Here is a 72,089-nt window from a genome sequence, read left to right as displayed (position 1 = left end):
GGCAGCTATGTGTAAATATGCCTATGGAATTGGGAACTTAATAACAATCATGTTACATATAGATTTTTCACACTTCTCAAGGATCATAGATTGGGTTTTAAGAGACATTCTTCCAACTACTGCCTCACCTCTGGAGTGTGTCAGGGTTAGGTCTCCCAGACCTCTCACCTCAATGTAGAAAAGATTCCATGCCTTACTTGACAGTTGTCTCCAGAGTTAGCAGACTGTAGATTCCTTGAAGCATGGGTTGATCTCAGTTTGTATTATTTGTTCTGTCCAGAGCTCAGCATTGGGCCTTCAATTTCATCTTTTCTAGGGGCATGATTGTATCATCCTTGGTCCCCATGGACATTGATGAAAACATGTGGCTCTGATCGCCAAAGATTTGTGTTGAATGTTTGTGTGACTTTGGCCAACTTTCCTTCTCTGAGCCTCAGTTGCCACCTCTGTAATATAATGGAGTGACACTTGAGGGCCTTCAACCACTAAAGCCTCATCTCCAAAATTCATTGACCCTAAAGCCCATTTTATATTTATTATAGCATACTTTAGGAAGAAAGGATGGAAAGAAAGGAAGAGCACAGCACCATCAATTTAGACTGGAGGTAAGAGAGTATAAGCTCCCTGAAAACAGTATTAGAAACTAAAGGAAAGTTTTAAGTCTGATGGAGAAATTCTCAATAGTTGGAGCTCTCCAAAAGAGAACTGGACTGTCTTGGGTGGGAGTGCACTTCCCTTTGATAGGAGGTGTTTGTCAAGCAAAAATTGAAGACCACTTGTCAGGTACATTTTAGAGGAGATGGATTCCTGCTTAGGCATGATCTGGACAAGATGGTTTCAGAGGATCCTCACATCATTCACAGGGCTCATCATAGTGCCTTGCATACAGTATTTGCATAATATTTGCATAAACAAATATTTCATGAATAAATGAATATACCAATTTGCTGAGTTTTGAATAGAACTCAACATCTATATCTACATCTCCCTTTCTCTCTCATCTTTTAATTTTATTTTTAGTTTCTCTCTCTTTTCTCTCTCTGTATGTAGTTTATATAGGGCATCTCAAAATTTTTATTGGGGAAATCTATATATGTATATAGGAAGGGAGAGAAGCAGTATCTTAAGAGTTTTGAAGCTGAAATTCTCGATATCTGTGAGATTTTAAGCAAGTGAACTAAGCTTTTTGAGTCTTGCTGTCCTAATCTGTAAAACAGAGATAAATATCTGGGTATTTTGCCTATGTTACAAGGTTATTTGGATTAAATTAGCTAATGGATGGGATACTACTTTGTTAAACAGTAAAATGCTAAATGACGATGATGATACTAATGATAATTATTGAAACTATAGAATCAGTGTCAAACTATTTCTTTCTAGTGTTCCCAAACCAAAGTAAGATTTCATTCGGGTTAAGCTCCTGATTTGTCTGGATCAATGATTCCCTGCTAACCTGTGCAGCTAGCATATCCTGACATGCTTTAGAGAAGACCAGGTCTGGGACATGCTGTCTCCATGAAATTATTTCTTACAACTGGCCTGTTCAGGAAAACAACCCGTCAATTCAGTAAAACCTGAAGATGCAATAGCCCATGGAGGCACAGATGAAATGGATGAAGGCGTCCTGGTTGTGATAGATGATTATCCCACACAGAACAGAATTCTCAGAAAGTGCGGTACCAGGCAGAAAGAGTGATAAGGAATGAAAGCTCAGAGGCAGCCTAGGGAGAAAGAACAAATTCCAGGAGATAAAGATGGTTCACAAGTGAAGCAGAAAGAAAATCTGGGCATCTGAGTCACCGGACCTGAGATTTAGTGGCAGAGGGGACCTCTGGCTATTTAGCCCAACTCCCCTATTTTGCAGCGGAGGAATCCGAGGGAACTGTGCCAATGCACTCATTTGCTGAATGACCTTGGGCAAGTCTTTCCATTCTCTGTGCTTCAGTTCCTCAGTAAGGTGAGGACATAATGCTAGTTGATTTCTAAGGTCCCTTCCTAGTCTGAAATTCTATCATCTATTGTAGTTGTCTTTAAGTAGCTGAAAGATTTTCATATGGAGGAAGGATCAGGTTCATCCCACTTGACCCCAGAGAGCAGAAATAGGAACAACTGGCAGAACTTACAGAAAGGCAGATTTGAGCTCAGTAGAAGGAAAAAATGTAAAATGAGCTAGAGAAGGATGTGCAAACCACTGTAGTCTCTTTGCCAAGAAAACCCCAAATGGGATCACAAAGAATTGGACATGAATGAAACAACCAAATAACAAAAATAAGGAAAAATACCATTTAAGAACTACAGAAGTCCAATAATTATATGCCCCACTTTGAGGTCTGTAAAGTGAAGGCTGGATGACCACTTGCTGGGGATAATGCATGGGGACTTTTTGGGAAGTTATAGATCATAATTCTTAGAATTCTAGTTCCTAGAGTCTAGAATTTCAGCTGGAAAGAATCTTAGAGGCCCTCTGGTCCTACCTGTTCATTTTACAGACAAAGAGACCGAAGTCCAGAGAGGTCATAGTGTTCTTGATCTGGAGGTGGGAGGGACCTCAGAGGTCATCTAGTTCAACCCATCCTTTTATAGATGAAACAATACTGCCAGAGAAGTAAAGTGACTTACATACCCAAGATCACACAGACAGAAGGTTATCAAAGGTAGGATTTGAACCCAGTTCCTCTCATTCCAAATCTAATGCTCTTTCCATTGAGATGTAGTAGATAAAGCACTGGGCTCAAAATCAGGAAGACCTGAGTTCAAATCCAGCCTCAGACATTTACTAACTCTATGATCCTTGGCAAGTCATTGAGCTTCTGTTTGCCTCAGTTTCCTTAACTGCAAAATGAGGCTACTTAATAGCACCTTACTCTCAGGGTTGTTGTGAGGATTAAATAAAATAGTATTTGTAAAGTACTTGGCACATAGTAAATGCTATGTAAATGTTTGCTGCTGCTGTTACTATACTGTTCTCATTAGACTAGGTGGTCTCCCGAGGTTCTGTGATTTGGTGAAGATGAATGAATCAGCAATGTAGTGATTTTTAAAAAAAAATCCTCATAACCCCGAGATGTTGAGTTCTATGACTATTTCATGCTGGAACCTAAAATCAATCAACCTGTGTTTATTAACCACTTACTATATCCCAGGAACTGTAGTAAGTGCTGGGGCTACTGAAAAGAAGTGAAAGCAGCTCTACCTCCCAAGGAGTTTATATTTTAATGACTCATATTTCATTTCCAAATCATTTAATCAATCAATGATCACCACATATTTACTAAGCTCTTACTATATGCTAGGCACTTATTAAGGAATGGGAATACAAGAGAAGACAACACCGTCCCTGCCCTCAAGGCATTTTCATTTTCATGTGGTGAACAACATATGAGTAATAAGGTACATGCAAAACATCTAATAATCGATGCAAGGTTTTTAGTTACTCTATACTCTGTCAACCCCTCTTCTTTCCTCCCTCAGACCCGCTTCCCGATCAGATCCTGGCTTTCCTTGCATGAATAAGGCTTATTAAGGGCCATAATGTTTTATTTACATGACTTCATTGAAAACAATTTCATAGAGAAATCATTTTGAAGAAAATTGATGTCTATGAGCAATGCATAGAGCAGATAGGAACCTCAGAGAGAGAACTGGGCAGGTAACACTTATTTAAGAGTTGGAGAATATTCATTTTATTTGATACTGTCTTCTACAGCCTTCTCACTCTCCCCACTGTCCCAGTCTGGCCAAACTGCTGTTTATTTGGATTTGACTGCATGGGGTAAGGCTAGGAGGTGGTTTTAACATTTCCTTTTGTAATTAGGTTGTGTTGAAAAGAAAATTAAAGTATATGTACATTTTTACCCCTTTTAGTCCTGTATAAGTCCAAAGTAGAAAAAAGGCAAAATATTTTCAGGGCACATCCTTCAAACACATGAAAAAGCCCAGCCAATCCTTTTTTTTTTTTTTCTCCTAACATTCCCACCCCCAATCTCTACTTTTTGTTTCTGTCCTGGCTAAGAAGAGAGAAAATGTGTGTTCCTGAGCTGGGACAGTTCAGACATGCTGGGGACCGGGAGAAGCAAGAGAAGCTCACACTATGAGAAGGGCACAAATACAATCTTAGCAGTCATGCAGAGTCAGCCAGAGGGCTTTGACGTAGGTCAATGGGTTTCTTTTTCCTCTTCCCCTGACATTGTTGGTTTTATAGGTCAATGTTGATTGGAGAATAATGGTAATTAAGAAAAAAAAAAACTTGTATCACAAAAGGCAAAAGATAGGCTTGTTATAACAGGAACATATATGTGTGTATATGTATGTATGTATAATATACACATGTGTGTAGTTTAGGTATATTCCTTTTTTTTTCCCCTGTGGGGCAATGAGGGTTAAGTGACTTGCCCAGGTTCACACAGCTAGTAAGTGTCAAGTGTCTGAGGCTGCATTTGAACTCAGGTCTTCCTGAATCCAGGGCTGGTGCTTTTTTCACTGCTCTAGCTGCCCCAGTTTATGTATATTATATGCGTGTTCTATGTATGTATTCTGTTGCATATTCTGTATGAATTCTACTTGGATATCTATGTGTGAGAATTTTACGTGTGAAAATTCTGTGTGAATTCTGCATTATATTGTATGTATAGTCTATGAGTGTATTCTATATGTCAATTCTTCTTGTATGTTCTACATATGAGAATTCTACATGTGTATTTTATATATCTAATGTGACATATGTATGTGTATATCTTTCATCCATCCATCCATCCATCCAATTCCCCCTGTCACCCTGTTGTGGCATTCTGCAACATAATCCGAGGTTGAACTAGAAGACCCAAATCCTTTGGTCTTATTAATGATTCTTTTTACTAAGCAATGGTGAACCTGTCCTCGCTTTTGCAAGGTAGCATTATGAAGTACAAAAAACAAAGATTCTGTTATCAGAGTCACAAGGTTCGAATCCCATCTCTGCTACTTAAGATCTATTTCACCAGGGGCAAGGTACTTAAGGCCTATGGACCTCAGTTTCTCCATCTGTAAAGTGAAAGGGTTGGATTAGAAGAGCTCCAAGACCTTTTTCAGTTCTCATTATCTGATCCATCTTTGATTACTGCCTTTTGAATGTGAAAGGAGTATGAATGTCCTTTGAATTCAGATTGTTCTCAGAAAAGCCAGAATCCTTTTCCTCCTCATGGGTATGTTTTTTCTTTGGCTCCTTAGGATTTCATTTTTGATAGCTTCTTATCCCTCATAGACTAAACCTTCCTTGCAGAATTTTAGGTGATGAGATCCTATTATGGGGATTTCTGCGTGAGAATCTCCTTCTCTCTGCGCCGCCCCCCCCAAGCCATCATTGCTGTTGCCCTTTCATTTTTTTAAAAAACTATTTTCTTCTTCTTCTTCTTCTTCTTCTTCTTCTTCTTCTTCTTCTTCTTCTTCTTCTTCTTCTTCTTCTTCTTCTTCTTCTTCTTCTTCTTCTTCTTCTTCTTCTTCTTCTTCTTCTTCTTCTTCTTCTTCTTCTTCTTCTTCTTCTTCTTCTTCTTCTTCTTCTTCTTCTTCTTCTTCTTCTTCTTCTTCTTCTTCTTCTTCTTCTTCTTCTTCTTCTTCTTCTTCTTCGGTGAGGCAATTGAGGTTAAGTGACTTGCCCAGGGTCACACAGCCAGTAAGTGTTAAGTGTCTGAGGCCGTATTTGAACTCAGGTCCTCCTGACTCCAGGGCCGGTGCTCTATCCTCTGCACCACCTAGCTGCCTCGGCCTTTCATTTTATTTGGTGTATTTCTGGCCGTTTTGAGGTAGTGAGGAGACTGAGGCTCTCATTGGGCCATCACACTGGAAGTACCCTGCTCTGCATTTGGCAGAGAAAGAGAACACTCCAGCATACATCAGTATAATTGAAGGCCCCCATCACACTATATCATACCTCTATGGCAAGCTTGTGATCCCAAGTGCCTCTTCCTTTTCCTTCCTCTTATCTAGATAGACTGTGGTGCTCTGATGACAATATTGCTTATGTTTTTGCCTATTTATTAAATGCTCTCTACTATGCTTTCCCCCTTCCCTCAGGCTCCTGGATTTCCTCATGTGAGTATGTTTTTTAAAATATAAAAGTCTACTCTGCCCCTATTATACCTGTTTTGCTTGTCTTGAATAAGGTATAACCTTCTAGTGCCATGTTTTAGTTATGAGTCCTACTCAGGGCTATAACTAGGGTAGGGTCATTGGGCTTTATCCAAGAATGTAGATTATTAGAGGGTGCTCATTCCACTGATACTATTTCTCTGGCTGGTAAAAACATGAAATTAGCACTCCATTAGCATGGTTAATTAGAGAAAATAGGCATCTATCAGATGGAGTACATTTTTTTCCTTACCTCTCAGCATAACATGCCAGGTGGGGCAGCTAGGTGGCACTGTGGATAGAGCACTGGTCCTGAAGTTGGGAGAACCTGAAATTTCACCTCAGACCCTTACTAGCTGGGTGACCTTGGGCAAGTTTCTTAATCCCAATTGCCTAAAACATCTAGGGCTATCTCCAGTTGTCCTGATATATGTCTTGCCACTGGACCCAGATGGCTCTGGAGGAGAGAGTGAGGTTGGCGACCTTGCCCAGCCTTCCCTCACTTAAATCCAGTTCAGGGCAAGTCATGCATGATATCACCCTGATGTCATGGTCCTCTTCAAAAATGAAGGACAAACAACAACATACCAGGCGAGCATCTTCCCAAACCAATCCAATATTACCCTTCTCACCCCCCTAATAGTGCCAGCAGTCTCACAGTCTCTTAGGGTTTCTGTCAGGGGACTGGATCCTTTTGTCTGAGGTTTCCCCTCTCCAAAACATTCTCCCCAATTGAATTTTTCCTAAAAAGTTAATTTGAGGATACCTTTAAAGCAATTCATCCCAGAGCTACCCTTTGGTGTCTGATACAGGTACTTGACTTGCTAGTTTTGGCTCTTGTCATGTTATATATCAAGTCCCAGGGATTCTTGTGAAGTCAGATTTGTCTCTTTGTTTTAGAATCTTTAATTTATGCCTACTTTGTGGACTTATGTAGACTTTTTTTTTTTACTAGTTTCTTGGTTTTTGTTTTACTGAATTTCTAGGTGCTTCTCCTTTTGTCATTTATCTTTCTACCTTGCTGCCCCTCTCTCTATATGGCATCTGTCTTGGTAGATTCCCTTTAGACAGTTTTCTTCTTCCTGCTTCCTTTTCAGTCCAAAACCATTCTGATTAGGTTTATGAAGTTGTGGGCAAAAGCATTTTTTTTACCAGCCCTTTTTAGGCACAACCCATGATCAAGGGTTTTCATTCCTATTATTAGAAATCATTATTATCCTGAAATCCAAATTCTATTCTCAGGAATCATCTTTTAAACCCTCTTTTCACTTCCCAAATGTTCTTTATCTCTTGAAGCCTTTGCATTCTTCATTTGGCTGGAGTCATGAAAATACCTGCCCCGTTTCCCTTTGGACTTACTTCTCAAGACTTTACCATCCTTAGTAATGATTCCTAGGATGTTTTGATTGTGTCACTTATGACTAGGTGACTCACCAGAAGTGAGTAATAGCCATCAGCTTTGACAAGTCTTGAGAGGGGGGAATCTCTGTTTCTATGCCCTAGGGATAGAGTAGGAAACTCTATAGTTAATGTCAGGTAAGCATGTGGTCTAGCCTTTGGCAGAGTTAAAAGGAAGTGTTTGTTTCTTAAAACTTTTTTTACAAGCTTTTGAAATAATCAGAAATTATTCTGGGAATAAATATTAATTCTGGGCATAAATTATTAATGGGGATAGTTTATTCTTTAAAGATGTGGTTTTATTGAGCTACCATTTTTTCCCCCAAATGTATTTCAAGGCTTAATTTTGCGGACAATATTATTAGTTATAGACAGTGGCCTTGATGGTGAGTGATAACCACAGTGTCTTCAGCTCACAATTCCAAGATAGACAAAATTAGGAAGGAAACAGGTGACTTGCAAACCCCCCCACATAGTTTTATTTCTGAAAAGGTCTAATTTTTTTTTAGTTAGAAGGAGCAGCTAGGTGGCACAGTGGATAAAGCACCAGCACTGACTTCAGCAGGACCTGAGTTAAAATCCAACCTCAGATACTTGACACTTGCTAGCTGTGTGACCCTGGGCAAGTCACTTTAACCCTCATTGTCCTGCCCCACCCCCCCAAAAAAAGTTAGAAAAAATACAGTTCTCTTTCATGCAAAAAAGATCTCAGATAAGAAACCTCTGTAGGTTGAGACTTTAAAAATTTTTTTAATATATATTTTTGTTATATTTTAAGTTCTGAATTTTATCCCTCTCTCCCTCCCCACCCCACACTAGAGAAAGCCACTATTTGATATAGATTCATAATTACATATAAATAAGGTCTAATTTCCAAGATACCCAAAGAACTGATTCAAATTTAGAAAAATAAATGCCGTATTCCAGGTCATAAGTGGTCAAAAGATATGAACAGGGAAGAATCCCAGGCTATCCATAGCCAGAGTAAAAAAAAATGCCCCAAATCACTAATTAGAGAAAGGAAATTAAAGCTACTCTGCATTTCTACTTCATACCTCTGAGACTGGTCAATTTGACAAGAATGGAAAGCATAAAGATTGGAGGTGTTGCAGAGAGCAGGCACATTGTTGCACTGTTGTTGGAGCTGGGACTACTTCCAGTCATTCTGGAAAGAAATTTGGAATTAGAAGACCCCAAGTGTGCCTCCCCTTTGACCTCATGGTACCAGCAATAAGCCTATGCCCCCAAAGAGAGCAAAGAAAGAGGAAAAGGTCCCATATGAATAAAAATGCTTGTAACATCTCTTTTGAGCTGGTATCAATCATTTTCCCTGCTCAACACCAACTGAGTCACTGGCCACCTTATGCCATATGTATCAATCAACATGAATTTAAGTGCCTCTTATATGTCAGGGACTGGGCTAACGAAAGGACAAAAGCAAACAATGCCTGGGGGAGACAGCATGCATGCATATACATATATACAAGGTAATTTTGAGGGGGGTTATTATTAATTATTAATATTAACTTCTGGGAGGATCAGAAAGTACCTGTCATTGTTCTTAAAAAGGGTATGTCAGTTTGCTCTGCCTTGACTCCACTCATTGTCCCAACTGCATTTTTTTTGGGGGGGGGCAGGGCAATGAAGGTTAAGTGACTTGTCCAGGGTCACATAGCTAATAAGTGTGAAGCGTCTGAGGGTGAATTTGAACTCAGGTCTTCCTGACTCCAGAGCCAGTTCTTTATCCACTGTGCTACCCAGATGCCTCTTGTCCCAATAGCATTTCAGACAAAACTATCCCTTCCTGGCCACTACTTCTCCATAGGTGTTGACTTTCCTATTAAAATATGAGCTTTCTGAGGGTATCACACATCTCTGTAAAAACCCTTTTACAGGAAGCCTTTACTAACCCCTTTTCCAGTGCTTTTGCTTTGTTTATTATTTCCTACTTATCCTGTATGTATATTGCTTTGTATATATTTGTTTTCATGTTGTCTCCCCTATTAGATTGTAAGCTCCTTGAGGGCATGGACTATCCTGTGCCTCTTTTTGTATTCCTAGCACTTAGCACAGTACCTGGCATGTAGTAGGCAGCTAGGTGGCCCAATGGCCAGAGGCTATGCCTGGAGTCAGGATGACCTAAGTTAAAATTTGACCTCAGACACTATCTGTGTGATCTTGGGCAAGTCCTTTAACCCTGCTTCCTCATCTGTAAAATGGGGTGGAGAAGGGAATGCAAACTACTCCAGTATCTTTGCCAAGAAAACCCCATATGGGGTTATGAAGCTTGGACTTAACTGAAATGATTGAATAGCAACAACAATAACAAAGGCACTTAACACAGATTTATTGAATTGAACATATATATACACATATGTACTTATTAACTATATTTTGTAAAATATTTTATACTATATTTCATATTCATTTGTCTCTCCCATTGGAATGTAAGCCTCTTAGGAATAGGGAATTTCTTCCCTTAAACTTGTCTCCCTAACTCCTAGGATGGTACCTGATAGTATCTGGCACATAATTTGAAAGAAGGAAGGAAATAAGCATTTATTAAGTGTTCACTATATGTCGGGCTCTGTGCTGTTTTGTTGTTGTTTTTTACAAATATCGTCACTTTTAAGCCTCACAACAACTCAGGGAGGTAGGTGCCATTACAATCCCCATTTTTTCAGTTGAAAAAAATGAGGTAAATCCAGGCTATGTGACTTGCCTAGGGACACTTAAGTAAGTGTTTGAGGATAGATTTGAATTTAGGGCTTCATAACTCTGGGCTAATCCAGTGCCCACTTGGCTGCCTTAGTAGGTGCTTGACAAATACTTCTTGAATGATTGATCCCTAGACCTGAGGACAATGCTGGACATATAGCAAGTGCTTAGATGTATCTTTTTATTGATTGATTCATTTGTCTAAAAGATCTCTAAATTCCCTCCCACTTCTTAAGAGTTCTTATTTCTTTGGTTAAGAGGTGTATCTAACTTTCTTCATTCTAGAAGCCCCTTTGTTGTTTTTCCTTTTATTATGGTTGTATCATTTGTGGTTATAGATTTAGAGCCCAAAGGGTGAACAAGTACAACCTGCTCATTTTACAGATGAGAAAACTGAGATTGGAAGCCCAAGGTCATTTAGGAAGGAAGTACAGAACTGGGTTTCAAACTCAGGACCTCCTACCCCAAACCCAGTGTTCTTTCTATTGTAACAAGATGTGAAAAGTTTAGGTCCACATTCTTAGATTATCTGAGACAGAGATACCAATCAGATGAGTCAATAAGCAACTATTAAGTACTTACTATGTACCCAGTATTGTGCTAAGCACTGGAAAAACTTTTTTTTTGGGGGGGGCAGGGCAATGAGGGTTAAGTGACTTGCCCCGGGTCACATAGCTAGTATGTGTCAAGTGTTTGGGGTCAGATTTGAACTCAGGTCCTCCTGAATCCAGGGTTGGTGCTTTTTCCATTGTGCCACCCAGCTTCCCCTAATGGAAATACTTTTTAAAGGAAAGCTAAAACTCTGGCAAATCTAAATCCCTTACAAGTGCAGAAATAATAACTGACATTTAATATGATGTTTTAATATTTGCAAAATACTTTAAATATGTTATCTTATTTGAGTCTCATATCAACCTTATGAAGGGTTACAGATTAGGAATATATGGTTAACTTAAAGAGGTTATGTGATTTGCCCACCACTACTACCATCATCATAACAGACCAGACTAAGAGATCCAAAATTTGGCAGATATGGGGAAAAGATGAGCCATTAGAGTCAGCTGTTGTCCCTAAGTTATCATTTGTTTGTAGAGATTTAATAGGGTAGCCCAGTGGTTCAGTGGGTAGAGTGCTGGGCCTGGAGTCAGGAAGACCTGATGATTTCAAATCTGGTCTTAGTCACTTACTAGCCATGTGACTCCGGGTAAATTACTTAACCCTGTTTACCTCAGTTTCCTCATCTGTAAAATGAGCTGGAGAAGGAAATGGTAAAGCACTCTAGGATCTTTGCCAAGAAAAGCACAAATGAGATCATGAAGAGTCAGACACGACTGCACAATTGGTTTAATGAAATATATCCTGTGCTTCAGTGCTTTCTTGTTTCTTTTATTTTCCCCAGAAGGAGATAAAGTTTGTAGTTTTATAACCTACCTATAGCTCTTCAAAGGCTTGCTATCTAGTTAGTGTTACTGGGGTAAATCTGCTCAGAATGTCATTGAGAAGACCAGAGATATTCATATGGAAGCTTAGAGCTTCATTTTTCATGGCTACATCTGCTGTTTATCTTCAACTTCCACATTTATAAGGTCCCTGTTAAGAGAATGTAATTTTTTCTTTTTCATTATCAAGCCTATAATTAAGCAGAGGTTGTAACATTCAGCTCTTTCTTATTTTATCAATATGACACCCAGATATGTTTGATTCTTCTTGCTACAACCAAACACTCTTCCTGAGACAAATGCATTGATTTCTTTGGTGCTGTATTGTTGTTTGTCCTTCATTCTCAAAGAGGACCATGGCATTGGGAAGGAATGTCATGACTTTCAGTCAATTGGGTTTAAGTGAGAGAAGGCTGTGCAAATTCACTAGCCTCACTCCTCCAAAGCCATCTGGGTTCAGTGGCAAGATATACATCAAGGTGACTGGAGATGGCCCTAGATGTTTGAGTCAATTGGGGTTAAGTGACTTGTCCAGGGTCATACACCTATTAAGAGTCAAATGTGGGGCAGCCAGGTGGTGCAGTGGATAGAGCACCAGCCCTGGATTCAGGAGGACCTGAGTTCAAATCCGGCCTCAGACACTTAACACTTACTAGCTGTGTGACCCTGGGCAAGTCACTTAACCTCAATTACCTCACAAAAAAAAAAAGAGTCAAGTGTCTGAGACTGGATTTGAACTCAGGTCCTCCTGACTCCAGGGTCAGTGCTCTATGCACTAAGCTACCTAGCTCCCCCTGGCGCTATGTAGACACAGCACAAGGTCCTGATGGATGAAGAGGTTGCACAGTCAGGCAGAATATAGAGGATATTGACAGGACCTCAGAGATTGCCTAATCCAGGGATTCCTAACTTGGACTCCATGGACCTTTATGTTTCAAGGGGACCATGAACTGGGATAAGAAAAAAAATTACATCTTTATTTTCACTAACTTTTAATTGAAAACTAGCATTTCCTTTAAGGATGAATTAGACCAAAAACATTATTTTGAGAAGGGGGTTAGTGATACATGAAATGTCCATTTGACATATGGAAAATCTGAGACCCAGAGAAGTTTAGCAGTTTGCCTGAGGTTGCACAGACAATTATGCACCAAGCAGCTTTAAATCTAGGACAACAGATTCACTGACCTAAAGCTAGAGGCTTCCTCAAAGCCCTCCCTTGGCAGATGCAGAAACTGAGGCACAGAGAGTTTAGGTGATCTGCCTAAGGTCATATAGAAAGCAGGTGGTGTCACTAGTCTCTAGACCCAGGTGTCCTGGCTATACCTTCTTTGTTCATCTGATAATACTGATTCCTCTGCCAGGAATGCCATTCATTACAGTTCTTGTTTATTTCTTTTGCCTTCCTAAATTCTTCTAGTCCTTCAACATTTAAGTCAAGTTGGTTTTAAAGCCTTGCTCCATCATTCAAAGCCATCCCGATCTCTCCCTATTCTGACTGACTGGAGTGGTTGCACACTTTGCTACTCAATCACATTCTGTCATATATATAAGAGACATCATAAAGTACATGTATGATTGCAAAAGGAGGTAGGCTGGGAAGGGGGCAGGGTAAACTCTTCCCAGTAGCATGTAAATTCTTGAGGCCTGGTTTTGATTCTTTGTCATTTCACCTGCCACAGTGCTTTATATGCATCAGAGGCTCAAACATTCTTGGGGATTTGGCTTAACTCTAATGAGACTCAGGGATAATAGACAACCAGCCCAAATGCTGTACTGGTTAGTATTCAATTACAGTGTCATAGGTCTAGTTGGAAGTCCTAAGGTTTACGTTGATATGTCATAGAACCCAAAGTATTGATTGCTAGTTACCTGTTTCATTCCACTCATTTCTATGGAGCAGAGATGACTGACTAGCACTTATCTATCCTCTGTATTTATGTCAGAGGTTTTTTTTTTTTTTTTTTTTTTTTTTTTTTTTTTTTTTTAGTGAGGCAATTGGGGTTAAGTGACTTGCCTAGGGTCACATAGCTAGTAAGTGTTAAGTGTCTGAGGCCAGATTTGAACTCGGGTCCTCCTGACTCCAGGGCTGGTGCTCTATCCACTGCGCCACCTAGCCGCCCCATTATGTCAGAGTTTTATAAAATGGGTATGTAACATCATTGTCATCATCATTATCAATCAATAAACATTTATTATAATCCTCCAAGAGAAATGATTATGAATTAACTGATTGTTAATATTTGGGAGACAAAGGATTTATTCCTTTCTAAAACCTTATTTTCTACTAGGCCAAGCCAGCATCTGAAAGACTGCTGATAATGAGATTGGATTCATTTTTTCCTCATCTTATTCAGGAAGCCCATTGTGTTCCTCTCAGGTTTGGGTGGGGATGAATTCTTTGATTAAATTGCTGAAGGCTGGTGTGGTTTGGTAGTATATGGAATAATCAAAGTCCCATCTCTGAGCCCCTTATTAGAAAAGGTCTACCTCTCATAATATTCATTTGCTCTCCTTACTTGTTAACCAATTAGAGTCAATTGCCATGCTCAGGAAGAGTATATAAATATCCCATGGTTTCCATAAGGGGTCTTTGGCATTTGAAAGTGTCACTGACACCTTTTATTAATTATATGCTAGCATTTAAAAAAAAGGATTAAGTACCCAGAAACCATGTGTCTCGAACTTTTTATATATCAGTTGCTAGATATAATGCTAAATGCTGGGGTAACAAAAACAAAAAGGAAACAGTGCACGTCCTCAGAGAATACACATACTAAGGAGGGAGACAGCATGCCTTGTGTGTGTGTGTGTGTGTGTGTGTGTGTGCGTGTGTGTGTGTGTGTAAGGGTGAGTGACCCTTGACAAGAGAAGGCCACCATTTAGTACTGATTTATAAATATATTCAGAACCATACCACGGGTACTTTTTTTATCAATTGTTCCTCTTTAAGAGATGGTGTTAGCTGCATTAAAACAGACCCAGAGTTCTGTTTTGAGATAGCAGTTGTTTATTTATATATGCTATGCTATAAAACATTGAAGCCCATGGAGAACCCAGTCTGCTTCAATGATCTGCATTTGGACAATTGGAGAAGAATTAGAAAACTATTTAGGTGTATAACTAGGGAAATATAGTTACCAGAATTGCTCTATGATCATGAGACAAATGTAACTTACTTGCTTATAGATTAAAAAATGAGAATTTATTTACTAACCACAAGCTAAGGTATTGTCCATAGAGAGAATCCTACTGTGTAATCAAGAAAGGTTAGAAAAGGAAGAGAGGTGAAAGACAGATTTAAAAATTATGTTAAAAAGAGGCCCCAACTCTTTCTTAATCATTGTCAGTTGCTGCTTAGAAAATTGGTTGGTCAGTGAGATGTAGGACTCTCAAGTGCACCCTGCTGAGAGGAAAAAAAAAGGAGCAGAGAGAATATCTTGTCTCTCATGATCTGCTGGTGAGAAAAATAGAAGAGGAGAGAAGACAAAAGATACTTCTTTGCATTGCCACCTATTTTTTTTCCTTCTGAAGCCTGTATTTCAAAAATAATTTTGTAAAGGATCAGATTTAGAGAGGCTTTTTACAAACTTTAGGATAAATGTCACTACATTTTCCCAAGAAAACCTAACCCTATTTCAGCTGAAGGAATCAGCTAGAGTTGAAACCGGAAGTGATAGACACTATAGTTGCTGTTGAAGAGTAAGGTAAGCTAAACAGAGGATCAATTTGAAAGCTGAGAATCAGAGAATTAGTCATCAGACATCACAGGTACATGGAAACATCATGCCTCATGGGGTGTCAGTCAAAGAGCTGGAATGTGTTGTATTATGAGAGTGTGTGGAGGGGAGTCAAGTATAGGAAGACTAAAAAGTAGTAAGGGGCCAGGTTGAAATCAGGCCACTACCACAATTCACAGGCTGTTGTCAGCTTAAATGAAATCATGTCTTCAAAAGTACTTAGTGAATTATGAAGTGTGTGATAGCAGTCTTGCATCTTTTCCTATCTTTTGGTATGTTATGAAACAAACCATGGTGGGTGGGAAGGGCCAGCTAGGTGGCACAGTGGATAAAGCACTGGCCTTGGATTCAGGAGGATCTGAGTTCAAATCTGAGCTCAGATGCTTGACACTTACTAGCTATGTGACCTTGGGCAAGTCACTTAACCCTCATTGCCCCACAAAAACAAAACAAAATGAAACAAACCATGGTCTTATGTCTCAGAGATCAAGGAAAGCATTCCTGAATATGAGGTTGACTATAATGGATGATGTTTGTGTGAGAAATAAGTATTATAATCTGTAGAAGCCCCATATTTTTTTCAGATGAAAGCTCCATCCTCACATTTGAGGAACTAGAAATAATATTTCCTCCCAGATCTGCTTTTCTTTCCAAGACAAATCACGCCCCCTTCTTGTATTCTACTGACTAATTCACATGTGTGCAAGTGTATACACAGAGAATTATCTTATTTACCTCACTGATGGAAATATATAATTTTTCAATATAGTATTTTAGCAAAGGAAAGCCAAACCCCACATGTTTTTCAAGATACAAGGTGTGATGAGTCATTTGCTCCAGAAGTCTCTGGCTATATTCTTACTTTGGTAATTGAGCAGGAAGTGATTAGGGAGACTTTTGAAAAGGATAAAGTTATCATTTCATGGGCCTCTGCTAATCAGACAGGCAAAGAGAATATACATTTTTTGAATCACTGCTTCAGAAGTAACAAAAAAAGAGCTTTAACTTGATACTAGGCACATCATAAGAAAATCATAAGAAAATTTGGCATCGCCCATCTCAACTTTTGTTCAAAAGCAAGAATATCAATCAGTCAATCAACATTTATTAAGCACCACTATGTTCCAGGCACGGTGCTAAGTTCTGGATATACAAAAAGGAAAAGACACACCCTGCCCTCAAGTAGCTGACAATACACAAATATATACAACAAGCTATATGCAGGATAAATAGGAAAGAGCAGAGGGGAAGGCATGACAATGAAGAGCAATTAGGGAAGGTTCCCATTAAATGATAAGGTTTTAGTTGGAAGCCAGGTGTGAGAAATGTTTATTAGTAACCAATAACTTGGGGAGAGATTCAGAATTCTCCCCTTCTTCAAAAGTCTTGATTTAGTCTAGTTTTTCTTGAATCTCAATCACCAATAATGAGATGGCATTGACTCTCCTTGATCTTGGTCAGACTCCACCCAAGCATGCAAGACATTTATTTTTTTTTCCATATAAATATTTTATTATTTTCCAGTTACATGTAGTGATAGTTTTCAACATTTGTCTTTATAAGATTTCTTGTTTCAAATTTTTCTCCCTCCCTCCCCCCTCCCCAAAGACAGCAAGTAATCTGATATAGGTTATATATGTACAATCACATTAAACATATTTCTGCCATGCAAGACATTTAATGTAGGGCTGGGAAACTGTTCTCAAACTTGGGTGGAGAAAGATCCTTTTGGGTGGTAGTGGTGGTGTCACTGGTGGTGTGGGGGGAGGGACCATGATTGAAGAGGGAATGCATTCTTTGAATTGATAGCCTAAGGCTGGGGGGTGATCTGAGTGGAGATAATCAATCGGTGCAGGAGTCAACTCTCCCCATTGACCACCTAATGTTTCAAGGGTATATAAACTGTGAGCCCTGCTGCTGTGATTATCTTTGGTCTGAGAGAGATTTCCAAATGACCATCCTTTTATGAATAACTTGCTGGCCTTATTAATAAAATGATTAAATTAATCAGAAACTGTATCTCAACTTTTTAATCGTCACACAGGGAAGTAAGTAGGCAGAGATGAGGAGGGAGAGTATTCCAAATATTACCCCCAAATGGATTAACAGTGGGTCCAGAGCCATCACTTGTCCTGATTTCTTTTTTTATTAAACACTTTGAATTCCAAATTCTATCCCTCCCTCCCTTCCCCCTCCCTGTGTCCTCATTTCTACAGCCATTTATGTGAATAAATCCTCAAGCTTTGATCACTACTTGTGTGAATAATTCCTTATGTTCCCATCAAATGTGGGAAACCCCAACTTTTCCTTTCATTTAAAAGACAGAGGGAAACAAAATCAAAGTTCAAGAGATACTGTTATATAACCCAGAGACACATAGTATCTTACAGCTGGGTGGGTGGAGGGAACCCTAGAGGTCTTCTCCACTCTGTCAGTACAGCTGTAATAGTTCTGGCAAGTCTTGGACTGAATGCCTTGCAAAGCATGTACGTTGCTAAAGACCCTGGGAGCTATATTTCTTTCCAGACTTTGAATAGAAGAATCTAATGGCAAGAAGGTGTGGAGGGCAGCATTTTTGAGACCCTGAAAAGAAGAAAAACACCTGGAAAAGACAGAGGTGATGGCATGTTCCTCCAGAACCACTTGGAACAGCACTGCTGGTGGCAGCAGGAAGTAGCAATGTCAACATTTGCTGTTCTGTCCCTCAGTGTGTGTGTGTGTGTGTGTGTGTGTGAGAGAGTGTGTTTTAAATTGCTAGGGCAGAGTGGAGTAACTGATGATCCTAATCCCTTTCTCCTAGCTGTGTGACCCTGGACAAGTCATGTAACTTCTGTCTGCCTCAGTTTCCTAAACTATAAAACGAGTATTGTAACACACTTACCTCCCTGGAGTGTTGTGAGGAATAAATGAGGACATATTTGTAAAAGTGTTTTGTATAGTGTCTGGCACATCACGGGCATTAAATAAATGCTAGTTTCCATGATCAGGAACCATTCTTATATTCTATAACTGTTCTTTGAAGGACAAAATTACTGTAAACCTGGACATCTAAATCTGTCTCATCAGCCCCTAAGCATAAACCTGCTGTGACCTCTTAGTGGTTATACATTAGAAAAAAAAGTCAGGGGCAGCTAGGTGGTGCAGTGGATAGAGCACCGGCCCTGGAGTCAGGAGGACCTGAGTTCAAATCCGGCCTCAGACACTTAACACTTACTAGCTGTGTGACCCGGGGCAAGTCACTTAACCCCAGTTGCCTCACAAAGAAAAAAAAAAAGAATGAAAAGTCAGCATTGTTTGTATACTTTATTGGCCATTTGCAGAGTGGTAGGTACTTGGGCTATCCGAACTCAAGGGGAGACTCTTGTGTTGTTATTCTTGCCCTCATAACCTGGTTGGTGTCCAGGTGTTGTCTTTACATGGGGCAATTTCACACCTAATGACTCTGTTGATGTTTCATTCTGTAGAGCTGAACTTCTAAATTAGCATTTCATTTATAGTTTGAAAAATGCACTTGGATTATACTCTCTTCCTGTTATTTACAAAGCCCTCTATTTGTCTCTTTTCAGAACGCCACTGCATCAGCCCACCTCATTAGCTGTAATAGCCCTTTTAGCTCCTAGTGGTTTATATAGTTCTAATATGTTACCAAGTAATTCATATCTCATTTAAGTGTGATGTTGTGTGTTATGATTGCATTTATTTTACAAACTTCCCTCTTTCCCCCATTCTTCACCTTAGCAAGGGTTATGAGACATAAAAGCCAATGTTCCAGGGGACTTCAGACTCTGAGTCTTTCTCAAAGTTTCAGCTCTAGAAGGCCTATGTGAACCTTGTGGCCCAATGTTGTTCATCCTTCTTTAGGTGACATTGTGGGGCAAGGTCTTGCCTCAGTCACATATTAAATTTAAGTGAGGCAGAGTTGTACAAAGTCAGTGGCTGTGGTAAAAATAATGGGATTTGGCAGACTGATTGGGATGGGCTACACCTGTCCTGTCCTGAGTGATGTATTCTGCTGATGTCAGCAGGAGAAACCACTCTCCACAGGCAGTTTGAAGGACCTCCCCTTTTGGGGGAGGGAGAGTAAATGCTCACTGAGGGGAGCTCAATCTCTTTTCGGAGTCACCTTTCCTTCCCGTGGTGTGAGCTGCAGGAGCAGATGAGAAAGAGGTTCTTTCTTAGCACTTTTTGTCCTGAGTGCCTTGGCTGTTTCCCATTGAAGCTACAGACACCAGGTGGTGAGTTCACATACAAGCCCTGCTCTTTTGAATTAGGTGAACTGGAAGTGAATTTGGGGATTGAATAGACTTAAGTTAGAGTTAGGGGGATTATCCCTGTTTTTTTCCCTATTCCTTTGTCTTTGATTTTATTAATTTCACCTTTGCTGATATTTTATTCCCGTTAATAAAACTTGATTCATTTGTGGAAAAGAGGCTGTTAGGCTCCTTTCTTATTGGCCTGGGAGAAATATCTATAAAAGCAGTTCAGAGGGGAAGGAGCTTTCGACCTAGAAGTTCCTCATTATTTCCAGGACCCCAGTATTATGGTGAGCCACTCAATTAACTGTCCTTATATTAAATTTGGCCCCCCACACAGCCTCATTCTCTCTTCCAGAGTCATTGATCTGTGAGTAGTAGTAGCTGCCCCACTGGGGACACAACTAAGCAGTTACAGTTGAACAATGCTCCTTCCTTCCTTCCTTCCTTCCTTCCTTCCTTCCTTCCTTCCTTCCTTCCTTCCTTCCTTCCTTCCTTCCTTCCTTCCTTCCTTCCTTCCTTCCTTCCTTCCTTCCTTCCTTCCTTCCTTCCTTCCTTCCTTCCTTCCTTCCTTCCTTCCCTCCCTCCCTCCCTCCCTCCCTTCCTTCCTCCCTTCCTTCCTCCCTTCCTTCCTCCCTTCCTTCCTTCCTTCCTTCCTTCCTTCCTTCCTTCCTTCCTTCCTTCCTTCCTTCCTTCCTTCCTTCCTTCCTTCCTTCCTTCCTTCCTTCCTTCCCCTCTGTCCAGATACATTACCTGTGAGCGTTCTGCCCAAAGGAATATAAATTTGGATTGCTGAAACCTTGCAAGATATCTTGGGTTTTATGGACTAGATTTCTTTTTTTTTCTTCTTCCCTACTTATTTATTCTATCATTTAAAACAAAACAAAACTCTGCCTTAAACCAAAATCACTCTGGTTCTCATTGATTGGCTAACCACAGGTCCTAGCCTAAGCCTCACTTGCTCCTTATTTGGGTTTTGATGGCTCAGAGCAAATATAAGTAGCAATTGTTTCTGTTTTGGCTGGAAACCCTGAGGGTCTTCCCCTTCCTGATTGATTTTTTTTTTGGACTAGGTTGAAGAGGACATTTTTGCCTCATCTTTTACCCAGTTTTAATCATTGAATGGGCATTACCTCACTCAAATTAAGACCTGGGAAAGACCTTAGCTTAAAAAGGCCAAGGTCTCTCGCTTGCCACTGGACCCAGATGGCTCTGGAGGAGAGATTGAGGCAGGTGACTTTGCTCAGCTCTGCCTTACTTGAATACAATTTATGGGAAGTCATGACATCCACCTTCCTGATGTCATTGGTCCTCTCTGAGAATGAAGGACAGATGATGATCATCCAGAGTCATCAAAGTCCAGTGGCACGACAAAGGTTAAGACTATTGAGGATGGCCTTGGATGCAGTGGATGACTTGTATTAAAAAAAAAGTATTTTATTATTTTCCAGTTATATGTAGAGAGAGTTTTCATCATTTGTTTATAGAAGCTTTCCAATTTCTAATTTTTCTCCCTCCCTCCCCCCTCCCCCCTCCCCTAGACAGCAGGTAATATGATATAGGCTATATATACATAATAACCTTAAACACATTTCTGCATTAGTCATGTTATACGAGAAGAATCAGAGTAAAAAGGAAAAGCCTCAAAAATGAAAAAGAACAGCACCAAAACCAAAATATAATATGATCCAATCAGCATCGATATTCCACAGTTCCTTTTTTTTTTCTGGATTTGGAGAGCCTTTTCCATCATGTGTCCTTTGGAACTTCCTTGACCCATTGTATTGTTGAGAAGAATCTAGTCTTATCACAGTTGATCAACACACAATGTTGATGATACTGTGTACAATGTTCTTCTGGTTCTGCTCATCTCACTCATCATCAGTTCATGCAAGTCCTTCCAGGTTTCTCTGAACTCCTCCTGCTCATTGTTTCTTGCAGCACAATAGAATTCCATTACATTCATATACCACATCTTGTTTAGCCATTCCCCAACAGATGGGAAACCCCTCAATTTCCAATTCCTTGTGACCACAAAAAGAGCAGCCATAAATATTTTTGTACACGACTTGTATTTTTTTTTTTTTTGGTGAGGCAATTGGGGTAAAGTGACTTGCCCAGGATCACACAGCTAGTAAGTGTGTAAAATGTCTGAGGCTGGATTTGAACTCAGATCTTCCTGTCACCCAACTGTATTCATTATTCCATCAAGCTGTTTCCAATAATGTTTCCACTGATGGAGAGACCACTAAGTGGTTTCCATGTAGGCCTTCTAGAGCAGAAGTTTTGAGGTTCATCAAATATAATTACCTATTAAACATAATCACAACATAGAATTTTGAGTTGGAATGGATCTTGTCTCATACAGCTCTCATACAGCCTCATTTTACAGTTGAGGAGCTTACGGTTCAGTAAGGGGAAGTGCTTTTCATAGAGTCACAGGAATGGTAAGTACCAGAGTTGAGATTGGAACTAAGGTCATGGACTCGAGAATGAGAAAAAGCCTTACTGATCACTTAGCCCAATGCCTTCATTTTTGAGTGAGAAACTGAGGCCCAAAAGCCTTTGTCAAAGTTCATAGAGTAAGTGGCAAAGCTAGAAGCCAAACTGAGGTTAGAGGTTCAGTGAATTAGAACCAGAAGAGATCTTAGAGATCTATTATCCTTTCATCTATCTATCCATCCATCCATCCATCCATCTCCCTTATTTATTTTAATAAAACATAGGCTTATTCCCCCAATAAGCATTTCTCAAGCATGTGTTATATTCCAGTCACTGGGCCAAGTGCTGGGTTTAAAAAGACAAAGTTGAAATAGGTCCTACCTTCAAGGAGCTTACATTATACTAGAGGAAACAACATGAGCAAAGACAATTTTTTACACAATAAATACAAAGTAATTTTAGAGGGGAACTACAAGCAGTAGAGAGATTAGTAAAGGCCTTGTTGGAGCTAAGCTCTGAATGTAATTAGATGTAGAGGTGAGGAAGGAGAGCCCAAGGTAACAGAGGATCTTCTGATTACAAATTCATTGTTTTCCCATTGTACAATTGCTGCCTTTTCAAGTGCTCACTGACTAGGCTAAGGCCACTCTGACAAACAAGGCTAATTCAGAATCTGGCAATGTCTGTCTTTCTAGGTGTTAATAACTGTTTCTCTTCTTCCATCTTCTCTACCACTTAGGCTTTTTACCAATTTAAAGAATGGTGGTGCCTCATTACCCTTGGAATGAGAAGGGGATGGGAGAAGGAGGAGGATTCTGCAATTAGTTTTGTATTCACAGTTATATTTCTTAATCTCATTAGAATCCTGGGGGGGGGGTGTAGCAAGAATTCATGATTGAGCTTCCCCTGCAGGGATTAGAGATATAGAATTAGTGGTGTCATATAGTGGGACGTATATTAGGCTGGGAGTGAGGAAACCAGGGATCAAGCCCTGAATGAAAACCATATAAGCTGTGTGACCTTCGGTTAATCACGTAGCCTCTCTGAGAATGAATTTCCTCATTTTTAAATGGGGATTATACTATTCCCACTAAATATCACAAAATGCTTTTGTGAGACTCAAATGAGATAATGGAAAGTACTTGGCAACAAAAAAACCCTCAATAAATAAATTCAGGTTATGATTAGGAAATAACAGTAGGACCAAATCTTCCTCTGATGCCTCATTGTGGCATAGAGGTGACCCTGCATTCTCATTGCTGAGCTAACAGAGTGCATGGCTTTGCAGGTCTCACTAACCTGGAAAGACTGAGTAGAAGCCTGACTGTGATCTGAGTGTCTTGTCACTCAAGGACCAACCTAGCCAAATATGGAGAGGCTGAAAACTACATCAGTTGCAGAAGGATGAAATTTTCAACTGTACCAACTTCTGAAGACCATCGATAAGGCAGAGTTGTGAGCTGTGTGTTGTGTTGTTTATAGGAGGAGCCACACAAGTGCTTGATGAAATACTACTTAGGAAAAGAACCATATTGGGGGTGTTATTTGTCTTTAATTCTTTTTTTTTTTTACAATTTAAAATTTTTTTACAATTTATTTTTATTTTTTTTTGTCCTTCATTGGTGAAGAGGACCGTGGCAACAGGGTGATGTCATGACTAGCAGTGAACTGGATTTGATTGAGGGAGGGCTGTGCAAGGTCACCAACCTCATTATCCCCTCCAGAACCATCTGAGTCCAGTGACAAGATATGTATCGGATGACTGGAGATGGCTCTGGATGTTTATGGCAATTGGGGTTTAGTGATTTACTCAGGGTCACATAGCTAGTAAGTGTCTGAGGTGAGATTTGAGCTTGGGTCCTCCTGACTTCAGGGCCAGTGCCCTATCTACTGTGCCACTTAGCTGCCCCATGGGGGATGTAATCATCTTCAATATGGTATGTCCAATATTTACTGTTGAGTAGGACCTTGGCTCTAAATTCTTACATTAAATGGATCACTACTTGGGATGAGATTTCTGTGCCCTTTTTACCTATTAAAATACTTGTTATATATTATAAATATATAAAATACTACTATATATTAGTGTCATTCATTTTTACATCATAGTTATTTTTAGATCTGGTCCTCCCAGGCTAAATGAGCCCTACCATATAACCATCAATTAATTAATCAAGCATTTGTTAAACACATATGCTAGGCACTATGGTAGGTGCTAGGGGAAGGGGGAAGGAACATGCATTTATTAAATCCCTATTATGTGTCAGCTACAATGTTAAGGACTTTACAAATGTTATCTCATTTGATCAAGTGCTTATTATACAAAGACAAAAATGGAAATATTTGCTGTCTTCAAGAAGCTTCATTGGTTTTTTTGGGGGGGAGACAGCATAAATATAAAGAAACATAGGAAATAAATGGAATTTAATTTGGGGGAGAAGAGCACTAGCCTTTGGGGGGACAGGAAAACTAGTATATTGAGGGTAGCACAAGCTGAGATTTGCAGCAGCCTCAGGATTCTAAGAGGCAAAGTTGAGAAGGTTGGACAAGACAGGCTTGGGGTGATGGTCAGCCAGGGAAAGCCCTGTAGGAAGGAGATGCAGTGTCACATAGAAGGAACAGCAAGAAGACCAGCTTGGCTGACCCATAGCACATCCGCAGCCACCATTTTAGCCACATCTAACAATGAACATAACATTGTGTCCATGGTGGCTTTCAGTATTTGTGTCCTTCTGCAGCATGCTTTTTTTTTTAATGCACCAAGACTCTGAGTGGCACCTTGGTTTCAGCCATTGTATTATTTGGCTGCTTTTGTGGGGGAGGGGGGAATCTATCAGGGAATATAAAAAATCTCTTAGGGGCCAACACTCTTGGAATCTTTTAGATGGTAAATATTGAATAATGGCAAAGCTTAATCATGCAGTGTCCTCCATTTTGGTGGAAAAAAGATTTAATGATAAGAATGATAAGAAAATAGACTCTTAGAGGTACTTTAATTCAGAACATGCATATTTATTGAAATAACTTCTCTAAAATGAAAATATACTTATGGTAATTAAAAAAAAACCAGAATTATTCCTGAAAAGAGGATGGCAATGAATTAGCAATGACATGCTTCATTTGGAATTGATTCAGTAAAGTGCAAAGTGTCAGGATATTGAGTTACTGCCACCTTGTGGCCAACTAGAAGGGGAGAGAGCCTGAGTAGGGCAGAGTGGATGTTGCTTTCCTACGCCACCTGAAGATGAGGGGAAAAATTGGAAGGTTGCTCTCTTATTGATGGCTACAAAATGAAGAGGAAGAGAGGGGGAGAGACGGAGCTACAGAGATACAGAAACAGAGAGAGACAGAGAGATAGAGAGAGGCAGAGACAGAGACAGACAACAGCAGAGAGAAAGCGGGAGTCTGGGGAGAGCTCTAGATGATCAAGCTCAAATTCCATCTGCTACTTCCTTGTCAAACTAGATCACGTACTTCTGGTGGTAGACATTTTCATGGGGCCTCAATTATTCAGTTCAACCCCAAAGGGCAAGGTAATACCCATCTACATTGGAAGTCCTTCCTATTAAAGAAGTCAGGTTGGAAAAATTGTGTGCATGTGTCTATGTGCGTATGTATGCATGTGTGCAGTATTGGATGAACAGACAGAAAGCTGCATCTCCCTGTCTAATCCACATGGCTCTTTGGGGACCATAGAGTTGAACCAACAGGGTCTTATCCTGTTTTTCATATAAGGACTCTCACCAAAGCCATGACCAGTTTAGAGAAATGTGATATGGGCAATAGAGAACAAGCTTCAAAGTCAGGAAGATCTGAGTTCAAGAGCAGCCTCTGACATATACCAGCTCTGTTAGACTCAGCAAGTCAACACAGCCTCTCACTGCACCTGTCTGAGTTGCAGAGAAATGGTTGACCTACATTGATGAGGGCATGGTGCTGTCCTCCTCTGAGGGTCCTCTATACCAGTGAAATCCCAGGAGTCCTCTCTATTCTGTATAGGCTGATGCTAGGTAATAATAATGACAGCTAACATTTATATAGCACTTTAAGGTTTGCAAATCACTTTACAAATAATAACTCATCTTTACAATAGCCCTGGGAGGCAAGTGGTGGTATTATCCTCATTTTACAGGTGAGGAAACTGAGGCAGATGGAGGTTAAGTGCCTTGCCTAGGGTCATGAAGTTAGCAAATGGCTGAGGCAAGATTTGGGTCTTCCAAATCCAAGACTTCTATTCTACCCACTGCACCACCTAGCTTCCTATAGGCAGGCAAGGGATCATACTACCATCTTGAAGGTGGAAGCTTAACAATACCATATTACCAAAATATTGGCATTGAGGTGGCCTTGCTATAACCCCTAGAAACCTGATTTATTATTCCCCTGCTAGGTACAAAGGAGAGATCTGGGCAGATTCACTGGGAAAAAAGCTGGATCTTGTTGGTTTGCTCTTTTCCTCTCATTTTCTTTGCTGTAGGATTAGAAAAATGCCCATCTGGAAAACAAAGAAATTGAATTTATAGCAATGATTTTTACAGGATAGTTGGAAACTAAGTAACTGTTGCTTATCTCGTTTCTAATCATAGAATTTTATAATTGCTTTATTACTCAGTGGCTGTGTTTATGTGATGGTGAAATCACTAGTCAATTCAATTACTCCAGGGAGGAAAAATCAATCAAAATGATTGTTCAGTATTAGGAATGGAATTTGCTTTGCAACTGCACAGAAACAACCTGGGGATATTTCAGGTATTTTCTATATGGTGTCTGAAAGCACATTTTAAAATGACATTAAGACTTTTGGGACACCCTGTAAATAGAGAAGAGACAGAATATTAGAAATGACCAGCAACAATGTGAAAAACATATCAATCGATAACTATTTAAGCTCCTACTATGTGCAAGGCACTGTGCTAAAAGCTGAGGATACAAAAAGAGGCAAAAGATAGTGACTTCCCTCAAGGAGTATAAAATGCAATGGAACAGGATTATTCTGAGGCTGTGAGCTGATATTCCCTCTTGTTTCTGGGGTGATGGGATCTCTTGCTTTACAAATTCCTTAGTTAGCACCTAGGTGCCTGAGTGGATAGAGCACTGGAGTTGGGAAGAGTCACATGTCCATCATATCCAACTCTCTGTGACCCCATTTGGGGTTTTCTTGGCAAAGATCCTGGAGCAGCTTGCCATTTCCTTCTCCAGCTCATTTTACAGATGAGGAATTGAGGCAAATAAGGGTTAAGTGACTTGCCTAGGGTCATACAGCTAGTATGCATCTGAGACTGGATTTGAATTCAGGAAGATGAGTCTTTCTGACTCTGGGACTAATGCTGGGCATTGTACCATCTAGCTGCCCCGGAGTCAGAAAATCTGAGTTCAAATATAGCTTTAGACACTTACTGGCTGTGTGACCCTGGACAAGTCATTTAATTTTCTCTTTCCATTAATCCACTGGAGAAGGAAATGGCAAGCCACTATAGTATCCTTGCCAAGAAAACCCCAAATGGGGTCACAAAGAATTAGATGCAACTGAATGACTGAACAGCAACAAAAAATGGAGAATTTGAAGGCATATAAGCTCTTTCTGCCACTTGACTCCAGCCCCCCTGTTGTGGCAGCAGACCATGGCTGCTATTTCTGTAATTTTTATTATTTTGAGCATTTTCTCAGTATGTGTTCATATATTATAATCCAGATGGTCATTTGAATCTGAACCAATTTTGCTTACTCAAATCCTAGCTGTAAAACAGGAAATGGACCCATGCCAAAACCCCAAGGGGCAACAGATTTGAAGTATTTCAGATTGTCTCAAAACAACCCAAGTTAAAGCTGGCAGTTCAAGATTTCTGTCTGAGTCTTCAAGGACTGGAACATGAACAGAGACAATAATTTGTTTGAGGGAGAAAAGAACTTAATACCTCTAGCACATATGAGTTTGGTAGCCATTTGGGGGTTGGGGGTGGACTTAGCCTCAAGGGTGCTGCCATCTCTTCCTTTTGCCCTGGAAGTCTGCACTGAGCTTGATTATGATATGAAGGGGATGGAGAATGAATTGTAAGAGGAGTCTCCAAATGGTATCTACTCAGTGGATAACTGGCAACTGTCAGCCTTGATCACTAGTACCACCGGGGTGGGGCGGGGGGTGGGGGGGGGTGGGGCGGGCGGTTCATATAAAGTACTTCAAAATCCTTAAAGCACTATATTATTGGTTAAGGTGGTCTATAATATGAATATAAGAATACTTGTGCAGTTTCCACAGAATCTCAAAACATCAGGTTTGGAATGGACCCCAGAGACCATCTCGCCCAACCCACACCTGAACAAAAATCCCTTCTATAGTTTACCTGGCAAGTCATCATCCAACCTTTTACAAAGAGGAGGTGACCATACTTCAGGAAGCAACCCATTCTACTTTTGTTTAGGACCAATTTTTATGGTTTGTCTTTACGTGAACTCTGAATCTGCCCCTCCATGACTTGAGAGGTGGGTCCTCGGGGACTAAGAAGAAGAAGAAGAAGAAGAAGTCCAATCCCCCTTTTAATACAACAGCCCTTCAAATATAGCAATGGATTTAATGACAGGGCTTTAGGATCACCATTAGGAAAGTGCTTTCTAAAGCTCTTAGTACCATGTCAATTCGAGATATCATTTATTCCACCAGTGTTCATCGAGTACCTGCTATACACACAGTTCTCTGAAAATCTACGTGATATGAGCCATTCTAGCCAATAACAACTTCAGATGCCCAGAGAGACCTTTGTAGTGGAAGCCTAGGCTCCTTGACTGAGAACAGCTGTTTTCTCTACTTTATGCATTGGAATCCATTTATTTAAATTTAAGTTGTTGCAATGCAGATTTAAAGGTTGTATTGATCTCAAAAGTGAAGTTTATAACAAATTTCCTTTTTAAAGAAAGAAGGTTAAATAGAACTCCTGTTCTCAGTCACTCACCCTAAGAGCTAATTCTGCCTGTCTCATATTGAGACTAAACAAATGTATGATGGTTCTACCATTTTGTTTTCAAATGTGAAATGCAGCAAACCATAGGAAAAACACTCTAATATATGCTAAGGAGGACCAACCAATTTCCCAAATACAATATAGTCCTTTCCAAAATTTGTTTTTTGCCTAGAGGCAGCTAAGAAAAATACCTCCAATCAACTAGAAAACAAAACACAACCCACTTTTTCCAACCTCTCCCCTCTCTACCTACCAGTTAACACTAGCTTCAGGGGGCGACTAGGTGGTACAGTGGATAAAGCACTGGCCCTGGATTCAGGAGTACCTGAGTTCAAATCCGGCCTCAGACATATGACACTTACTAGCTGTGTGATCCTGAGCAAGTCACTTAACCCCCATTGCCCCGCAAAAACCCCAAAAAACCCAAACCAAAACAACAACAACCCCCCCCACTAGCTTCCATATTATTTAATTTCATCTGTAATTAAAAATTTTCCTCTTACCCTGAGAGGGGCATGGAACAGCTGCTTTTCTACTTCTCTATCTAACAACTATCTATCTATCTATCTATCTATCTATCTATCTATCTATCTATCTATCTATCTATCTATCTAATCTTATCTATCATCTAAACATTTATTCTTTTATCTATTCATTAATTCCCTCATTTATTTACTGATTCTCCTCCCTCTCCTTTCTTCTTTCCTTCCCTTATTTATTTATTCATCTATCCATTCATTCATGTATTTATTCATCAGCAAACACCTATAAAATATTTACACTACATAAGACATTAATGATGCAGAGACAAAAATGAGACAGTCCCCTTCCTCAAGAAGCTCACATTTTACTGGAAAACAGATACCGTGGGTATGCAAAAAAGTTAATAAAAATACGTAAAATTTATTTTTTTCTTTGTATCCTTAGGGTTTGTATGTGCCTGATGAATAGTAGGAACTGAATAAATGTTAATTGAGTGACTGACTGACAAGAAAAGGAGCCAGAAAGACCTGGATTCAAGTGCTGCTTCTCATCTCTACTTCTTGTGTGAGTCTGGGCAAATTATGCAATCTCTCCATAGTGCCAGCAAGCCTTTGAGAATGTAAGATACCAAGAAGAGTCTTACCCACAGTGATGTGGCGGTGGAGGGTGTCTCTTACCCAGGAGCTTCCTATACAAATTAAATGATAGGTCTAGTCCTGTTCCCTGTAGGATAATAATGCAAAAGAGAGAAAATTCAGATAACTGGGTGGTAGAAGAGGGCAGATTAGGGAAAGGCATCTTGTAGGAGATAGTAACTGAACTGTGCTTTGAAGGAAGCTAGGAATTCTCAGAATGAGAGATGAGGTAGGAGGACATTTTAGAAATAATGGACCAGGGCAGCTAGATAGCACAGTGGATAGAGCACCGGCCCTGGAGTCAGGAATACCTGAGTTCAAATCCAGCCTCAGACACTTAACACTTACTAGCTGTGTGACCCTGGGCAAGTCACTTAACCCCAATTGCCTCACTAAAAAAAAATTAAAAAATAGAAATAATGGACCACTCATACAAAGACTGGGAGACAGGATATGTGATGTCTGGTACTGAAACTAGCAGGTAATTGGATTAAGATAGAAGGTAGAAGGGGCAGCTAGGTGGTGCAGTGGATAGAGCACTGGCCCTGGATTCAGGAGTACCTGAGTTCAAATCCGGCCGCAGACACTTGACACTCACTAGCTGTGTGACCCTGGGCAAGTCACCTAACCCCAACTGCCTCACCAAAAAAAAAAAAAGATAAAAGGGAGAGTTGGTGAAGGGAAATAGCATGACAGAAGATTGGAAAGGGGAGTGGGAGCCAGATTTTTGAGTCTTAAATACAAAGCTGAAGATTTTGTATTTTGATGCTAATCAAAATACGGAGTCATTAAGAGTTTTGAGTAAGGGTATGACATGACTAGATATATAGTTTTGCAATATTAATTTGCCCACTTTGTAAATAGGCAGTGATAGCTATCCCAAGTTGTATGAAGTCACACATGTATTTTTCAGGTAGTAAGGAAAAAAGGCATCACTTATTTGGGAAAAAACACTAATAGGGGAATTATTGAATAGTATAAGTATGAAGGATCTTCATCTAGAAGTTGAACATAATTTAGTTTGCATTAAACATAATATGGAACAAAATGATCTGGTCACTTAAAGTCTCGTACATATTTTTGTTGTTGTTGTTTGTTTGTTTTTGGCTGGGCAATGAGGGTTAAGTGACTTGCCCAGGGTTACACAGTTAGTGTCAAATGTCTGAGGCTGGATTTGAACTCAGGTCCTCCTGAATCCAGGGCCAGTGCTTTATCTACTGTGCCACCTAACTACCCCTTCTCATACATATTTTGATTCCTTTCTTGTGTGGGTTGGATTAGACAGTTATTGAAGTCAATTCCAACTTTCAAATTCTGTGATTCTGTGGAATACTCAAAGAAGAAATTCTTTAAAAATACATCTTATTCATCTTTTGTTATTACATCTTATACATTTCTCCTATTTCTTTCCCCTTCACTCTTCCCAGAGATCCATCCCTTATAACAAAGAATATTTTAAAAAAGAAGGAATAAAAGAAATGAGTAAAATTAATACATCAAAAATTGAAAAATATTCTACCTCTGATGTTTTACATAATTGCATATGTGTAATCCATATCTGATTGCTTACTGCCTCAGGGAGAGGGGAGGGGAGGGAGGGAAGGAAGGATAAAATTTGGCACTCAAAAATATAAATAAAAATGTTTATTATTAAAAATTTAAATAAAAATTATTCTACCTCTGCAGACTTCTCCCCTCTGCAAAAAATGTTGGGGGTGGGAGAGGAGGTTCCTTCTCCTATCTCTTCTTCTTCTTCTTCTGTAGGGCAATGAGGGTTAAGTGACTTGTCCAGGGTCACACAGCTAGTGAGTGTCAAGTGCCAGAGACAGGATTTGAACTCAGGTCTTCCTGAATCCAGAGCCAGTGTTTTATCCATTGCACCACCTAGCTACCCCAACCCCCATCTCTTCTTTTTGATCTCACCTACAACATTTCAATTTGTCTATAGTGAGCTCAGTATATCCAACATACTAGTACATTGTTTGTGGAGTAGACACTTATAACAGTGATTTTTGGAAAGCAATTTCGAATGGGGTAAACAAAATTACTAAACTCTCCATATATTTTGACTACTATTTGGTAGAGAACTCAAAGACATCTTGAACAAAAGAAAGCCATGTTTGTTATTTGTAATTTTGCAACCTTAAATTTCTATTGTTTTATGGTGGTGGTTCTTTCCATTTGTATTGCTGTAATTTTTTTTTTATTGTTTTCTTGGCCCCATTTCATTTTGCATCTGTAGTTCATGTAGACCTTTCTTTTTTTCTTTATTTTTTCCAGGATATTGATTTGCCCAAGGTCACACAGCTAGTAAGTGTCAAGTGTCTGAGGCTGGATTTGAACTCAGGTCCTCCTGAATCCAGGGCATGTGCTTTATCCACTGCACCACCTAGCTGCCTCCTAGACCTTTCCATGCTTCTCTGTATTGCTCATATTCATAATTTCTTAGAGTACAGTAATATTCCATTATATTCATATACCACAATTTGTTTGCCCATTCTCCAATTGATGGGCATGTACTTTATTTTTTTTTTACCAGTTTTTGGGTTTTTTTTTTTGCTTCCACAAAAATGCTGCTACAAATATCATGGTATAAATGGGGACTATCTTTTTGCCAATGATGTCCTTGAGTTCTTTGTCAAGCAGTAAAATCTCTTGATTAAAATATATGGAGAGTTTAATAATTTTGTTTACATAATTTAAAATTGCTTTCCAAAATCAGTGCTATAAGTGTCAGCTCCACCAACAATGCACTAATGTGTTGGATACATTGAACTCACTACAGACAGATTGAAATGATTTGTTTGGTATCAATTTCCAACTGGCTGTGGTTTGACAAACAGGCACTGCCAATTGTTAGTGACTTCTGGCTTTACTAGATTTGCAACTAACCTTCCGCCAATTCCCTGCTTGCTCTACATTCCAGTTTACTCACAGGAATGTGGAGACAAAAATCCTTTTATATGTCTTAAGATAATAGGAATGAAAGTAAAGCCCTGCCATGTTACACCTTAGTGGTGGCAAAAAACATCTGGTAAGCTAGGTGACCTTAGTAGAGAATGTTGAACTTAGAGTTGGGAAAACAACTTGAGATCCTGTCTCAGATGCTTATTAGTTCTGTGACCCTGGGAAAGTGACATGACCACTCTCAGCTTCAGTTTCCTCATCAATAAAATGAGGATAATAATAATGCATACCTTACAGCGTTGATGTCAGGATCAAAAGAAATAATGTATTTAAAATGCTTTGCAAATCTTAATGTACTTTATAAATGTTAAATATTATTATTTTATTATTATTAGTATGTTTATCTCAGTTAAAAAGTTGATTGAATTAATGCCATATAGCCACAGCATCAGTATTATAAACAAACATAATCTGGTCCTAGGTGTAGTCTAGGTTCTTTTCCATTTTCCTTCAGTCCTTGTGATGTCTACAGACTAATTTATTTTGCATCTATTTTCATTATTCTTGCAAGTTGTGAGTCACTGTGCTCCATCAGCAGTAGATTCTCTTTTTAAATCAGATCGATATATCTAACAGACTTTCATAACGGGAGCTCATGATCAATGTGCATTATTTATCACAGAATTGCCTATATGCATATTTTCCTTTTCCTTGAAACAGTTTTTAAAAGGCAACACACTAGGTATATATGCCTTGTGTGGTTAATATGCATATTAATCAGAAAGTGAATAATTTATAAGTTAAATATTAAATTGAGCTGTGGAAGGTTTTTTTTTTTTTTTACTTTCCATCTAGTTCTTACTATTTTTTTCTCCAGCATTTAGGATATTCTCTTGGTTCCTCAAAAAGTTTGCCCGTCATGACTAATATGAAAGAAATATTCTTATAGGGGCCATTATTCAAATTATTCCATATTTTATAATAACACTCCTTGAAGGCAGGAATCATATCCTTGGTGACATTTAAAGTGCCCAATGTAGTGATCTGCACATAGTATGTGTTTAGTAAATGTTTGTTGAATGAATATATTACTTTTAGCCTTCCTGCATATGTCAGGAATGCTTCTTAGAGATAGAAGACACATAAAGGTGGAGGGGATTAGACCAATTTATTTGCTGAGGTTTAATCTTACCTGCCAGCTAATGACTCCTAGGGAACTCCTTTCATTTTTTTTTTTTTTTTGCCAATGTATAAAGAAACTGAGAAACACTAATGCAACAACTAGAAGGGTCCTCAGAGGTCAACTAATCAAACCAATGTCTGAACAGGAATCCTCTCTATAGCACAACCAGAAAGTGACTATCCAAACTGTTTTTAAAGACCTCTAGTGAGAGGGAACACACTGCGGTTGCCTATTCCATCTGGGGACGGCTTTAGCTATAGGAATTTTCTCCCAATGTAAAGCCAGAACCATTTTGGTCTGTTCTGTGGGACAAAGAAGTAAGTCTAATCTCTTTTACATAGGACTTCCCTTTAAATACTTGAAAATAGCAATTGTATCTTACCCAAGTGTTCTTTTTTTCCTAGTTAAACCGAGTTTCTTCAATTGATTGTTATATAGCATTATTTTATTTAGAACTTAGCACAAATAAAATGAACATTTCCATATACATTATAGAAAAAGAAGATTGCATATGAAGCTGTGGATCTCTTATAAAGATCTTGATTTAAAAATTAATAAATTCAACATGTAACTTCAGAGCTTACCTACTTTGATATATTCTGGCCACACTGCTCTCTTCTGTGTATTTAAAAAAGATAATTTAATTATTTCCTCCTTCCTTCCTTCCTTCCTTCCTTCCTTCCTTCCTTCCTTCCTTCCTTCCTTCCTTCCTTCCTTCCTTCCTTCCTTCCTTCCTTCCCCCACCCCTCTCTCTCTTCCTTCATACCTTGAGTCCATTACCTCTCTGTCAGTAGATGCTTTACGATCAGTCTTCTGAAATTATGATTGGTTGTTGATCAAATTTCTCAAGTTTTTCAAAGTTATTTTGCTTTGTAGTGTTATTATTGTTTAAATTATTCTCTTGGTTCTACTTGTTAGAAGTCATTCCAGTTTCCTTGGACATAGTCCTTTTTATATTTTCTTAAGATGGCGCAATAATATTATCTTAGATTCCTATATCATAATTTGTTTAGCCATTCTCCAATTGTTGGGTACCTTCTCTGTTTCCACTTCTTTGCTATGACCAAAAGAACTACTTGTAGCATGCTCTTGAAGACTATTCTATTAGGAAGCTTTTTTCTGCGAATCAAGCTAAAATTGTTTCTTGTTCTGGCCACCATGACAAAGATGAACTCTATTCATTATTTCATGGGACAGATTTTCCTTCAAAGAGTTTGAGACAGCTACCTTGTCTCCACTGTCTTCTTTTCTCTAAGGTTAAACACCCCAGTCCTTTCAGCTGCCTCTCCTATAACACAGTCTTGAGGATAGACCTAACCACTATCATGTTTTCTGTTAGATTGATAAGATGATGAAGCCTTTGAAGTGAGGAAGCAAGGAAGCAATTTTAGAGTCCCTCTCCCTAGGTGGGGCAGCCCATAGTTCCTTTTTGCAAAAGCAACTCAATAGCTATTTATTGATCACGTATTAAGTGCAAGGTGTGACAGAAAGATATTAAATAATAATTACTGGCCCTATCTTCAAGGAGTTTATAGTCTAGTTAGGGAGACTAGAAACATATGAAATGTTAAACAATAATATAACATTGAAATAGTTCAAGACAACAACAGAGAAGAGGTATTACAAAGAATGTTTGCTTTTTTCATTCATCATCCATATTATTCTTGCCAACTGTGGATATACCCTATGGCTTTGTCTGGCACCTTCTCTTATCTTTGTATACTCTTTCAGTTGGAGAAGCTAGGTGGCACAGTAGATAAAGCACTGGCCCTGAAGTTGGGAGGACCCGAGTTCAAATCCCACATCAGATACTTACTAGCTGTGTGACCCTGGGAAAGTCACTTTACCCCAATTGCCTTAAACATCCAGGACCATCTCCAGTCATCCTGTTGTATATCTTGTCATTGGATTGAGATGGCTCTGGAGGAGAGAATGAGATTGGCAACTTTGCACAGCCCTCCCTCACTTAAATCCAATTCATTGCAAGTTATGACATCACCCTGATGTATGACCCTCTTCAAGAATGAAGGACAAATAAGAGCTCTCATAGTTGGTAACTTCATTGACTACCTTGGGTGGGTTTAATTATCATCTCCCTGTGGATAACTCTTAGCTCTCTATATTTTGCCTCAGAATCTCTCCTGAGCTTAATACCACATCACCAATTGCCTATTGCACATGTCCAAGTGCATGTCCCATAGATATTTAAAACAGAACTCATTACATTTTCTCTTGAAAACACCCCTGTCATACTTTTCCCATTTTTGTTAAGGACCCATCATCCTTCCAGGTTCATAGTGTTGACTCCTCACCATCTTTCTTGACTTTCTTTCTTGATTCCTCACCATCTTTCACTCTGTCTTCCCCCATATCCATCCAGTCACTGAATCTTGTCATTTTTCTCATCCTAACACCTCTGACTCAGTCTCCCTATTGGTGCATGGGTTTATGGCCACCACTCCAGTTCAGGCTCTTATCACCTCTTGCCTGGACTACTTCAATAGTTCTCTAATTTCAAGTTTCTCCCTACTCCAATCCACCCTGGACACAGATGCCAGTTATTTTCTTAGTGTGGGTCTAACCATGTTATTCCCTATATAGGAAATGACAGTTTCTCCTCATTGTCTTTATGATAAAATACCATACAAATTTCTCTCAATGGCATTTAAAATCCTTTAAAAGGGAGGCCCCAATCTTCCTTTCCTTTATTATTATACATTACTCCCCTTTCAGCACTCCCCAGTCCAACCAACTGACTTTCTTCCTGTTCCTTACACATTACATTCAACTTTCCATTTCTAGGTTGCCCTCCAGGTCTATAGCATGCTTCCTTTTCACTCATGCCTTTTAGGATCTTTTATTTCTTCTGATAATACTAAGCTCAAGCACTACTTTCTATAGGAAACATTTCCTTATCCTTAATCTCCTACTATCTTCTTTTCAAAATTACCATAAAATTATTTTTTATATGTGTATATGTTATCTCCCCTAATGGTAGCCATCACTAGTCATCTGGATCTGTGTCTTGCCCCTTCCTCTGATGACTCTGGAGGAGAGAGTCAAGTTTATGACTTTGTATAACTCTGCCTCATTTTAATCCAATTCACTTGCAAGTCAATTCATAACCCTCATGATGTCATTGGTCCTTTTCAAGAAGGAAGGACCACCACCACCACCATCAACAACAATCCAATCTCTCCCAATATAATATAAGCTCCCTAATGGCAGAAACTGTTTTTTTTCTTTATAAGCTCAGAGCTTAGCATAGAAGCCAGCACATAGTAGGTACTTTAATGAGTTCTTGTTCTCTGCTGTGCTCTGTATATAGCATTAAGCACGTGTCAAGTGCATGAGAGATGTCATGACAAAATATTACGTGTCATCCCAAGAAAGGAAGATCATAAGTCAATGGAAATTCAACACAAGGGAATCTCATATAGGTCCTGATTAGTTAGAAGGAAAATGGAAAACTGTTTTTGGAAATTTTAAGAAATAAGCAATGTGGAAGTAGATAAAAAACTTACTGTTTTTCTTTTGGTCTTTTTGTGAGATGGAAGGAATCTTGAAACAGGGAATTCAGAAATTAGAATAATTAATTGGACAAGTTTGCCAGATTTACCTTATACTCCTTTTTAAAAATACTTTTGAATGAGATGAAATATTTGCAGAATCTGAGCCATTGCAGATGTATCAAAAATTCTCCGCATAGCACTGGGATTTAGTGGCTCAAAAGGACAAAACCCAACAGATGTTTGAAGATGATGGGTTTGTGGAAGATCCAACCACCCCGAAGCTCAGAGCCCTGGGCATTTTGCCAACTCTGATTCACTAAGACTTCTTATGTCGGGTATGAACTGAAGAACTCCAGTGACATATGTTTATTATTTCATGATAAAGTTACAGATATACAGTAGAGAAGAAGAATTAATTCATTGTAAGCTCAATGGCTGAACTATTACAAAAGTGTTGGTGATTCTGCTCAAAGCTGTGTTCATATTTTAGCAATGCTACTTACTGTCTATTGAATGTTCAACAAGGCATTTAACCTCCCTGTGCCTCAGTCTTCTCCTCTGTAAAATGAGAGGATTTAGACTAATTGACCTTCAAGGTTCCCGATACCTCCAAATCTGATGATTCTTATCAGTGATTAAGTGAAAAGAAGTATAGTCATTTTAAAGTGAATGCTAGAAAACTGAAATAAGGAACACCATAACAAAAATAATTGAATAGTAAGCAGTTAGGTGGCACAGTGGATAGAGAGTTGGGCTTAGAATCAATAAGACTCATCTTTGTGAGTTCAAATCTGGTCTCAGATAATTATTAGCTATGTGACCCTGGGCAAATCATTTCACTCTGTTTTCTTCAGTTTCCTCATCTATAAAATGAGCTGAAGAAGGAAATGGTAAATTACTCCAGTATCTTTTTTTTTTTTTTTTCAGTGAGGCAGTTGGGGTTAAGTGACTTGCCCAGGGTCACACAGCTAGTAAGTGTCAAGTGTCTGAGGCCGGATTTGAACTCAGGTACTCCTGACTCCAGGGCCCGTGCTCTATCCACTGTGCCACCTAGCTGCCCCTTCCAGTATCTTTACTAAGAAAATCTCAAATGGGGTCACAAAGAGTTGGACGTGACTGAAATGACTAAACAACAAAACCTACTAAGCAGTGTTAACCACCATTTAGGCCCTTTTTTATTGCCCACAGCCATCATGTGATGATTAAAAATATGAGAGGCATAGTTTCTGGGAAATTTAATAATTTTATTAATATGGTTGGTGGGTTATTAATAAAATGAAATCTATGGCTTCTCTCTCAGACCAAAGACCCCTTCCTTGGTGTTGAGTCTTGTTTCATATATCATTCCTACTAAAGGAGGTCCATCAAACAGTAATCAAATCTAATCGATTAACAAATCCAAATCTAATTGGTTGACATGATTGGAGGTGGGTTTTATATATATATATATATATATATATATATATATATATTATATTTTTTTTTTTTTTGCGGGGCAATGGGGGTTAAGTGACTTGCCAGGGTCACACAGCTAGTAAGTATCAAGAGTCTGAGGCTGGATTTGAACTCAGGTACTCCTGAATCCAGGGCCAGTGTTTTATCCACTGCGCCACCCAGCTGCCCCCAAGGTGGGTTATATTAAAATGAAATCTGGGGAGATGTGACTCAGGTCACTCATCTCTTGGGGAAAGATGACATCACAGAGGAGAATGTAAGCACCCCCTATCTCCAACTATTTTCAACTTAAGTGAGGTTTAATCTCATTGATAATGTCCTTGGGCTAGCTAGACAAAGGATCTGTCTCCACCCAAGAGCCCTATATTAGTTTGGATCTAGTATGATCCAGATGGATCTTACTTTTAAGGACTTAGACCTTGAGTGGGGGTCAAAGAAAGGACTAAGAAAGAAGGGGGATCACTGGGTCCCCGAAGATATTGATTATTGATAATTATTTTTCACACTCATCATAGGCATTTCTTTCAGAAAATTTTGAAGGAGGCATGAGTCATGTCCTGGAACAAGTGTCACAGATACATTCATCTATGGCATAGTTCCAAATATTGAAAAGCATGTATGTAAAGACAGATCTCTGTTACACTCCACTAAAGACCTCCCTCCAAATTAGCTTCATCAATGTGCACTTTTTGTAGGTCAGGAACTACTAAGCCAAAAATTACAGGACTACAAGAGATGATATTTAACATTCAAGGAGCAAACTGAGCTGAGAGGGGAGAGGGAGACTTGAGAGAAGATACTAGGTAGTTGCCTAGAGATGGTGAAATATGAGGACCAATTCAGCTCATTAAACTACTTACTAAGGTATAGAACTGTTGCATCATACAGTACTGGAGGAAGTACAAATACTGGATTATCTTAAACTGATATCAACAATTTGACGGCAATTATCAGCTGGTAGGATTTAGAAGCTGGGAGGGGACCTTAGATTGTTTCATTCAAACTCCTCATTTTACAGACACAAAAACTGAGGCTCAAAATTCACAAGTGGCTTGATTAAGATCACACATGTTAAAAATAGTCGAGCCAGAATTTGAACCAAGTCTTTAGATAGCCAAATCTAGTACTCTTTCCATGATCACACACTGCATCCTTCATCCTTATCTTTTCTAGGATGATTGATTACATTTCTTTAAAATTTCCTCAGCAGTTTTGCATCCATCAAACATTAAGTTCCTTTTATGAACTAGGCACGATACTAGGTCCTAGAGATAAAAATTGCCCCAAGTAGATTGCAATCTTTTGGGGAAGACAAAGTATACATTTATAAGCCAAATGCAAAAAATACATCAAAATATATATAAGGACTATTTTAAAGGAAGGTACTAGCATATGGGGAATCAAGAAAGGCTCCATGAAGAAAGTGGTGTTTGAACTGGATTTTAAAGGAAACAGTGGATCCCAAGAGGTACAATTGAAGAGGAAGTGTCTTTTGGACTAATGAGACAAACACTGCAAAAGTTCAGAGACAGGTGATGGAGTGTTATGAGAAGACCACTGAGAAGACCAGTTGGGATGGATAATAGAGGGCATGAAGGGGGGATTATTGTATGTCCTGATTTTTTAGCATAGGCTTTAATGGGGCAGTGGAAAGTCAACTGGAAGAAGAGTCAGAGGTCCAAGATTCTTTTATTCCTGGCTCTTTCACAATTGGTCTGATCTTGGGTATTGCCTTCCTTTTTCTGGATTTCATTTTCCTCTTCTTAAGACAAGGAGATTGGATGAAATGATGGAGAGAAGAAGTAGCACAGTGAATATGTAAAAGAAGAGAAAGGAAAAGGACAAGAACCATATGCAGCTGCTATTTGTGTTAGGTTTCTAGCAGGAATTTTTTGATTACAGAGCAACACTGGTATGAACTTATCATGATTACGGAGAAAAGTGGGAAAGAGTGTAATTAAAAGGACTTGCTCAGGAATCCTTGGCATAGACCCCACCCCACCCCACACTGTGAACAGATGTGGCACTAGACTTTTTGCAATGGCAGTTAGTGCGATGAGTTAGCAGCAAGAGACATAGCAACCTGAATTGGGGAACTTGTTTTCAGCCAGTATGATGGATGATAAGAACGTGCCAGTGACCTGTAGACAGTGAGCTTTGTATTTCTTCCAGAGCCAATGAATAACTATGTGCTCCATGTTTGCCTCCTCTCCAAGAGGAAGATTGTGAAAGAGCCAGATGAATTGCTTCTTTACTTTCTAGCTAATCGCAAAGAATTAAATATCACCTGAAGGAATTGGAATGAGCATTTAAGAGGAAAGGAAAGAAAACAAAGAATCTGAAAGGTGAGAATGAAATCTGAACATGTGATTGGAAGCTGGAGGGTAAAAAATGAGTGAATGAATGAATGAATGAATGAACAAATGAATGGGAAAGGGTTTATTAAGAACATTCTATGTGCCAATTGCTGTGCTAAGTGCTGGCAGTAAAATACAAGCAAGAGAGCCAGTTGTTGTCTCAAAAATCTCACATTCCTTTTTATAATTTTTCTCTTTTTTTGTGGGCTAATGACGGTTAAGTGACTTGCCCAGGATCACACAGCTAGTAAGTGTTAAGTGTCTGAGGCTGGATTTGAACTCATGTCCTCCTGAATCTAGGGCCGGTGCTTTATCCAGTGCACTACCTAGCTGTCCCAAAATCCTACATTCTAATTGGGGAAGCCAACTCATGAACAGCTTTGAGGGAGGAGGAGAATTAATGGTGGTAAGGCCTGGAAACGTCCAGTTAATGATGTGAAAGAAGGATAAGTGAACTTTTCAAGGAGGAACACTTTCTACAAAGGGCAGAAATAGGTGCTCTGAGGAGGAATCTTGGAATAGTGATAATGATCCATCAATATTAGCAAGAAAAGTGATCATCTAGTACTGGTCACAGGAAGAAGAGATGAGTTGTGGTGATCAGCAAACCCCTGTGAAGGGGTATGCGGTGACTATACAACATTCAAAAGATTTTCTGCCTTTTCAGGGCATATGAATGGGAAGTGTTGATGGCCCACACACCCTTCTAATAGGATAATTTGTAGGAATATATATTTTTTTTTTTGCGGGCAGTGAGGGTTAAGTGACTTGCCCAGGGTCACACGGCTAGTAAGTGTCTGAGGTTGGATTTGAACTCAGGTACTCCTGAATCCAAGGCTGGTGCTCTATCCACTACGCCACCTAGCCGCCCCCCTAATAGGATAATTTGTGAGCTTATAAAAGGAAGGAGAAATCACTCTGAAGCAGCAAGGGATTATTGTAATTATTATCATCAACATTATTAATGATAATAATAATCATCTTTCATGGATCAACAGATAACAAATACCCCTACCACAAATAGAGTAGTATATTTGTAAATGTCAAAATATTGCCAGACTTCAAATATAGCAGTATTTTTGCAAATGTCAAAATATCTTAGAGAGCTCAACCAATATGAACTAGGGAATTAGCATAGCACTATAACTGTTGTCCATAATAGCTTGGGTATAATTATTGTTTGGCTGTTTTTCAGTCATGTCTGACTCTCCTTGACTCCATTTAGGGTTTTCTTGGTGAAGAGACTGGAAGAGTCTGCCATTTCCTTCTCCAGCTGATTTTACAGATGAGAAAATGAAGGCAAACAGAATTAAATACCTTGCCCAGAGTCACACAGGTCCTCCTGACTCCTGGATCAGCACTCTATTCACTGTGATACCTCATTATCCTTGAATATAATACTGATTCATTAAAAACTTAAGAATGTTTTCCATATCATTCCTTCCCATCTCCAAGAGGTTGCTCCTCTTTCATTCTTACTTCTTCAATCTCTCTCTGTCTATAGGCAGCTTCCCTGCTGGCTAAAAACATGCCAAAGTCTCCCCTCAAAATGCTCAAAAATCCTCACTTTATCCTGCTAACAATCATCACATCCCTTATCTACTTTGTAATTAAACTCTTAAGAAAGCCATCTATAATAGATGCTTCCACTTTCTTTCCTCTCACCCTCTTCTTACCCTCCTAAAATCTGGCTTCCATCCTCATTATTACACCAACACTGCACTCGCCAAAGTAAGCAATGATCTCTTAACTGCCAAATCCAATGGCCCTTTCTTGGTCTTTATTCTTAACCCCTTTGCAGCCTTTGATACCATGGATCACCCTCTCTTCCTTGATACTTTCTTCTCTCTAGGTTTTTTTTAAGCACAGCATTACCTCCTGGTTCTCCTTCTACCTACCAGACTATTCCTTCTCATTCTCCTTTGCGGGATCTTCAGCCTGGTCATATACTTTAACTGTAACCATCCCATGGGGCTCTGTTCTTCGCCCTCTTCTCTTTTCCTGCTAAACTACTTCACTTGGTGATCCAATCAGCTGCTTTGAATTTAATTATGATTTTTATGTTAATGATTATTTTTATCTTTTCTTTAGAATTTTATTTCCCCCCAAATTGCATGTAAAAACAAATTTAAACATCAATTTTTAAAACTTTGTGTTCCAAATCCTCTTCTTCCCTCCCTCCCCACACCCCCTTAAGAACTCAAGTAATTCAATATAAGTTATACATGTGTAGTCATGCAAAACATTTCCACATTAGTCAGGCTGTGAAAGAAAACAAACACACACAAAACTTTAGGAAAAGGAACTAGAAAAATTATGTTTCAATCTGTATTCAGACATCAGTTTTTTCTCTGGAGATGGATTGAATTTTTTTTTGCAGGGCATTGAGGGTTAAGTGACTTGCTCGGGGTTACACAGCTAGCACATATCAAGTGTCTGAGACCAGATTTGAACTCAGGTCCTCCTGAATCCAGGAGTGGTGCTTTATCCATTGCACCACCTAGCTGTCCCTGGATTGCAACTCCTTAGGAGTTGTCTTGGATCATTGTATTGCTGAAAATAACTAAGTAATTCACAGCAGATCCTCTTACAATATCGCTGTTATTTTGTATATACTACATTTCACTTTGCATTAGCTCATGTAAGTCTTTCCAGGTTTTTCTGATAGCATCCTGTTCATCATTTCTTATAGCACAATAGTTTTCCATCATAATCTTATCCCACAATTTCTTCAGTCATTCCCCAATTGATAAGCATCTCCTCAATTTAAAATTCAACTTTTTTTTTCTTTTTCTTTTTTGTATTTATTTATTGTATTTTCCATTTACATGTAAGGGTAGTTTTCAACATTCATTTTCATAAGATTTAGAGTTTCTCCCTCCCTCCCACCCTCCCTTTCCTACCCCCTCCACAAGATCTCAATCAGTTATATATGTACAATCCACAAGTGTTCTTTTTATCAGTTCTTTCTATAGGGGTGCATAGTAAGCTTCCTCATTAGTTCCTTGGGATTGTCTTGGATCATTGCACTGCTGAGAGTAGTTAAGTCATTCACAATTGCTCCTTGAACAATACTGCTGTCACTATGCACAACGTCCTCCCAGCTCTGCTCACTTCACTATACATTGATGTTCATTAGTCTTTCAAAGTTTTTCAGGGATCATCCTGTTTGTCATTTCCTGTAGCACAAGTCCATTCCACTACAATCATATAGCACAGCTTTTTCCATAATTCCTCAATTGATGGACATTCCCTTGATTCTCAATTCTTAGCCTCCACTAAGAGTTGTTATAAATATTTTTTGTACCATTTTTCTCCCTTTTCTCTTTTTCATGATTACTATTGTTAACTATTTCCCTTCTATCCTATTCCCTTTCCCATGATATTTATTCTATTATCCATCTTCTTTCATCCTTTCATTCTTCAAAAGGGATTTGCCTCTGTCTGTCCCCTCCCCCACTCTGCCCTTCCTTTTTTTGCCCCTCTCTCTTTATCCCCTTCCCCTCCTATTTTCCTGAAGTTATAGAGATTACTCCACCCAACTGAGTGTGTACATTATTCCCTCCTATTCTAATGAGATTGAGGTCTTTGAGCCAATTTTGAGGATTGTTAGGCTCATTTACTGCCCAGATTAAATAGATTACTCCACCCAGTTGGGTGTATGTGTTAGTCCCTCCTTGAGGCAGCTCTGATGAGTTTAAGATCTTTGAGCCTTTTCTGATGAGTGTAAAATTCATTTACTTCCCTGTTCCTCTCCCATTTCTTCCCCCACTCCATAAGCCTTTTTCTGTTACTTTCATGTAGGATTTCACTTCTGACCTTCCCCCTCCCCCAGTGAATTCCTTTTACCCCTCAATTTAACCCTAAAGATGTTATCATCTAGCTAGATGACACAGTGGACAAATCATCACCCCTGGACCCAGGGGGATCCCAGCCAAAACTCGGCCTCAGACACAAGACAGTTGCCCACTGTATGACCCCAGGTATGTCTCACAGCTCCAATTTTTAATGGTTATCTAGGGTCTTGTATTTGAAAGTCAAATTTGCCATTCAGTTCAGGTCTTTTCATCACAAATATCTGAAAGTCTTCTTTTTCATTAAATTCCCATTTTTTCTACTGAAAGATAATGCTGAGTTTTGCTGGGTAGGTGATTCTTGGTTGTAATCCTATTTCCTTTGCCCCTTGGAATATCATATTCCATGCCCTCTGGTCTTTTAATGTAGAAGCTGCTAGATCTTGTGCTATCCTGACTGGGGCTCCACAGTACTTGAATTCTTTCTTTTTGGCAGCTTGCAATATTTTCTCCTTGACTTGAGAGCTCTGGAATTTGGCTATAATATTCCTAGGAGTTTTCTTTTTGGGATCTCTTTCTGGAGGTGATTGGTAGATTCTTTCAATTTCTATTTTAGCTTCTTCTTCTAGAATTTCAGGGCAATTTTCCCTGAGAATATCTTGGAAGATGGTGTCTAAGATCTTTCCTTGATCATGGTTTTCAGGTAGACCAATAATTTTCAAATTATCTCTCCTGGACCTATTTTCCAGGTCGGCAGTTTTTCCCAGAAGATATTTCACATTGCCCTCTATTTTTTTATTCATTTGGATTTGCTTTATTGTGTCTTGGTTTCTCATAAAGTCACTGGCTTCCATTTGTTCAATCCTCATTCTTAGGCAATTATTTTCATCAGAGAGCTTTTGTACCTCCTTTTCCATTTGACTTTTCAAGATGTTGACTTTTTTCTCATGTCTTTCCTGCATCACCCTCATTTCTCTTTCCATTTTTTCCTCTACCTCTCTAATTTTATCTTCAAAGTACTTTTTGCACACCTCTATGGCCTAAGACCAATTCGTATTTTTCTTGGAAGCTTTAGATATAGGGGCCCTGATGTTGACATCTTCCTCTGAGGGTGACCCTTGGTCTTCCTCGTTACTGAAGAAACTTTTTATGGTCCTCACCTTTCTCTGTCAGCTCATCTTGCCTTTCTTTTACTAGACTTTTAGCTCCTTAAAGTGGGGCACTGTTTCCAGGCTGTAGTATCCCAAGCTTAAGAAATCCCAGGTGGTATGATTTAAGGAGAATCAGGTTCTTCCCTTGCCCGGCCTGTTTCCTGGTCCTAGATGACCCCAGACCAACTTGCCAATCAACCAGCTTTGTGTGTTGTGGTTGTTAGCTCCGATGAGCCTGTGCCCCTCCCCCACCCGGGCCACTTCTACTCGAGCCTACCACCTGGTTCTCAGTAGGGGTGTAAAATCCAAGTTCTGCCTTAGCACCAGCATAGACCCCTATAGTCTCTCCCCTGCCCAAGAATCAGCCCACTCACCGGACTGTGAGCTTAGTTCCAGACGACACTGGTGCTTCAGCTGATTCAGAGGCTCTGGAGGTCTCCTTCTCTAGTGAGGACTTCCAGAGACTGGATCTGTGTCAGGGTGACTGTGGGGTTGGGCCCAACTTCTGTATCAGCCTGGCAGCTCCCTCCTTCTGACCTTCCAAGCCGTTCATGGTTAGAAGATGATTTCAGCACATTCTTCTATGAGTTTTGCTGCTCTGGGGATTTTCCTATGACCTTATTTCCAAATTCAACTTTTTAAAAAATCTCTTTTTGGATACCAAGCTAGTAGTGGTATTACTAGGTCAAAGAGTACGCATAGTTTTATAGCCCTTTGGCCATAGTTCCAAATTGCTCTATCAAATGTTTGAATCAGTTTACAACATTACCAAGAGTGCCTTAATGTCTCATTTTCCCCATATCCCCTACAACATTTGTCATTTTCTTCTGCTGTCCTATTATCCAAACCAATGGGTATGAGGTAATACCCCAGAATTGTTTTGACCTGTATCTCTCCAATCAATGGCAAGTTAGAGAGATTTTTTTTCTCATATGGCTATAGGTAGCTTTGATTATTTCATTTGACAACTTCATATCCTTTATGGTGATGATTCTTAAATCTACCTATTCTGTTCTAATCTCTCTGCTGACCTTAAGTCTGGCATCTCCACTGCCTTTCAGACATTCAGACTGGATGTCCAGTAGATACCTTAAACTCAACAGGTGCAAACCCAAATTCAATATCTTTCCCCCTAAACTCTTCCCCCACTGGACTTGTTTAGTACTGTGGAGAACAACACCATCCTCCCAGAGCACCAGGCTCACAACCTGGGTTTCATCACTATCTTGAACCCCCATATCCAATCTTTTTTCAAGGCCTGTCGATTTCACCTTTGCAACATCTCTCAATTAATCCCCCTTATTTCCTCGCATACTTTCATCACCCTGGTGCGGGCCCTTATCACTTCCTACTTGGACTCTTTGCAATAGTCCACTGATGGATCTGCCTACCTCAAGGGTCATCTCCCTGTTCCAGTCCATTTTTCATTGTTGTCAAGGTTATTTTCCTCAAGTGTATTTCCAACCAAGCCATTCTTCTATTCAATAAACTCGAATGGTTCCTTATCACCTCAAGGATCTAATACAGAACCTTCTGTTTGGTGTTCAAAGCCCTATATACCCCCCTCATCATCTTTCCAGTCTGCTTACTCATTAGCTCCTGCCATGCAGTCTTCAGTGATCCTGTCCTCCATAGCTGATCTTCAGACATTTTCTCTGGCTATCTCCCATGCCGAGATTTCGCTCCCTCCTCATCTTACTCTGAGGCTTTCTCTGGCTTCCTTCAAGTCCCAATCTAAAGTCCTACCTTTTGCAGAAAGTCCTTCCCAACTCCTCCAAATTCTAATGTCTTCTGTTAATTATTTCCTATTTATCCTGCATATAGCGTGTTTGCACGTATGAGTTTGCTTGTTGTCTCTCCTATTAGATTGTGAGCTCCTTGAGGGCTGGGACTGTCTTTTGTCTTTTTCTGTATCTCCAGTGCTTAGCATATGGACTGGTACATAGTAGGTACTTAATAAATACTGGTAGATAGTAGCTGCTTAATAAATACTTATTGATTATCTAAAAGATGTTGTCACCCCAAATATTTAGAATCTCTAAACCATATGGAACAGATATGGAATATTTACAAACAATAAAAACCTGACTGAGACCAAGGTCATATGGGAAAAGGATGAGGTACATATTGTCTCTCTTTTCCTGTCTATACTAGAGCTGTATGAGTGAATCTACAGAAAATCACTTAGATACAATAAAACATTGAAATAGTGTTCTAATATTTGGAAAATACTTTGTACATAGAATCTCATGTAACCTTTGAAGCAATTCTGTGAGGTTGGTGCTATTATTATCCTCATTTTATGGAAGGGGCAATTAAGGTTAAGTGACTCAAATCAAACATTTCTTCTGATGCAAGGTATTTTTGACCTCCTAAGCTGAAAGTGCCTCACCCCTAAATTACCTTGACCTGATTTTGTGTATACTTTTTTGTCCTTCTCAATAGAAGGAGCTCCTTGAGGGCAGGGATTACTTCATTTTTACCCTTGTATGCCCAGTACCTGACACAGAGAAAGCATTTGATAAATAGTGATTGATTTAAGAGGGTTGCAGAATAAATGTTTGATCAAATTTCTAGTCAGTGTTAATAATGTGCTATACTTGACCAGTCTGTATTTCCTTTATTGAAAAGATTATTAGAGTCAGCAGAACATGAAAGTGCTAGAGACATTTCATTGAGGTGTTTGACAAAGTCTTATGATTATCTTGTGAACAAGATAGGTGTGGGCTGAGTGATAGATATTTCAGTTAGGCAGGTAGGAAACTCATTGGAGTGTTAAATTGACACCACCTCATAAGAATTTGGAGTCACCATGTGTTCCTCCTTGATTAAATCCTTCTGTACTACTTTCATTACCAAAAGTAAAATTTCTCTGAATGGGGGTTAAAAACTCAATCAAATCTCATCTTATACATGGTGACTAGTGACCTTCCTCTTCTGGCATGACTCATTGAAGGAGCTGATGAGACCTAGCCTTTAGAACACTGGAATTAATGGTTTCTTTGGGAAGAAAAATAGAAACTCTCAGGTTGCTTGAAACATTTTCTTTCTATGATACTTTTTCACATTCGCCTTCTTGGATCCTTTAAGACAAAACAATTGAGTTTTTAAAAACTGAGCTTCAACCAAAGAATATGCCTGGAATCATAGAATATTGGAATGGAAAGGATACTACATATCATCTACTCTAATCCCACCCTTTTATTAAATGAAGAAACTGAGGATTAGAGAAACTGACTAACCCAAGATCATATACCTAGTGCTTATTGGGATTAGAACTGAGTTTCTCTTGACTCAATCTAGATTTCATGATATTAATACTTTCAGTCACTCTACCATAGCCTATAAGGAAATTGTCATGTGAATCTTAAGATGTTTTATAAATATAAATTATTATTAATATGAATGAATGCTAGATATGTTTCAAAGGGAATTTTTTCAGGTATGGTTTGCACCAAATGATTTCTGAAGTTCTTTCCAATTTGGAGGTTTGTGAGCCTATGACTCTGAAGACTATTCCAGTGAGGTATAAGCTCTGTCAGATTCAAAATTCTGGGCATGCTGGAAAGGTTTTAATCCAGATCCAATGATGGACTATATATCTGCCATCTAGTAGCTAGCCTAGATAAATTTGCATAAAATTACATTACAAGATGATCCCCCCCCCTAGTTCTATCAACTCAGAGACTTTTCAAAAAGCTATGGAAGAATTGTGATTTGCATTGCTTGAGGGCATATCCTCTCCAGTGAAATCACATATCCTTAAAGTATTGATGTAAGTACATTTATATAGTGCTTTCATGCTACAAAGTGCTATCCTATGCATCCACATTTGTCCCCACAGGCAATGTGGGGGGATTGGTCTCCCCCAATTCATTAAGAGTGTATAGAGGGCAGCTAGGTGGTGCAGTTGATAGAGCACCGGCCCTGGATTTGGGAGGACCTGAGTTCAGATCTGGCCTCAGACACTTGACACCTATTAGCTGTGTGACCCTGGGTGAGTCACTTGACCCCCATTGCCCCGCAAAAAAAAAAAAAAGAGTGTATAGAAAGAGAAAGAAGATGGACCAGTGCAGAACCAGGGGGCAGGGAATGCCCTCATTTAGGGGATAGGACTTAATTGATATCAGCAAAGGACAATGAGAAATTAGTGTCATGAAGACATAGAATTAAGAGGGATATCCAGGAAGGGATGGGCAACAGAAATGCTGCAGAGAAGTCAGGAAGGATGAGGAAAGGTCATCTGATTCATTCTTAGCAATTAAGAGGCCATTGGGCAACCTTGGAGAGAGCAATTTCAGTTGAGTGGTAAGGCTGAAATTCAGATTGCAGACATTAGGCACTGTCCCATTACAGCCATCATTTGATTTTCTTTGTTTAGTTGTAACTTTGATTCTGATCAAAGGGATAATTAGGAAGCTTAGTTTTTATTTCCAGTTGTGTTGACTCATTTCGTGACCTTGGATCTGTTACTTCTAGCCATTCCTGAGTTTCTGCGACCTATTCTATAAAATGGTTGAAATAATATTTCCACTCCTTGTTTAGAAGGATGAGATCTTCATTAAAATCTGAGTATCACATAAATGAAATTCCTTGAATAGAGATGGTACTTAAGAAGAGCCCATCGTTTGATTTATATGGAGGTAGGGTAAAGTCGAGAGCACTATGTAAGATCTGGCTTCAGACAGAAGAGACTGCTATTTGAAAAAAGAAAACAAAATTCCTGTGCTTTTGATAGTCATGCCCCATAGAAGTTGTACAGTAAGTGCTTGAATGACCCCAAAGCTTATCCCTGAAACAAAATCCTATTAAAAATCCAATATTTTACCATTGATGCCGCAAGTTCACGGATGCAAGTCTCGGACTACCACAAAAATTGTGAAGAATTAAAGCTGAGAGGTATTCAATGACCACAGAAAGGGGCATCTGAGAAAGTGGGAATTTTTTTACTGATGAAGAATTGTACAGGAGAGACAATGTAAAGGGTGTAATCAGAATCAGTGGATAAATCAGCAATCATTTGTTGAATGACTACTATGTGCCAAGCACTGTACTATGTGTTAAATGAAGCAATCCTTACTGTCAAGGAGATTGTATTCTAACTGGGGAGACAATAAGTGTGTGTGTGTGTGTGTGTGTGTGTGTAAGATAATAAAAACAGAGTAGTTAAATACAAAATAATTTGGGAGAGGGAACACTATCAATTGGGAATATCAGAAAGAGCAGAAAAAAACATGAGATATGAACAGCTGATAGCCATGTGCTATATTCATCTATTCAACATCAAGAGAGCTAGAGGAATCTTCCAGAATTTATATTGGACCCACCCTCCTCTTTTTCAGGATTTGCAGAAGGGGGGAGGGGACGGGAGCAAGCATATATTAAGCACCTACTATGTGCAAGTCACTGTGCTGAGTGCTTTATAAGTATTATCTCATTTGAGCCTCACAACACTCCTGGAAGATAGGTGTTATTATTATCCCCATTTTATAATTGAAGAGCCTGGGGGGCAGCTAGGTGGCAGAGTGGATAAAGCACCGGCACTGGATTCAGGAGGACCTGAGTTCAAATCCGGCCTCAGACACTTGACACTTACTAGGTGTGTGACCCTGGGCAAGTCACTTAACCCCAATTGCCTCACCAAAAACAAAACAAAACAAAACAAAAAAACAATTGAAGAGCCTGAGACAGACAGAGGTTAAATGACTTACCTAGGGTCATATAACTAGTAAAAGTCTCTGTTACATTTGAACCCAGGCTATCCTGACTCTAGGCCCAAGACTCTAACTACTGTATCACTTAGCTGCCAGGAAGACCTGGACTGGAGTGGAACAGGATGGGCAGGAATGAATGATGTAACCTGAATCATTGGAAGGGGTAATTATATCAGTGAGATCAAAGCTACATGGAATTATCTAACCAATTTGATATCTATAATATAATTTAAAGTATGTGCCTTTTATATCAAAATTATACAATGAAAAATCCTGGATATTGTCTTGTTTTTTAAAAAAGGAGCTCAAAGACCCTCTTTCTTTTTTTTTAAATTGTATTTTTTTGTGGGGCAATGAGGGTTAAGTGAGTTGCCCAGGGTCACACAGCTAGTAAGTGTCAAGTGTCTGAGGCTGAATTTGAACTCAGGTCCTCCTGAATCCAGGGCCAGTGCTTTATCCACTGCACCACCTAGCTGCCCCTGGATATTGTCTTAATAGGATGCTAGAAGTAAGAATAGTTGAAGAAGCATCTATATTTATGTATACACACATAGTACGAAATTAAGTATATACATTACATATGTATCCATCCATCCATTTATATATATATATATATATATATATATATATATGCTTTCCCCTTGACTCTATGTACTTGTGGGGGAGTAATGCTTTTTTGGAGGGTAATGAGGGATCCCAATGCTTTCTACTATGAGTATTAAAAGCCTTTTTCTTTTTTCTTTTTCCATAATAAATTTATTTATTTATAATTTTCCCCAAGTTAAATGTAAAAACAAATTTTCACATTGATTTTTAAAAACTTTGCATTCCAAATTATTTTCCTCTGTCCCTTACCACCACTCCCTATGAACTCAAGCAATTCAATATAAGTTATACATGTGCAATCATGCAAAACATTTCCACATTAGTCAGGTTTTGAAAGAAAACAGACAAAAAAACTTTAGAAAGAGGAACTAACAACTAAAAAAATATACTTCACTCTGTATTTAGATACCATCTGTTCTTTCTCTGAGAAGGATTGCATTTTTCATAAATTCTTCTGATAGCATTCTGCTCATCATTTATTTCACAGTTACTATTGCTAACTTTATTACCGTCAATCCTATTCCCTCCCCTTGATATTTACTCTACTTTCTATCTTCTTTCACCCTATCCCTCCTCAAAAGTGTTTTTCTTCTTACTGTCCCCTTTCCCAATCTGCCCTCCCATCCTTCACCACTCCAACCCTTATCCCCTTCTCCTCACACTTTCCTGCAGGGCAAGATATATTACTATACCCACTTGAGCGTGTATGTTATTCCCTCTTGGAGCCAGTTCTGATGAGAGTGAGTAAATGTCTTTTTCCAAAAGCTAATTCTGGCTGGCTAATCACTAGAAGAAGCACACCAGTGGGGGCTTGTGAGTTAGAGTATTGGAAAACCAACCAGCACTTCTCAGGAGTACTTCTCATGCCCTGAAGGATGTGGTCTTTCTCTGAGGACCTAGTCTCTTAAGTACAAATGAGAGTTGGAAGAGGATGTACCACAGAAGCACTGAATTCTAATTCACTTCCCATTAGTGTTTCAAAGTTTACAAAGTATTTTCCTCATAGTAAACCTATGAGATAAGCAATGCTATATTATCCCCATTTTAAAGGTGAATAAACGAAGGCAGGACTAGTACTAGAATCAAAGATTTCTGTTTCTGAGTCCAACATTCTTTCATTTGTTCTGTGCTGCCTCTCATATATGCAAGTGTTTGTGCAGGGAGAGAATAATAGTTAAACTTGCCTTCAGCAATACCACCACAACCTCAATAAGCAATTGGTAAAAGAAGGTTCTCTCCCCTTAATGACATTGTCAACTCTCACTGATGAAATCAGACTGGAAGAATGGACTGAATGATATCCAGTCATGGGATAGTGCTTTTTTCTCTCCCAGATGACAACTTCAGGATCACCAAAGTAATCCCACATGATTTAGTTCTTTTTTAGGAAGGCATATGAGCTGAAAGGCCTTGGGGGCCTTATTGGGATAGAAACATTAAAAAATCTCCCCTCCATGGCAGCCATTTGACACTGCTGAAGAGCTAATTTAATCCAGTAAAGTTTGGGTGACTCAGAAGATGGAGATACCCATTTAGTCTCCTACCATGGGTCATGCAGCTCGAGTTAATATCCAAGCCTAATTGAATGCATGAATCAGAGAAAATAATAATTTGTCACAAGTGTATGTGAGCTTTAAGAAAGCCCAGGAATAATGAAAAACCAACACAAGACAAATTGTGCTGTGAAACTTTTGTAAATGGCTATTTCTGCCCAGAAAAAAGAATAAGAAATAGATTTGAGCAGCCTTGAAGATCCCTAGCTGAGCTTCTTATATTTTTTCCTGGCATTTTTTCAGGTGCTGTTAGATATAATAAATAAAATTACTTGTGCTGGAAAACTCAAAACCTCCAGGAAGAAAGTGAAGATTGTTGCTTGTCAGGAATGGAAAGGTGGTAGTTTCTAGAAAATATTTATTTGTTGTATAGAGCCTTCTTTGTCATAGACACTACCTTCCTGCACAGTGAAGCTGAGGGGCAGCTAGCTCACTGTTTAGAATTTCTATAAGTGGCCTGAGTCCCCACCTGGAGTTCCTAAGCTCCAATGCTGTTGGATTTCTAAGTGAAAATCTCAATTTTTCACCTCAGGAAGAGTGGAGGGGAAAAATCTGAACAAAAGAAAAAGAGCCAGAAGACATGGGATTTGGTCCTATTTCTGACATTAGCTGTGTGACCTTGGGCAGGTCACTTTGCCTCTGTCTGTCAATTTCCTCGCTGCAAAATAGGTATGACAATAGCTACCTACCAGGATTGTGGTGAAGATATTATAAGATACTATTTATTGTGTTTTGCAAACCTTAATTCATTAAAACCATTTGAAAATAATGTATAAATGCTGTTGCTGCTGCTCCCATCACTACCACTACCACCATCAATATTATCATGACCGCCACTACTGTTTCTACTACTACTGCCGCCACCACCACTACCACTTCTACTCCTGCTGCTGATGCCACCAGCACCAGCACCACTATTTCTACTACTACTACTACTACTGCCACAACCACTAATTGTGTGACTAAGTGTAAGTTGGTTAACTTCTCTGGGTTCCTATTTCTTCATTTAAAACTATGAGTATGTTGAGCTAGGTAATCTCCGAGGTTCCTTTCAGATCTAAGTCAATTGTGCTTTGAAGTTGCATCTTGTCCCAGATCTTAGATGATGAAGTCTTTTTCAATAGTACAATTCAATAAACACTTATTGAGTGCCTGCCACATGCAATTCATAGTTCTAAGTGGTGGAGATATGAAGATTAAAAAAACAACAACCCAGAATGAAATGGCCAAGATGCTTCATATTAGGTGAACTACTGATACAGAGTCTAGTCTCAGGGCCCTGGGATGGAAGGAAGTATAAGAGATTCAAGGAAGTTTAGAGATAATTTAGAACAGATGCCCCCTATTTCCCCACCCCTCTTACATGAATTGCTTCATCTCTCAGGGGCCCTGTTCTCTCCTACAGAGGATGGAGCTTGGCAGCGTTAGACATGATGACCTTCATTATAAAAAAAAGACTTGGCATTTATAAAGTGCATCATTGTTATTTGTATAAATGATGATCTATAAAATGGTGACTGGCTTTCCATATTTGGCTATTTATACGAGGAAGTCAGGGTGGATGGGGAAGAGATGAAATTGGGTGGTACTTCACACTTGTCTATGCCTTAAAATGAGGCCCTCTGTGGTAAAAGACTTTTAAGAATTTTTCAGGATCCAAAATTAAACGTGTGCATGTGGTATAAAGCTGGAGTTGGACTTTTGGGAAGCAGGGTTGGGGGGTGGGTAAAGAAATGGAGATTTGAGAATATGGAGAAAGAGAAGCCATTAAATAAGCTCTTTCTTCCAACTTCCTTATTTCTATTGATGACAAAACCAGCCATCCAGACTCAAAAAGCTTTATTTCATCTTTGTCCCTTCCTTCTCTTTCACCTTTCTGTCCAATCTGTTGCCAAGATCTATCACTTCTCCCTTCATACCATATTCTCCTTTATCCTATTCTTCATATGCTCCTTTATCTCCACTTGTATCATCACTACCATTATTCATGTTCTCCTCACCCCTTACTATTGCCATTGTAATAGTGTCCTAATTTGCCTCTCTGCTTCAGCCTTTTCCCTTTTTAAAATTTCTTTTCCATAGCTTCCCAGATAAGGCACAGATGTGACTTTGTCACTTCATTGCTTAAAAGTCTTCAGTAACTCTATTGAGTCCAGAGCATTTGCATTTAAGGTTTCCAACAACTTGACTCGAATATATTTTAAGTCTTATTTCATATTGCTCTCCTTTACTTGTGTTATAAAAATACATTCAAATTAGATAACTGCTTGGTCCTGGAACTTGGCATAAAAACTCTTGACTCCATCCTTTAATATCTGGAATGTCCTCCCTCTTCATTTCTACCTATTGGAACCCTTTACTTTCTTCAAGTCTTGGCTCAGGTGCTGTATTCTCAAGTCTGATGAATCCCTCCCCATAACATGGACCCTCCCCCCCCCCAATCTTTTCTTTCCCCACTCAAGCTTTCCAATATCACCTTGTCCGGATTTCTCCTTCATTCCTATTGTTCCCCATCTTCTGTTATATTTACAGATGTTGGTTTTATATACCATGTCTCACCTCTGGTGGAATGAAAATTCCTTGAGATGGTGACTTGTGATAATTTTCTTTTATCTTTGTATCCAGTGTCAAACACATCACTTTGGGTCTAGAAGTAATTTAATAAATGTTTGTTAAATTTTAGTTCAGTGTCTGTAGAACCTCAGTATCACACTTGAAGGCATCATGGCATAATGTAGTGATCCTGGGAATCAAGAGACACATTGTCTGGTCCCTACTCTGCCACTAATACACTAAGCAGCCTTGGCCAAAATCACTCTGTCTCTCTAAGAATCAGTTTCATTATCTGTAAACTGATAGGATTGAACTATTTTGCATCTAATGTCTTTTCCATCTTAGAATGTATAATACATTTAGAGCTGGAAGGGGCCTCAGAAGCCATTGAGCTAAGCCTTCTCATTTGCAGATGAAGGAACAGTATCAGAGTTGTGAAATGACTAATCCAGGATCTCAAGGCTGATAAGGTTCTGAAGAGGAATTTGATCACACATCTTCCTGACTTCACTGTATCTAATTATATTATACTGCCTCTCATCAATGTGAATGTGTCTCATCAAGACCAAAAATCTTAGAGGAGACCTTCCCCAGTACAAGCTAATTCAGTATTTCCCAAGCAGTGACCAGTAGAACATATGTCCTCCAGGCAACGTGAACACGGGGCTCTATGCAAAAGTTTTTATGCCCATAATATTCTGCTTCTCTCTAATATTGGTCTACTTTGATCTATTATCCTATGAATTAATGGAGAGCAAATGGCCCTAGGAAGTAACAGTTAAAAAAATCAAAATGCCAATAAGGGATCCTGTTTAGACCACCTTCCTGTTAACTTTCCATGGTGTTAGTTGCTGCTCCATTTGAAGGAGGACTCTTCAAATCTGGCTGTGTTGAGAAATGGCAAGTACCCATCTCATGAAAGGAGATAATGATGATGAGAGAATGTCAAGATGTAAGCTAAGCTGGGGTTGGATTGATTTATATTTTTTTACTCATAGATAAAATTGAAGAGTACATAGAGCCCACATACCTTGAGTCCACTAAAGCTGTAAATACCACTTGGGGAAATAGAATGTTGGTGCAGAAATAACCAAGGAAGCTGCAGAAGAGATAGAAATCAACCACGTCCTGTGGGGGATTGGTCACACTCATAATCTGTGAAAACTCTGATTCTCAGCTCAGCCATTTCCATTTTCTGCCTTATTCTAAATAGAGGAGGGTTTTTTAAGGACTGGAATAGCTGAAGAATTTCTGTCATAGAGGCCATCTAGTCAAACCCAATCATTTTACAGATGAAGAACTTGAGGCTCAGAGTGGGTAAATGGTGTTTCCCATCACCTAACAACTAGGAATTGTTGGGGAGATTTGAACCCATATCATCCTAAATCCATAAATCAGCACTGTATCCAATATATACCATGCTGTATGCCATCAATAAGGATGTACTCATTTCAAATTAAAATAGTGAGTGGAGATCTTTCCCAACATAGGCCTAATTTAGTGTTTTCCCAGGGGTACTTTGTACAACCTGGATTCTCTGTGCAATATGAATGGGGGAATCTATGAGAAAGCATTTATGTCAGAAAATATCCTGCCTCCTCAAATCTGTTTGTATTTATCTCCTTGATAATAGTAGCTGACTATATTTATTGTCAGTTTGAGTACTATGCCAGGGGGGCAGCTAGGTCATGCAGTGGATAAAGCACTGGTCCTAAATTCAGGAAGATCTGAGTTCAAATTTGGCTTCGGACACTTGACACAATAGCTGTGTAACCCTGGGCAAGTCAATTAACCCTCATTGTCCCGCAAAAAAGAAAGAAAAAAAGAAAAAAACAGGTTTTTGTCCCCAAGTCTATGCAGTTTGAGGACTGTTGGCGATTTGAGTGCTATGCCAAGCTACCTTTCATTGACATAGGTGTTGCTTCCACTGGTGCAACCTGAATCTTGTCCATGTCTTCTCAATTTTCTATGCTTTTCAGCTGCATCCTTTCAGAAGGTCCTCTGTAGAAGATGCACCCAATTTGCTAATTTTTTTCAGTTACTTTAAATTTTTTTGGGGGGAGGCAATACATTTAGATACACACTAGCATGGTTTTTTTTTGCAGTCATACACATCCTTGGTGGATGCCATTTATGCCTCTTCTTGGATATGTCATTAGATCATCGTTAGGGTAAAGCTATAGTCTACTTCCACTCAGTCATTACTCGCTCACTCAATAAACATTTATTATGCACCTACAGGCTACCAAGCACTTTGTTAGGCTTTCTTGATGTGATGAAATGAAGTGGTCCCTGACCTTGAGGTACTTAAAACTAGCCAAGGGAGAGAATCTGTATATTTAATACATCTACAAAATAGAGCTTGGGATCACATTTTCTTGTGAAATACCCTGATGATGAGGTTTGTGTTAATATTTCATCTGGTAAATATTGTTAATGATGGCAAGACATCTCGGGAAATCCCTTAGTGCATGAGAGAATGAGTGAAATGTCATATAGGATTTGGGACTATATGATATATGGTAGTATGTGAAGTTTGAATAACAGAATTTTTTAATGTGTAAGGTGGGGAAAGGTGGTCTTGACTGGGAGAAAGGGGAAAGGAGAGCCAAATATCTCTCTTCCTTAGTAGCTTGGATGCTAGAGAAGTAGTATTAAACAGTATAAAATAACGGAGGGGGTCACTGGAGGCATAGAGCCTGCTCTGATTGTGGCAGCTTGCTTGCTTATATGGTTGAAATTCTGGTCAGGTTGCAGATGCCTTGTAGAGAACATGGAGGGACTAATCTACCTGCATCCAACTTCTCCCCCACTTTCTATTTGCCTGTTCATCTATAAACATTATGCTAAGCTGTTTTCTTTATATTGAATTTTGATCATTCTCATTATAAAAGTTGGTCAGCCAAGACCAGTATCTATGTGTATGCTGTTACTTGTGATCCGGATATGACAAAAGCAGGGCTCTGAGGGTGATTTTTTTATAGATTATTTAATCTGGAAATGCCTCCCTAATGCATCTTCCCCATCTCCTGAAGCTTATGGAGCTACAAGTTAGTTTTATGAATTAACTCTCCCAACAAGCCCAACCATAAATTATGATATAGAGGATCACTTTCATGTCAGATGGAGCAAACATGACAATTGACACAAAATGCTATAACTTTACGTTGAAATAAAAGTTTTCATTTCATTATTTCTATTTTCTTACCCTTTTGGATGAAAAATAATTAACTACATGAATTGACATCAAGATATTCTTAAATTGGGGTCCTTTTAGTGTTTATTTCGTTATGAAAAAGAGCTGGCTGTAACTATGACCATGGCTCATTTGGAGAGAATGACACCAAGGCTCCTCTTTCAGAGATGTGTGTGTATGTGTGTGAAAGGAAGGGGAGCGAAGAGAGAAAAGAAAAGAAAATCTTTCCTTCAAGCAAGTACAATAGGTAGTGAAGGAATAATTTGTGAGGATTTTGACCCCTCTTCTTCATGATTGAGAGGGTAGCTAAGGTGAGTACATATACTCTGTACTCCACAGTGAAAACTAAGTGATATTTGAAAATGCAAATGTTATAAAAATATTAATAATATGTAGAAACTCCTTGGAATAAAAATGGGTGTAATTTTCTCTGTTATATTCCAAAATTTTCCTGCTCCTCCTTTATTATATATACCTCTAGTGCCTCTCTCTTTCAAGATAAGCATTTCCATCCATATAGTTCCAGTTCCAAAATGCTCCACAGTAAAATGAGTTTGGGAAATACTGCTCTAATGAATTTCCATCATTGGCTCCTAAATTCCTTTTCTTCTATGAACAATCCATTAATTCAGTGTCAAGATGCATTTGCTTCAGCACTTTCCTTATCGTGTTCATACCACAGACTATTAGAATCAATGACTACTAGTGTGATCTCTGAGTACAGCGATGGGACTGGGGCTCTCTTCCAGAGAAGACAGATAGAAATAACCACCCTGACCCACTTAACAAACCTTTGGCTCCCAGGTCTGAAACATCTAAGTCTGTTGTATATTGTACTTTTGCAATTCAGAAATCAGAAATAAGAGAAAACATGTTTGGAGGTAAAGCACTATTGAATACCGATAATAATAGCCCGTATTTGTTTAGTGTGTTGTAACTCATAAAGAAAGAGCGCTTTTCTTAAATTAACTTTGTGAGATACATAGCCTAGGGTTATTTTCTCCATCTGTCTGATAAGGAAACTGAGACTGAGAGGGATCATAGGATTATAGATTTAGAATTGAAAATGCCATCCAGTGGCATCCTCCTCACCCCTACTTTATAGATAAAGGGATTGAAACATGGATACATTAAAAAAAAGTTGCCTAAGAAAACTCCAACATAAGAGCATAGGATGGGGATGGGAAAATACCAGGCTGTATAACTTTGGGAAGACACATTGACTCATGCAAACAGTCATTTCCTTGAAATTCCCTGTGTCTTGTCTCCTGAGGCATGAGTGACCTCCCAATATAATTATCTTTTCCTTCAACTAGTTTTCCATTTCTTTCTTAAACTACCAGTTTTTGAAACTCTGCTATTAAGTTTCAGACTCAGAAGACCTAGGTTCAAATGTTGGCCTCTAAAGCTGGTGCTATTTCCATTTCTAAGAGGCAACTATGTGGTACAGTAGTCAAACTGCTGGACTTCATAATTTGGGAGACAAATTCAAATTCTATTTCAAATCCAAGATGCGTGACCCTGGCTATGTTATTCAACCTCTCTGTCTGCTTCAATTTCCTCACCTGTAAAATGGGGATAATAGGGCTATTGTGAAGATCAAATGCTGCAACAAATATATAGATCTTTGTAAATTTCAAAGCTATAAATAAATGTTAGCTTTTATTATACTTAACTGGATTTTTAAAGTTACATCATTTAAAATGAATTTGTGTCTAATGGCAACCATCCTGGGGGGGGAGGAAAGGAAAAAAAACAAATTTACAGGGGGAAGCTAGGTGGCACAGTAGATAAAGCAGCAGCTCTGGATTCAGGAAGACCTGAGTTCAAATCAGACCTCAGACACTTGACACTTACTAGCTGTGTGACCTTGGGCAAGTCACTCAACCCTCATTGCCCTGCCCCCTTCCCAAAAAAAACCCCAAACCCAAACCAAAAACAAATTTACAGTATAATTTTGTTGTATATTTGGATGGAATAGCAAGTCATGCAGTTTCATGTACAATCATCTTTTTTAATTGCACTATGTTATGGAAATGCTTGTTTTATTCCATAAATTAAAAATAAAATTAAAAAATGTTACAACAGGGGAAGCTAGGTGGCACAGTGGATAAAGCACTGGCCCTGGAGTGAGGAGGACCTGAATTCAAACCTGGCCTGAGATATTTTCTGGCTGTATGACCCTGGGCAAGTCATTTAACCCTGATTGCCTTTCAAAATGATATAAATATACATTTCTTTTCTTTTCTTTCTTTTTTATTTTTTTTTGGTGGGGCAATGTGGGTTAAATGACTTGCCCAGGGTCACACAGCTAGTAAGTATCAAGTGTCTGAGGTCAGATTTGAACTCAGTTCCTCCTGAATCCAGGATCAGTGCTCTGTCTATTGTGCCACCTAGCTGCCTGAAAATGATATAAATAAAACCGTCTTTAGAAAATCAGAAAGCCAGAGAATTATGTACATAAATAACAAATTCCTAGGAACTTAGCATTACCCTGGGAAGTTCTTGGTCAGCATCTCCAAGGATATTTTGAAAACTCTTCTGGCTTCAGGGGAGGGTTGAGATGCACTTTTTTTAGTTGTATTCCCCAAAAGGAAGAGGATGACTCAGAAGCTATCCTTAAGCCCAAAGTGTGTTGATACATTGGAGGCAAAACAATGAATGGTTTGCAAGAGCCAGACAGAGAAGAGTAACAGAGAGAAGCCAGATGAGAAATAACAGGGGGAAGAGCGATTATTTACCAGTGGTTGGCAGGCCATGGTTTAGGTGATATAAGGGCAGATAATCAGGAAGAATGAGATCAGATGGAGCCAAAGAAAAATCTCCCATACCCATTTGGACAAATGTCCTGATGGAGAGATCTATTAGGCTGAGATATTAGAGAAACTAGTCTTCCGATACATTAAAAATGAGAATGGGAAAGTCTTCTAGACATATGTCAAGGGGGAAAATATTTAGCAGGCCTGGTGGTGCCAAGGAAGTTACCCCTCCAGTGAATGTTGCTTGTGATCTGGGAGAGTTAGAGTAGGTCTGTGTTTGGAAAGGAAGAAATAAAAGCCCTCAAATCTGAAGGTGTCACAGTCATGCCATGAAAACCACAATTAAAGAGTTAAATGAAACCAACCCTAGGGATAGATATTACTTTGCCTTGAAGGGATGATCAGGGGCTAGGAGCCTAAAACTGAAATTTGCTAATATGATAACTTTGAACTGTGATGATGATGATAATAATTAGCACAATTTATATAGTGATAAGGTTGGCAAAACACATTATATATGGTGATCCAGTTGATATTCACAGCAACTTTTGTGAAGTAGATGCTATTATTATGCCCATTTTACAGATGAAGAAACTGAGGCTGAGTGAATGTAAGTGACCTGCCCAAGGTGATACAGTTAAGATTTGAACTGAGGTCTTCCTGACCCCAAATCTTACATGCTATTTATCCACTGTGGCATCTAGCTTCCCATTGTTTCTCTCTTTACTCCATAGCTTTCCAGAGCAATAGAATCTTTGCTGAGCATCCTTTAAAGATGTAGAAGTGAAATCTTACTTCAAGGCTCAACTCAAGTGACTTATTTTCTATGGGACCTTCCCTGTTCCTTCTCTACTGTCAGTCAAGTACGAAATTATTTTTCCTTTTTCAGACATTATAGGCCACTTTATGCCTCTCTCGTGCCATTATTATGTTCTCTGCTTCATCCTAGCTATTATACAAATATGCACACCATGTTCTCCTAGAGTGGATGCCCTGGAGGGCAGGAACAGATTTTTGTTAACCATTTTTTCCTTATCCCATAATGTAACAATTTGCACTTGGTGATACCTGAATTTATATAGAAATGTTCTTTTAAAGTACATTTTATCACTGTTTTCTTTGTATATCACCTATGCTTTCCAATGTTGGGAGGTAGATGACTTTTCTACGATCAATGACTAAAAAGAGTCAGATTTAGAGCTTGAACCCACATATTTCTACTCCATGGCCAATTATCGATCCTTCCACAGTATTGTGCTGCAGGGGGGGGGGGCGGGGCAGGGCAATGAAGGTTAAGTGACTTGCCCAGGGTCACACAGCCAGTAAGTGTCAGGTGTCTGAGGCTGGATTTGAACTCAAGTCCTCTTGAATCCAGGACCAGTGCTTTATCCACTGCATCACCTACCTAGCTGCCCCTTTTCCTGCCTCTTAACTGGGAAACAATTGAATGGATAAATGAATTAGTGAATGAGTAAATAGACAACTAGGGGAAAGACAAGTGTCATTAGAGACAAATTCATCTCTAAGTACAAGAAAGTAGTGGATGGCATATAGTAAATGTTTAATAAATGTTGATTGATTGATTCTATACTTGGAGGCCCTTCTGTGATAAATGCATCTTAGATTATAACATAACTTGGTAGAGAAGCATCTTTGTTTCATAGAGTCACAGATCTAGACTTGGAAGGGACCTCAAAGGTCATTTATAGAGGAAGAAAGTGAAACCCAAGGAGGTTCCCTTACCCATGATCACTCACGTAATATTCATCAGAGTTGATATTTGAAACAGTTTCTTTGGCTCCAGAACCAGTGTTATCCACTGTAGCATCCTGATCCTTGTTATCACTTCAAAGTTGTATGCTTTTTAGCAAATATGATGTATAAGTGTATATGATTCAGCAACAACATTATCAGATAGTATCGCTATCTGAGACCATGGCCTTGAAATCACAACTCAGGAGGGAGTAGACTGAAGTTGACCAGTGATAACTCTTGCACAATATCATAGGATGGGGGTGGAAAGGGAACACAACAGGTTGATGAAACTGTTTTTTTTTTGGGGGGGGGGACATACTGAGTCATTTGTATTTTCAGCTTCTTGATGTATCCTGTATGTGGCCTCCTGATTCATGAATGACTTCCCAAATTTAGTATCTTCTCTTGCAACTAGTCTCTCCCTTTTATATCAATTCGTGGGATTTTTGATGTGCCAAGAAACTCTGGTACCAACCTGGCCTGGTCTTGTGCTTTATTTTTATTTGTATCTCAGTTTGTACCCTATTCCCTTTCTCTCAGAGAAATTGGTCCTACCCAGTTTTACTGATTACCATCATCATTGGCATGTGTGAGTTTGTATTTGGACAAGACGAGGCAAAAAATTCTTCACTGCCCTTGGAGGTCTAAAAAATGTCTTAGAAAGAGTCCAAGACATATATCTTACACTGACCTCATCTTATAGGGAATTATGTTAAAGCAGAGTTCAAAGATATAATCCTCAGTTCAACAACAATATATTTGCTTTATAGTGAGTAAAAAAAATCTTTTCAGTTACAAAGTATGATAGGAATTAAAATATTATTATTAGCATTTTAATCACCATCCTGGGGATAACTCAAAGTCTTCGTATGCATGAGAAGGGAATCACCTGGAAAGACCTTAAAATTAAAAAATAAATTCTCATTGGAGCTGTCTCTTCCTTGCTGTGCTGAACATCTGTCTGGCTTGAATTCCTGCTTCAGAGAAGATTTCTGATAAAAGATGGGTCAGGCAACTGACCACTACCATGGGGGGTGGGTAGGAAGATGACTTTTAGTGGGACAAGCTGCATTTCACATAATTGCCCATTTACTGCTCTACAAAACAAAACAAAACAAAACAAAAAAAAACAAGCCCATGCCTTTTTTGAGAGAACTTTACTGCTATGTGAAAACCAAAGCCATGTCTTTTTTGTGGGGCAGTGAGGGTTAAGTGACTTGCCCAAGGTCACACAGCTAGTAAGTGTCAAGTGTCTGATGCCAGATTTGAACTCAGGACTTCCTGAATCCAGGGCCAGTGCTTTATCTACTGCATCACCTAGCTGCCCCTGCCCATGCCTTTTTGAGAAAACTTTGCTGCTATGTGAAAACCAAACCCATGTCTTTTTAAAGCATTGTCTGTGGATGGAACTACCACTCCTTTAGTTACCCATTTAAACCTTCCCCTCCTCCATACTTCTTTCTTCCTATTAAAGGCACCATTTTCCAGGCACCACGTTCACTTGAGAGTCTTTAACTTTTCCTTGGGGATGGAAATTTTGGCTGGAACTCAAAGAATACGAAAAAGAATGGAATAAGAAAAAGTCATATAGGTACACTGGAGGAAGACATTGTAAAAGCTTTGAATACAAAAATTAAGAATTTATGTTTCACTTGACAAGTAATGGCGAGGCACCACAAGCTTTGAGTAGAGGATATTATCAGACTACCTTTGTGTTTAAAAAGTTTTTTTTGTTACTCTGAACATGACAAACATTAAAAAAATGCACATTTCCTCATGCAAAGAACAGAAGAATATTATGAAACTGAAAATCTATGTATATCTTGTTTTTGTTTTTTAAAGAATATCTTAAATTCAGCACCTTAATTCCCAAAGTGGCCTTGCTTTCCTATGTTTCCCTTTAAACCTCTTTCTATTCTAGTTTGTACCTTTAAAATGCTTTATTGCTAGACTAGTACACTTGTAAGACCATGCTGTCAATGTGATGAAGGACTGGTGGAAGTTAGGCAGGACTTACTCCCGACACTTGTGCTCCTTTAAAAGGGAGACAAAACTCAACTGGGCACCTATTTCGTTAGAATAATTAGTTACTATGGTATGCCTCCACATGGTCTGTCTCCTTGCTTTGCACTGGATGTACCCCAGGTGAAATCTTTGTTCCTCACCTACCCTGTTCCCCTTCCTGTTTAGCCTTCTTCTAGCAACCTCCTAATTGCTGTCCCCATGACTTTTCTCTGAGGGTCTCATGTCTGAGTAATCCATACTCTTCCCCATAATTATTCAATATTTGAAGACAGTCATCATTTCCTGTCTGTCTTAACTGCTTAGGCATTGATGCTGATTGTCAAGTGATGAGTTTGACTTATAGAAACAAGATGAGGATAATCTCGTGGCTGTGGGTACTACCTCCAAATATTAGTGATTATGCTGGCTGAAATATGGGGATTGATTGCCATTTGAGTCAATGGTACACACTGTATAAAATTAGAGAATCTAATTCTGCTCAAAATCAGAGATTCTAGAAAATAGGCACCCCCAAACCAAGCTTTTAGTTTGAGTGATCCAAACACACTGTACAGATAAACAGACAATTTAGAAATTTGACATGAATTTTATTGATGCATTTTGCTTATACATTACAATAATTTTTGCATATATTCCCACTCCACTTCTTTTAGGTCCCTTGTAACTAAGGAAAACACAAAGAAAACAAATTATGTAGATACTAACTTACAATATATGTAGTATTTAGTCCCAGTAGTTCCCTATCTTACTGCCAAAAAAGGGTAGGTATTTTTCCTTACCTTTTGTATGGGACCATTTTTGGCTTTCCAAGTATACATCAGGCTTTCTTTTACATTTATTTTGTATTCCTGCCAGAGTAATTTTCTTAAGCTCATATCTGACCATGCCATACTCCCAATTCCAGTGTTTAAAAATTTCTCCTTTGATAACAAAAACATTTTTCATTTTTTGATTCTTTTTATTTTGGCAGGGCAATGAGGGTTAAGTGAGTTGCCCAGGGTCACACAGCTAGTAAGTTTCAAGTGTCTGGGGCCAGATTTGAACTCAGGTCCTCCTAAATCCAGGGCTGGTGCTTTGTCCACTGCTCCACCTAGCTGCCGCCTTATTTTTGATTCTTAAAACTCGCAAGTGAGCAGAACCAGGAGGATGTTGTGCACATTGACAGCAGTATTGTTCAATGAAGAACTGTGAATGACAACTATTCTCAGAAATACAAGTATCCAAGACAATCCAAAAAGACTAATAATGAAGCAGCCTATCCACCTCCAAAGAAAGAACTGATATTGATTGAACACAGACTGAAGTATGCTATTTTTTGCTTTTTTCTTCCATTTTTTTCTTTTATTCAACTCTTCGCATATAAAATTAATGACTAATATGGAAATATTTTATATAATTGTACATGTATAACCTATATGTAATTATTTACTAAGTGTGTGTGTGGGAGAAACAGGGAGGGAGTGATAGAATTTGGAATGCAAAACTTTAAATAAAAATGTTTATATAAAAAAACACCCTTCACAACATAACATCTTTTCAGACTTATTAAACATTATTTCCCCATTCTGTATTTGATAATGACTTTCCTGAGGAAGGGAGGAGAGGGAATAAACATTTATTAAGTGTGTACAATGTGCTAGGCACTGTTAAGCACAACAAATATTAAATTTGATCTTTGTGACAACCCTATGAGGTGCTACACAGCTAGATGCTATTATTTTCCAGTTTAGGAAACTGAGGCAGACAGCAGTTTCAGCACATTATTCTGGGTCACACAGCTATTAAGTGTCTATGACCAGATGTGAAATCAGGTTTAGCTGATGTTGGGTTTGGCTCTCCATCTCTTCCATCACCTAGGTGCCAGGGTCAATCAGCTGATTTCTAGCTAGCTAGTAAATCAAGAAGAGGAGGGTAGCATCAAATGTCTATGGGATCCTAGGTTTTTTGGATCATAGATATAGAGCTGGAAGCGATATTAGAATCCATCTAGTCCTATCCCTTCTATTCAATTTGTAATACTGAAGTTCAATGACTTGTCCAAAGTCATGTAGGTAGTATCAGAAGTAGGATTTGAAACTAAGTCCTCTGATTCAAGATCCAGTGATTATTCTACTACATCATGATTTTGAGCTCATTGAAAGATCCGATATGTACACATTCCAGGTTATTGTTTGTTATTACTTCTTGTGTGACACCTATTTTCTAATTAAAATGGCGTCAAAATGCAGCATTTTGATATCACCCTGGCTACATGTTTGTTTCATGCTTTACAATTTATTTATGGTAGCAAGCCCCATTTGGACTTGCTCAATCTCTCTATTTTAATAGTCCCAACCTGTTGTCTCAAGTCAGATGTGTCCAATGTATTAGATTTGTTTTTGACACTTTGAGGCTCAAACTTAATTATGACAAAACAGCTCAGTCTTTTCTTTTTTTTCTCCCTCCTCCTTGGAGGCGATTGTTCTGAGAAAAGGTGATTTAGGGATATTTTTCAGTTATTTTGGTAATTGACCCAGGGAAATGAGAATAGTATTTTCCTGTTCTACTTGTCACAACCTGTTGAGATACATCTCAAAATAGGCCACTGCAGAAAAATATTTTAAACACATATTACAACTGAATTGCCCTGGCTCTTTGCCTCCCAGAAGAGCAATACATGAAATATTTATTCAGAAAATGGAAATATTAAGAATTCAATGATTTTAAACCATTCTAATTACTTTTCTAGGAATTTCTTTATGGCTTAAGGAAACTCCATGCCATTTGTAATTCTATTTCAGTTGTGTCTATGGAAACAATTGGTTGAACATATGAAAAATCAATCTCGTAACAAATTTTATTGTTGTTTTCACATTCAGTTGACTAAATTTTGGAGAGAATTGATTGAATATTGTAGGGAAACATATATATATATATATATATAAATATATATATATGTATATGCACATATACATAAAACCATTAGAGTTGTAGCCAATGGTGACTATGACTTAACTTTTCTAGCAACTCTTCAGGTCATCCTTTTTCATGGACTGCTATAGCATGATAGTCCTGTGTCTGAGAAACAGTAAAGGGAATCACAAAATCTCAGAGTTCTGAGGTGTATCAGAGCATCCTAGCCTTATCTGTAGTAGAATCTCCTCTACAGTTCTACTGAAAAGAGGGTATACAGACTCTGCTTGAGCAATTGGGAACCACTGCCTCTCATGGCAGTCTATTCCATCATTTGGGATCATTCTTTTATTTTTGTTTTTATTTTTTATTTTTATTTTTTAGGGACCATTCTTATCATGCAGATATAATTTACTAATTTTTTTTCCTGAAATGTATCTTCAAAATCTACCACCCACTGTGCCCAGATCTGTCCTCTGAAGCCAAGCAAATCAAATCAATTTCCTTTTGACATGACAGCCCTTCAAATACTTAAAGACATCTTCACTGGGTGTCTTGTATGCTTTCCTGTGGACATTCTCTCACTAGAGAAACAATTATTAAGTACCTACTATGTGCCAGCCCTGATCTCAAAAACCTTACAGTCTAATGGGGGAAGGCAAGGCACAAAAGGAAGCTGAAAAGTGTATGTGTTTGTGTCTGTAGGTGCACCTGTGTGTGGGGGAAGACATCTGACACAGGGGCATGAAGGAAAAATCAGAGAAGTCCTAAAGTAGAGCAGCCAAGTGATACATGAGATATTCTGAGCTGATCTCCTTTCTTAAATGGAGGTTTTTTTGAGTTCATGGATCCATTCTACAATCAGAGAAGCAGAAGATGTTGATGAGGTAGAATACCAAGACTGATAGGAACTTGCAGAATGATGAGGTTTTACCAATAATGAGCTTCCTTGGGCAAGATGGCCAACTCAGAAAGGTCCTAAAGTATGAAATGGGGAGAGGAAAGTAGACTATAGTTCTTGCTTGTGATACTTTTCATGACTCAACAAAGGCCCATCTCTTAAATAAGACTGAGGATTCTGAATCTCTTTTTGCCTATGAACCTGATCAGTCTGAAAGTGAATGACTTGAACAGCCCTGAACTCAAAGCTGAAAGATGCCAAATCCAGTCTTTATATTATACCAAGTTCTCTCTCTCTCTTGCTTTCTCTGTGCTGTAATTTCCCTTGCTCCAAATTGTACCCTGCCCTCCTAAAGAGGGATAATGTTGAGATTAATTGATTAGTGCTAATGAATTGCTTTGATCTTCATAGTGAACTGTTATTAACATAATTGAACAGGTAGAGAAATTGTGTCTGTGTGATCAAGACAGAATTGAATGTGACTGAATAGATTCAATTTATTATGGTGAGAATGGCCCTGTGAATGATGGAGTCCTCATTTCTTCTCATAGAATGGTCAAATTGAAAATCTTGACTCTCGTTTTGCCTGATGTTACTGAGGATGGTAGTGATGTGGCCAGAGGCAGGATGGAGATGAGTAATTTGTTCATGGTACTGAAATCTGTTAATGTCAAGAAGAAATGTAGGTTTTTCCTGGTTCCCAAGTATGTGTTCAGGATAATTAACTTTACAAAGATGGAACTCTAGGGAAAGACTCCCTCTTGTTTAATATTGACAGAAGATTGGGAAATAGGAACTGCCTATTAAGCTGAATGGCAAGTGCACTGTTGATAGCTGAGTGGTACTCTTTGAAATCATCTCTCAGCAAAAATCTTCAAAAAATGAAGTTGAACTGTCCAGAAAAAAAGAAAAAAACCATATGTGATTCAGTTCAAGAGAACCAACAAAAAACTTGAATGGTTTATCCCAACTGCCAACTTGATTTCTCTCTCTCTCTCTCTTTCCTCTTTTTCTTACTTTCCTATTTTCTTTCCTTTTTTATTTTTCTCTCCTCCTCCCCATATCTGGAGTGTGCTCCTTCCTCAAATCCACCTCTAATTTAAGTTAAATTAAACATTGAAGTAATTCAATAGATAGAGTGCTGGATCTAGACTCAGGAAGATCTGAGTTCTAATTTGGCCACAGATATTTAAAAACTGTGTGACCTCTGGGAAAATCATTTAACCTCTGGGCATAGTAATAGTGCCTACTTCACGGGGTTGTTGAGAGAATAAAATGATAATAATATTCTAGTTTCAAACCTTGGTATGGAAAAAACCATCAAACAAACAACAAAACACAAAATACATAATATTCATAAAGTGCTTTTAAATCCTAAAGTGCTATCTACATGTTTTATTATTATTATTGCTAATTTCCTCCAAGACCCATTTCATATTCTTTCTTCTACATGAAGCCTTTCTTCATCCATCAACTTTAAGTGCTCTACCCTAAACCCATCGTTTGTTCTATTTTGTATACACCTACATATGGTGTCACCTCCAACAGAAAGCAAGTTTCTTGGGTTTGGGAACATTTGATTTTTGTCATTGCAACCCCAGCACTTAGCA

This window comes from Dromiciops gliroides, chromosome 6 (genome assembly GCF_019393635.1).
Source record: "Dromiciops gliroides isolate mDroGli1 chromosome 6, mDroGli1.pri, whole genome shotgun sequence".
NCBI classification, from domain to species: domain Eukaryota; kingdom Metazoa; phylum Chordata; class Mammalia; order Microbiotheria; family Microbiotheriidae; genus Dromiciops; species Dromiciops gliroides.
This window is presented reverse-complemented; position numbering follows the sequence as displayed.